The sequence below is a fragment of the Humulus lupulus genome, chromosome 8, assembly GCF_963169125.1.
Source record: "Humulus lupulus chromosome 8, drHumLupu1.1, whole genome shotgun sequence".
NCBI classification, from domain to species: domain Eukaryota; kingdom Viridiplantae; phylum Streptophyta; class Magnoliopsida; order Rosales; family Cannabaceae; genus Humulus; species Humulus lupulus.
Window position 1 is genome coordinate 48,063,470 of NC_084800.1, and position 72,089 is coordinate 48,135,558.

Below are 72,089 nucleotides of genomic sequence, written 5' to 3' on the forward strand. Positions count from 1 at the left end.
TTCATCTTAGACTTTTGCTGAGTTTTTTTTTCTGACTTTTCTTCTATGTTTTCTTATCTTTGTGGGTGTTATGTTCTTCTGCACTCGTTTTGCTAGTTTTGGCTTCAGACACTTGTATTTGTGTGTCTGTTTTGGGGGCATTTTATCGATGTTTTTTCAGTGTGTCCTCTGGTTTTTGAGCCACGGTCACCATTTGCCAAAGAAAAAAAAAATGATGAAATTGGGAAATTTATCTGTAAAATTTTTTATTGGCATATTTGATAATATTGACAAAATTAATTAAATGAGTATTTTCGAAATAAGTAGTCTTTTTGTTTTGTAATATTGAGTGGTAAATTTCGAAAATGGGTAGTTTCCTATTTTGTTGAAATGTGTCTTTTTATAAATCAGATTATTATATATATATGATAATAAAATAAATATATAATTTCCTATAAAAGAATATCTTTTCTTGAATGAGAAATTATTGGTATTTATTTTATTTTTTGATCTGATTTATTCTGCCTAGAAATCGTGTACAGCTTGCAGTAATAATGTATATATTGTTTCCTTATTTATTTAAGGAAAGTGGGTTTAAAAAACTGTCCAGGTTCAATGAATCTGTTTGAACGGATTGCCAGTTTGTTTGAACAGAATCTGACTTTCCTATTTTGGAAGATTTTCCTTTTATTGGCTGATTGGTTTCTTATTTGTTTTCCACGACCTAAAGGGATTCTAAATAGTATATAATCATCCTTAGGTCATTGGTTTTTTATCATCTCTCTTGGTGTATTGTTTTCCAAATATTTTTCAAGTTTTAGAGAGACTTTTTACTATGTGAAGAACTTGAGTCCAGCAAGTTCTTAGTGGTTTATTACAGTGTACTTCTGTATTGTTTTCTTTGTGTTAATTGTGCAGGTTGAACACACTTGGACATTGGTCATCAAGCTTCGGGAGAAGTCTTGTTCGTGAGTCACTTTTCGGGAGGAAAAGTGCAAGTGTTATGATTTGAAGGGGGTTCAAGATCTTAGCACTTCAGAAATTTGATTAGGAGTTTAGATTACAACAGTTGCGACAAATTCAAGAGGGAGTCTTTATTTGTATAAGTCAATTTGGTTTTGTAATCATTTAGATATTCTTCTAATAAATTTCATTCTCTGGGCGTGGCCTCGTGGACTAGTAGCAATCTGTAAAGATTGCTGATACCACGTAAAAATTCGTGTGTTCTTTACTTTATGTTCGTTTTTATCTTCTGGTCACAAATTGTTTAAACATATCTGGTTTCTGTTCAAACAGTCTTTGTATCTGTTTAAACATTTCTGTAACAGTTTAACAATTAATTATTTAATTTGAATAATTAAGTTGGTAATCATAAAAAACGGAATTTCAATTGGTATCAGAGCAGTTCACTAAACTCTTAGTGAGATCTTGTGGTTATTTTCTGTTTGATTTGTTTTGTGTAAAATGTCTTTCTTTGCAGAAGGTAGTTCGGTGTCTCGACCTCCATTGCTAAATGACTCAAACTATTCATATTGGAAAGTTAGGATGAGAGCTTTCATAAAAGCTCAAGATGAGAAAGCATGGAGAGCAATTTTGTTTGGATGGTCACCTCCTACTGAAAAAGGTGAAGATGGAAGCACAATTGTAAAATCTGAACTTGTTTGGGACACAGAAGAAGAAAAATTATCCATCTATAATAATAAAGCTCTTCATGCCATATTTAATGGTGTTGGAGAAAGTTTTATAAAACTTGTTTCCACATGTGTCTCGGCTAAAGATGCTTGGACAATTATTCAAACTCAGTTCGAAGAAACTGTAGATGTTAAAAGGTCTAGATTTATCATGTTACAAACCAGGTTTGATGACCTTAGAATGTCTGATTCTGAAACACTATCTAAATTTTATGAGAGATTATTTGATATTTCTAATGAGTATTTTGCACTTGGTGAAAAACTTGATGATTCTGTTCTTGTTAGAAAAATCGTTCGAGTTCTTCCTGACAGGTTCAATGTTAAGCTCACTGCTATGGAAGAGGCAAAAAATTTCAGTACTATGAAGGTAGAAGAACTGATGCGGTCACTTCGTACCTTTGAGTTAAATCAAAAGATTCGTCAAAAAGACAAGCCAAGTACTTCCAAAGAAAAGGAGAAAACCATAGCTTTCAAGAGCACTGAAAAGGAAGTCTCAGATGATGAAGATGGTGATAATGAAATGACAATGCTTGCAAAGAATTTTCGAAAATATATGAATAAGATAGGAAACAAGAAATTCAATGGCAAGATGTCAAAAGGTAATCCTTCTTCTCTTAAACCTTTTCAAACTAATAAAAAGGGTATTCAGTGCAGGGAATGTGAGGGATTTGGTCACATCCAGTCTGAATGTGCAAATACTTTGAAAAAGAACAAAAAATGTATGATTGCTACTTGGAGTGATAATGACTCTGAAAGTAGTGAAGATGAGGAAGGTAATGTCGCTCTCACTTCTATTTTACCTGTTTCTAAATCTGAAAAAGAAAATTTTGTTTGCTTGAATAATGTTTCAAAAGATGAAGAAAATTATGATATTGATGAATCTGAATTGAATGATGAGTCTTTGAGTGAATCTTACAAAAAGATGTATGGTTCATGGGTGAAAGTGTGTTCTGAAAATCGGTCATTGGTAAGCAAAAATAAAGATTTACCCCTTGAAATTAAACAACTTACTGATTTGAATGAAAATTTAGAAAAAGAAATAATGTCAAAAAATGTTGAAATTAATAAGTTGTCTAAAGATTTGGATACTCTTGAGAAAAATGTTAGAATGCTTAACCCCGGTTCAACTATTTTTGAGAATATACAGAATTCAGGTCAAAGAAGTCATGTGGGACTGGGTGCTTCAAGTTCTCAAAAATCAAAGAAAACTGTCTTTATCTCGGCTGGGATGTTACCGTCTGATGTTCCTGTGTCATCCTTAGTGAAATCTGTTGTATCCGGTACTCGGATTGTTCCAACAGAAAGGACACAGTCAGCAGGTAAATCCAATGGTAAATTCGAAAAATTCATTCCAATTTGCCATTTTTGTGGTAGGAAGGGTCATATTCGTCCTAAGTGTTTTACTCTTATGAATTTTGCTAAAAATGAATATTTTGAAAAATTCAATTATTTTGATGATTTCAAAAGAGTAAAAAAGGAAAATGTTCAATCAAAGAAAATATGGATAAAAAAGAATAATTGTTTTGGTGGTTTTACTAGTGAATATGATAGATCTGCTTCTTCATATTTTTGGTATTTTGACAGTGGTTGTTCAAGACATATGACAGGTGACAAGTCTATTCTTACAGACATAAAACCTATGCATTGTGGGTCTGTTACTTTTGGCAATGGAATTGAAGGTAATGTTCTTGGTATGGGTACTCTTAACTTTGAAGGATTGCCTAGAATCAAAAGAGTGTTACTTGTGGAAGGCTTTAAAGCTAATCTTCTAAGCATAAGTCAAATTTGTGATCAAGGTTATACTGTTGACTTTGATAAAGAGAATTGTTTTGTTTTAAACAAGAATGATGAGAATGTTCTTGAAGGTTATAGATCTAATGACAATTGCTACACTCTTCTGCCATCTATTATGTGTCAATCTGTTGTGAGTAATAACAATGATATGTGGCATGCTAAACTTGGTCACATAAATTTCAAAACCTTGAAAAAATTGTCACATGCAGGGAGTGTTTTGGTTTACCTAAGCTAGGTAAAGAATCTGATGGTAAGTGCAAGAGTTGTCAACTTGGTAAGCAATTGAAAATTACACATAAAAGTGTTTCTGACATAAACACTTCGAAAGTTTTAGAATTGCTTCACATTGATCTTATGGGTCCAATTCAAATTGAGAGTTTAAATGGGAAAAGGTATATTTTTGTTTGTGTGGATGATTTTTCTAGATATACTTGGGTGGATTTCTTGAAAGAAAAATCTGACACTTTTGATGCCTTTAAAACTCTTTGCTTGAAATTAAAAGTTGAAAAAGATTGCAACATTGGAAAAATTGTTCGTATAAGAAGTGATCATGGTAAAGAATTTGAGAATTCTGTCTATGATGATTTTTGTAAGTCTGCAGGTATCTTTCATGAGTTTTCAGCTCCCAAAACTCCTCAACAGAATGGAGTTGTAGAGAGGAAAAACCGCACTCTTCAAGAAATGGCTAGAGTGATGCTAAACAGCAAAAAATTGACCAAACGGTTATGGGCAGAAGCAATTAACACTGCTTGCTATATCATAAATCGTGTTTTTCTTCGTCCAGGTACATCTAAAACATCTTATGAAATTTGGAAAGGTAAGAAGCCAAGTGTGGCTTACTTTCATGTTTTTGGATGTGTTTGTTACATTTTGAGAGATAGAGAAAATATTGGTAAATTTGATGCTAAGAGTGATGAAGGTGTTTTTATTGGATACTCCACTAACAGTAGGGCCTATCGTGTGTATAACATGAGAACCCAAACTGTAATGGAGTCGGCTAACGTTGTTATTGATGATTCCAGGGATTTTTTTGAGTTTTCTACTGAGGAAGAAATTGAAAGGTTTATTGATGAACCTACTGAAAAACACAAAGAAGCTTGTGTCAGTGATACTACTGTTGCAACGTCTGGTCCATCTGTTCCAACAAATCGTGAATCCGATGAAATAGATTCTGAACAGACAGAAAAGAAATTTCTAGATATTATTTTGGATGAAGTCCAAAAGGAGCCATCAACCAGAGTTAAGTTAAATCATCCAGCAGATTTAATACTTGGAAATCCAAAAGACAGTATGGTAACACGAAGAAGGTTTAGTAACGTTGTTCAATTTGTTTGTTTCTTATCTCTAATTGAGCCTAAAAATGTGAAATAAGCTTTAATTGGTGAAAATTGGATTAAAGCTATGCAGGAGGAATTGGAACAATTTTTTAGAAACAAAGTGTGGATCCTTGTGCCAAGACCGTTGCATACTAATATTATTGGCACAAAATGGATTTTCAAAAATAAATCTGATGAATTTGGTACAATCGTGCAAAATAAAGCAAGATTAGTGGCACAAGGGTACACACAAGTGGAAGGAATAGACTTTGATGAAACATTTGCACCTGTTGCAAGACTTGAATCAATTAGATTATTATTGTCTATTGCTTGCTTGATTGGTTTCAGGTTGTTCCAAATGGATGTCAAATCCGCATTTCTCAATGGGATCTTGAATGAAGAGGTATATGTTGAACAACCCAAAGGGTTTGAGGATCCACATGCACCTGATCATGTTTACAAATTGGAGAAAGCTCTATATGGTTTAAAGCAAGCCCCTCGGGCTTGGTATGAGAGACTCTCTCAATTTCTTGTTTCTCATGGATACAAAAGGGGTGGAGTAGATAAAACTCTGTTTATCAAAAATATTAAATCTAACATAATTATTGCTCAGATTTATGTTGATGATATTGTGTTTGGTTCTACTTCTGACAATGAGGTGCAGGTATTTGTGAAGCAAATGAAAGAGGAATTTGAAATGAGCATGGTGGGAGAATTGACCTATTTCTTAAGTTTGCAAGTCAAGCAATTAGATGAATGTACATTTATTTCTCAAAGAAAATATGCTAAGAACTTGGTGAAAAAGTTTGGACTTGAAAGTTCAAAGATTGCCAAAACACCAATGGGAACTACTGTGAAGCTATCCAAAGATGAAAATGGTGTCAAAGTGGATCCTACACTGTATAGGAGCATGATTGGTAGTCTTCTTTATCTCACTGCTAGTCGACCTGATTTGAGTTATAGTGTTGGTGTGTGTGCCAGGTACCAAGGAAATCCCATGGAGTCTCATGTTGCAGCTGTCAAAAGAATCATTCGATATGTTCATGGGACTGCTGATTATGGTATTTGGTATTCAAAAGAAACTAACCCTAATCTAGTGTGTTTTAGTGATGCTGATCTGGCAGGTAACACTGATGACAGAAAAAGCACTAGTGGAGGATGTTTCTTCTTGGGAAATAATCTTGTCTCTTGGCACAGCAAGAAACAGAATTCTATTTCTCTCTCAACAGCTGAGGCCGAATACATTGCAGCAGGAAGTTGTTGTGCACAACTTTTGTGGATGAAGCAAATGATGATGGATTATGGGTTTGATCTTGACACTTTAACTATTTTTTGTGATAATACAAGTGCAATTAATATTTCAAAAAATCCTGTGCAACATTCCCGTACTAAACATATTGATATTCGTCATCATTTCATAAGAGAATTAGTTGAAAATAAAGTTCTTGTCTTGGAATATATTGAAACACATAAACAAATTGCAGATATTTTCACTAAAGTTCTTGATTCGGTTCGCTTTGATTTCCTCCGAAAATCTTTGGGGGTTTGTTCTCTTTAAATTGTCTTGTTATGGTGTTATCCGCTTGATCAATTGTGTGTTATTCAAAGTTAAGAAAATTGTCATTCAATTTGAAATTTTTGTTTTGTGTCAAGCTGGATAATTTGACTTGTGTTTATGAGCCTTTGGTTGTATATTCTTGAGAGAAATTTAATCAATTCCTCCTAGGCATATTCAAGTAAATTAATCAAAGTTTAATGTTTGAGCTTCCTTTTGTGTAGCATTGTTTCAAGCTCCTGTGAAAGAATAGAGCTACCTACATCAGTGTGTGAAAGCCGTCTTTTGAGTAAGTTGGAACTTTGTAATTCGGAGTTATAAAGAGGATACGCTACCATAGAAAAGGGCAACCACTGGTGTAGTGTGGCAGCGTCTTCATGGGTTACAATTATTTTTAATTTCGAAAAAGACTTATTTGTCATTGGGCAATGTTCCCTTGCATACACTGTCACATACTTATGCTTGAAACAATATAATAAAAATTGTACACAGTTTATAAAAAAATAAAAATAAAAAATGTGTGTAAGCCTCATACATGTTGATTGATTCACTTAAGAATATGTGCTTGTGACTAAATTGTGCTTTATTTCTCTCGAATATTCTTTCTAATTTTTATTTTCACAAGTGTTCTTATCCATGGTATACACTAACACTTATTTTCATTTGCTTGATTTTATTCTTATCAGGATGACTCACAAATATCAAAGCAGAATTTTTTTTTTGGGTTGAGTTTTTATTTTTGTGCATATATAAAAAAAATGAAATAAAAATAATAATAAAAAAAAATTTTGACAAGGAAATTCATGGTGGACCAAATCATTGTGGTAATTATGTGAAATTATGCATTTATTTTGTGTGATTTAATATATTCTTTGTCTCCAAGGAATTTATTTTTGTCATCTTTCTCAATTTGGAATACCATGTTTTGTATCTTTATTGTCTTGTACCTTGTGGGGTTAATTTTTTCTGGTTACCTTTTTTAGATTGGGATTTTATAAATATTATATTTTCATAAAATAAAATTTAAAAATAAAAAAAAGGGGTGTATGAAGATCGTGTGTATTAAAGGTTGTTTCCTTTTGTTGTTTAATTACAATTTTTTAATAAAAAAAAAAGGAAACTTTTTTTTTTTTGCCGTGAGTATTCAAACTGGGTAAGTGTTGTCTTTAAAAAGCTTGTCATTACCCTATTTCTTCTCACCCACGATCTCTCTAAGACATTTCATCTTCTTCTAATTTTTTTCTCTCATTTTTTTTTGTAAGTGCTTTTTGTTTTTCAGAGAAGAAACAATGGTGAGAACTCGTGGTGCTTCCTCCAAGAAAATCCCTGCTTCTCAATCCCGAAAGGTCCTATCTCCTTCGCCTCCTCCATCTGTGTCAACGGCGCAATCTTGAAGAATTAAAAACAAGATTTAAAGAAATAACTAAGAACAAGTAAAAGATTCACACCAAGAAATTTTACAAGGTTCACCACTACACAAAGTAATGGCTAATCCTTGGGACCTAATCCAGAAAGAAATTCACTAAGATATGAATTGCAAGTTTTACACAGTATCTCTCAATTTACAATCAAAACAGTAAATCATCTATACTTGTCTCTCTTGCAACAATCCTTAGCTTGAACTAGTTGAATCTTCACACTTGAACTCTTGCAGATCTAGCTTTCTTCCAATACTCAGCTTGATGAACAATCATAGCTAGCCATGGATGAACAACCTCTCAAGATCAAGTTCTTCAACCTGTAAAAGAAAGATAACAAAAAACAAACTATGCGAAAAACACACACAACACAATTCACAGCTGAGAAAATCAATTAACCCATATATATAGATCTAAGATCTAACCAACTCAAATACCCAGCCATGCTCAAAACAGAAAATCGTTAGAAAAACTAATTAACTCAGCAACCACTGATAAACTCGAAACCTAATAATACAGCCATACTAAACAAAGCCACGTAAGCAAACAGTCAATTAAAACAATGTCCAACAGCCAGATGCAACTGGCAAAACAGAAGATGAACCAAAATACTGTCAAGATACACAAAACAGATGGAACTGAGAAACTAACAGATGAATCATGAAATTGCCAAAATACAGAATACACAAAGTAAGACACTTACAGGGGCTATTGGTTCTCTTTTTCTCCTCAAGACATTGCCCTTGCTTTGCATCTTCCCCTTGTTGTCGAGGATGATGATGATGTTGCCTCTCTTGACAAGGACATGGTTATCACTGAATTGGTAGGGCAAAAAATGGTATGACCATCTAATACAGTCATCTCGGTCTCCAATCTCACCTACACTTATGCTGTCCTCCATAAGTTTGCCACAACAAATTGGAAGCCCACTTCTCACACTGCCACTATCTCTTTTGATATGGCATCATTTTTGTACAAGGTGGGGACCGGTCTTGGTATAAATTTGGCTTTGGTTATTCATGATCAAATCATTGGGTTTCGCAAAAGTAATAGGAAAAACTTGAATCTTCCTTTTCCTCAAGTTATTTATAAAGTGTTGAGTATGTAGAAAAAAGATCTCCAACGTGATCAAGAAGACTTGGTGGCACCCACTACTGCTACTTCCTACAAGGCCTCTGCTCCTCATACTGAAGCCACTGCTGCTCCATCAACCAAGAAAGTCAAGCCCCAATCTCTGAAGATTGCCTCGGATGACATTCCTCATGCCTCCTCCTCTGTTGCTACAGATTCAGGACTTGTTGCAACAGAAATAGCTGTTGTTCGAGCCTCTATTGATTCTTTGGCTACTCGAGTGATGTCCATTGAAAGTCTGCAACGTTCTGTATTGGAGGCTGTTCAATCTCTGTCCAAAGATCCAGTCGTTTAGTTTTATTTTAGTTTTTGTCAATTAAACTTTGATACTCTCTTTTGTTTTATGGTTTATTGTTCTTTGGCTTCTTTGAAAGACACCAAGGGGGAGAGTATATACTTTCCAAAACCTGCTTGTTTGTTGTTTTATTTAACTCTGGACCTTCTTATTTTGAGAGGGAGTTAAGTCTAGTCTCTTTACATATTTGTTATAAGTTAATGCATGTTTTCAGGGGGAGTTCTTTCTCTTTACTTATCACTAACATTTGTGTTGCAGGTTTTTGAATTAATTTTGTCTATCAAATTGCCAAAGGGGGAGATTGTAAAATCATTTATTGGCATATTTGACAATATTGACAAAATTAATTAAATGAGTATTTTCGAAATGGGTAGTTTCCTGTTTTGTAATATTGAGTGGTAAATTTCGAAAATGGGTAATTTCCTATTTTGTTGAAATGTGTCTTTTTATAAATCAGATTATTATATATATGATAATAAAATAAATATATAATTTCCTATAAAAGAATATATTTTCTTGAATGAGAAATTATTGGTATTTATTTTATTTTTTGATCTGATTTATTCTGCCCAGAAATCGTGTACAGCTTGCAGTAATAATGTATATATTGTTTCCTTATTTATTTAAGGAAACTGGGTTTAAAAAACTGTCCAGGTTCAATGAATCTGTTTGAACGGATTGCCAGTCTGTTTAAACAGATTCTGACTTTCTTGTTTTGGAAGATTTTCCTTTTATTGGCTGATTGGTTTCTTATTTGTTTTCCATGACCTAAAGGGATTCTAAATAGTATATAATCATCCTTAGGTCATTGGTTTTTGATCATCTCTCTTGGTGTATTGTTTTCCAAATATTTTTCAAGTTTTAGAGAGACTTTTTACTATGTGAAGAACTTGAGTCCAGCAAGTTCTTAGTGGTTTATTACAGTGTACTTCTGTATTGTTTTCTTTGTGTTAATGGTGCAGGTTGAACACACTTGAACATTGGTCATCAAGCTTCGGGAGAAGTCTTGATCGTGAGTCACTTTTCGGGAGGAAAAGTGCAAGTGTTATGATTTGAAGGGAGTTCAAGATCTTAGCACTTCAGAAATTTGATTAGGAGTTTAGATTACAACAGTTGCGACAAATTCAAGAGGAAGTCTTTATTTGTATAAGTCAATTTGGTTTTGTAATCATTTAGATATTCTTCTAATAAATTTCATTCTCTGGGCGTGGCCTCGTGGACTAGTAGCAATCTGTAAATATTGCTGATACCACGTAAAAATTCGTGTGTTCTTTACTTTATGTTCGTTTTTATCTTCTGGTCACAAACTGTTTAAACATATCTGGTTTCTGTTCAAACAGTCTTTGTATCTGTTTAAACATTTCTGTAGCAGTTCAACAATTAATTATTTAATTTGAATAATTAAGTTGGTAATTATAAAAAACGGAATTTCATCCTCTAATCAAACAAATTATCCATATCCACTAAAAGAAAATGCACAATTAATCTATGAAAAACCTTATAGGCATAATATTATCATAATTCATAAATTGGGGACAAACTTATTATAAAAAAAACATACATCTTTATAAATATATATAAAATTTATTCTTTGTTTCAACAGTTTTTTTCTTTTTGTAGTTAATTAAATATTTAATAATTATATTAATATAAATCCATATATTTTAAAATATCATTGTTATAATAATATTTAATACATAATTATTTATTATTAATACTTAATCTAAATTATATAAATATATATTCATATTAAATAATAACAAACATTATAAATAGATTATATAGTCTTGTGTATGTAACCACATAAAAAAAACTAAAAAAAGATTCATCTTCTTTCAAGAATAATAAAGAAAAATTCTCCAATAATCACTTTGTTATGCTTTGAAGAATATCATGACCTATTGTTTTTTTTTTCATGACCTAATGTTTTGAACCTTGAATAGATGTAAGTAAGAGAATTTATGATTTAAAAAGTTATTATATTATTTATTTTTTTTAAAAAATATACAATATTTTGATTAAATTTTTTTTTAAATGTTTATGTCATTATTTTATAATATCTGATATTGTTTATTTATTTAAAATTTATATAATAATTAAAATAAATTAATATATTTTCTAAATAACATTAAGCAAATGTGCATTGCATGTGCTTTCATATTGTATAAAAAAAATTGTGTATCTAACTAAATGTTATTGGTTCAACGGATTTTGTTATTTTTTCGTCAAATTTAACGGTGAAAACTAACACTGATACAACAATTAATTAATTATTTTAAAAAATTACTTTGCTTAAAATACCTAAATGTGATTTTTTTACCTCATTATTTATATTATTGATTATATATTTTTGTATAATTTTTTATTAGATTTCAAAATGTTTTGAGATAAATAATTAAAAATATAGTTAACTTAAAATATCATGTTTATAATTTATATTTTGAATATTTATTTAATTGAAATTTATAGACACTTTTTAATTAATATAGTACAAAGTATTTAATTTAAAATAAAAAACAAATATTATATGAATTATAATCTAAAAATTATACAAACAATTTAAACATATAGAAGTGAACTGTAGCTTTTTAAAAAAAATTAAAATAAAAATAAATTGTACCACGTGCTTTGCATGTGTTTTACTCTTAGTGTTTACCGAGTTTTTCGGAAATAAGAAATATATTAAGAAGTAAGAGCTAAAAAAGAAAGAATTAGAGATGAATAATCACAGTTTTTACGTGGTTGGGGCGTTAATGAACCTTAGTCCACGAGTCAATAGTATTAGGATTCAGAGAGTTTTTTACAATAGAGTTTTCTACAAGTTTTGACAGAGTAATTGCTTACAAGAGAAAATCTAGAATCCCCGCTACAGTGCACAACTGACCCTATTTATAGGCAGTCAAGCACAATGGGTTTAGCCCGGACTAATCCAGGCCCAACAAGGATGTAATTACAGTTTGCTCGCTAATTGAGTCATAATACAAAGAATATTACATAGTAAGATGTAGTTAATCTGGGCCCATTGGGTCTACTTAGGTGTGGCCAAGCCTTGCAGCTGCCCATTGTACGTTAGCACGAACTGGTCCTCGTGGGCTTCTAAGGGGATCCTAGGGATAGGATCTGTCAGAGTAGTGGCAATATTGTTTCCTAGGAACAGTGTACATTCCGTGCGTACCCTCTTCTGCAGGTTAGTTGAGGAGACCAACTGTCGGATTTCATGGGGACATGTCAACATCAGGGAAAGTTAGGCTTGCCCTATTCAAAAGTCTGCTCCGGGTTCGTTTACTAATGTCATGGTTCACTTACCAGAGTCATGGTTCGTTCACTAGGACTCGGGTTCATTTGCCAAGATGGACATCGTGACACTGAGTATCTCCCCTGGATCCTTGATAAGGTCTGTCTCCACCGATCAGTTAGTCTGCTACCTCAATTGGCATCTCGAAAGATATAGGTTGGTTGGGGCCGGGAAGATGACTCGAACCTACATCTTAGTTCCAGTTCCTTCATTATGCTTGCGCCCATTGAATGGTGTTGGGCTCGATGGTGCTTGGGCTATCTGGGGTTTCCTCCTTCCCCGTTCACCAGGTTCAGGATGGGCCTGGACCTCTTAAGAGGGTCCCACGAGCCTATTGAGTCATGTCACGTGTCACGGATGGAAAATATGGATAACACTTAGTAGTATATATAAGATCTAATTATAAAATCTAAAGAATCAAATTAAGACTAATTAATTTTTATAAAAAAAATGATTTTTTTGCATGATTTTATAAATATATATATTTTTTGTAATTGTTTCACTAAACTAGCATAAAGTATTGATATAAACTTTGAATAGGTAAACTTTTGAATATAAATTGCATTAGAAAGGTTATTAATATAATATATGATCATTTAAATAATTATATACTTTTTTCATAAATAAAAAAGACAAAGAGTTAAAAAAATTAATTTACAAGGTATAAATATGAGTGATTATGTTATTATTGTTAGTTTGCTTGTTTAAACTTTATAGTTTAATCCTAAAATCTAATATTTTAAAATGATTAAATATATATTTTTTATTTATATAAGTTTTTACTAATTTTCTTTCTTTATTCAATAATCATGATATATTGTAGAACTTTATGATAAATATTGAAGCTGGGGTTGGGAAAGTGCAAAAGCCAATATAGGCTGAACATTTTTACTATGAAATTCTAAATTAGCAAAAAAAAAAATAATGAAAGGGACAATCAAATACAAATTATTTGAGAGGTTTAGGGATTTACCCAATTTTTTTATACATAAAAATATGATTAAAATACAAAAAAGTATTTAATGGTCAACTTTTGCTAAAAAAATAGTTTTAAAAAAGAATATGAATATTGGGGAAGATTGGAACTTACCAGTATATTTTTTTTCGTGTTTTCAACACATGGATAAGTTGTAACATTTATATGGCGGTTTACATTATAGTTATAAGAACTTCTCACAAATTCTTAGAAAATTCTTAATAATTTAGTATGGCAAAATCATGATTCAAATAATTTATTGCATGTGTGTCTAACTATTTCAATAAATATACAACTATTAGTAAATAATAAAGAAAGAACAAGAATTAATACATACATAATATAATGAATTAATTTTTTTTTTTGAAGAAATCAAAACTATATTAAATGGTTAGTATTAACATATATATACCAGTTCCATCCTCTTAAAATTAAACTAAATTTTAATTTTTTATATATTATTTTATGCATATAATCTATTTAGACCTTTATTGTACGCCCTGATATTTAGCCCGGGTCTTTTATGCAGCTCGAGTACAGGTGCTAGCTAAGAACAGTACTAAAGGACCCACAAGTTGATATTTCCTCTGCGAAGGCAGTGCGACTACCCAGGTAATAACACGAGCTGAGAAATACAAAGCATTAAGGCACGAGCTGGAGATGGATATAAAACACAACATCCTGGGCACGAGCTGGCGTTATGTTCAGGTCGTGGTACTCTGACAACCTGCCATGTCTAGGAGTCTTTATAAACCTGGATACGTTATTTAGGAACGTGCGTGGTCAGACATTACATGTCTGTTATCTCTGAATTATCGGACACGTAACATAAACGTGTATGATCAAACATCATATGTCCGATTATGCCAGACGACCCATGATCAATTTTACCTAATGATTAGATCATACCTTAATATATATTTTAATATTCATCATTTGTGCAAGACAGGTCACATATAGGATGGGTATCCACGTGATGACCCCTGCACCGATCCTGGGAAGGTTATTCTATAAATACCAAGACCTTGGATAGAAAATGGGTTGTGTTTTCTCTGTGTAATACAAATACTCTGTCAAAATATAGAAAGATATATACAGTAATAATATCGACTTGTGGACTAGGGGGATTTTAGCCTCCGAACCACGTAAAAAGGAACGATTGTTCTTACTATATCATTCTAAGCATCCTTAAGAGTTATTATTCTTATTAAAGTTTATCCTTAAGCACTAGTTTATTCTAGCTAATTACGTAATATACTGTTAGCGAAAAAACCGCGTCAACACCTATGAACAAAATTATATCCATAGGTGCTTTCATATTAGTATTATATAGCTAGATATAAAAAGTGTTATTTGATTATTATTTTATTAATTTTATAGATGTTGAACTTATATTTTTAGTAATGTTAAAAAATATTGATGATTATAACTATTAAATAAACATTTAACAAGGGAAATTACTTTATCTCATTATTTATCACAAATTTAAAAAAAAAATTCTATTTGTAAATTGTTAACGCCGTTTTTCGTCAACAGGTAAAAGAAGAGAGCACGTAAACAATTAAAGACAATGGCCAAAAGAAACAAACGAATCAAACACACGGTTTTTTACGTGGTTCAGCAGTTAAATCTGCCTAGTCCACGAGTCTCTGTTATTAATCTCAAGATTATCTCTGAAAAATTCTTTAGTATGAATTCTCCAGAGTTTTCTCTCAAGGATCAGAACTTCGGTCATTTACAATGGTGCATGCCTTCTCTATTTATAGAGAAGGATGCAGAATACTATCCCACATATTTTGGGTAGTTACTCTTTTGTGAATAAAAATAAATGGCTTTAAATGCCAATAATCAGATATTAAAGGAAACGTCCCCCAAAGATCAGGGGGCGTATAACTGTATTAAATAATATCCCACAATTCTTGGGGATTTACATCAATTAATGAGGGCTACATCTCATAGTTATTATACTTGTAGATATTCAAGGTGGTTATAGCGTATCTTCAAGGCTCCAGCATTTCTGGTCTCATGTCATTGTGCGAGCCACTGACATCTCCCGAGCTAACGTTTCTTTCGAGATGGGATATCGAGCTCAAGAACCATGCTCCGAAGTTCCTGAAGATGAAGGTGTTCTCGGAGCTACCTTTCGAGATCGAGGTCATTTCGAGATCACCGCACTCGAGATCATACATCATACTTTGCAGGCTCGACTTACAATCCTAGATCACTAATCCTCACGAGACCATTTGTTGCGAACTCAGCTTTCGAGGTCATATTTACTATGGCTCGAAATCTGGGTATAATAATTTGCCCCCTCAAAAGTATTTTTTCGAATCCTAAGAGAAGGAAACTTTTGAACTACTCTTTCTGGGAACCATACTGTCACACTCTTGAAAATGGACACGTGCCAGATGGGTATTGCTCACTTTAGGTACTTGAGTACCTTGGGAACACGCCCACGATCGTTCGTCTGACAACTTTTCGGCGCCATCTTGTCACCGATTCCCATCCATTCGATCTGCTGAGGAATTTAATCAACGCTCCTGATTAATTTAGTTTTCCCACCTATATATACAAGACCCCCTCTTCGTCTTCTTCACATTTGTTCATCACAAGCCAGAAAAAATAAAAACACTCCCTAAACTTCTTATCACAGTTTATACTCATTGCATGTTTTCTAGGCCGAAGAAACAAAAGAATCCTGGTTTGTACGAGTCAGTGAGTTCTTTCTTGCAACCTCTTCTCCACTCGAAGATTTCGCTGCAATCACCATCACTGTGTAAGTACGCCATTTTTGTTGTTCTTTTTATACTGTGTTTGCTGTGTATGTTAGTTTACGTTCTTAGCATGATGCGATAGGAGGTTTTGAACCGATAGGTTTTTAGGCTTTCTGGATTTTCACTCTGGATGTTCGTCTCTGGTTTATACCCAGTTTCGACGTTTGAATGTGGTTCCTATTTTCTGGGTTTTGAAATTCTTAGGCAGCGTTTCTTGTACATTAAGTTTTCGGATAAAAACATGGGCTTTGACAAATACACGAAACCCAAAAACGCTTTTCCTGGCTAACCGCCACTCTCCTTTCCCTTGAATTTCGGGGCTTTAAAAAAAAATCATCCACGCTCCTTTTCCTTTCCTGTGGAACACGCGCTCTGACCCTTTAGTGAGGGTCTTAATACTTAGTTTCTTGTCCTTAAATCTCCGAGCTCATCCTGTCGAGCTCGTGATTCTTGCATGCATGGCCCTCACCATTTTTTCTTTCTCGTTAGATGTCACAGAATCCGGAAAGACGGTGGGGGTCATTACGAGCGATTCCTTACGAGCCCAAATCTCCGAGCCCGGAATCGATCTTTGCCCGGAACCAGCGTCGGATTAAAGAATACGAGATCGCACGCGAGCAAGAAGACATTCGAGCCCACTATCGTCGCCAGATAGACGAGGTCATTGAAAAGAAGAGAAGGGTTCTTCGGGAAGCCATCTATCCGGAGCCTAACCCAGGACCTAGGCCAGTTCCCCTCGACCCTGCGTTAAAAGTCACGGTAGCATACCACCCGGGGGAACTCCAGTTTTCCTTAATGGCGGAGCCTTCGTCTTCGCAGTCTAGGAGGGAGATGTTTGAAGCTGAATTCTACCAGAGCTCGGTTACCACCACCGACCAAATAACTGATATCTTGGCCCTCCATGGCCTTAGTTCGTTGGACACACTGAAGTGTCGAGCTCCGACAAGGCATGAACGGAGCTGTTTCGCTCCTGGGGGCCGCGATTCCAGTGTGAAATACGCGGCCTGGAGCCAGGAACATATAAGGGCAGGAGCTTTGCTGCCCCTGAAGTCCTTTTTCAGAGACTTCATTGATTTCGTTGGGTTGGCTCCATTCCAACTCAACACCAACTCATACAGGGTGCTGTCTGCCCTGAGGTCCTTATTCCACGAGCTGGGGTGGACAGGGCCTTCACCCCAAGAGATTTTAGATCTCTTTTGCTTGAAGAGTAATCCCTCCCGAGCTCGGGGAGGAGATGGTTTCTACTATCTTTCGAGCTACCCCAAAGAGACGAAGATCTTTGAAGATCTTCCGAACCACCCCCCTGACTTCAAGAAGGCTTTTTTCTGGACAGACGGTCTGTTCCCGTCTCGACACCGTTCGTTCAGGCGGATTCGTAAGTATTCTCGTTACTTTCTATTTTTGAGCTCGAATTTTTAGCCCTTGAATCCATGTTTAGTTGAAGTGTATCTCGCCTTTCAGCGTCCCACCCCTGACGAGCCAATGAAGGGGCACAGAGAGAGCCTGCTCCGACTCCCTTACGGCAGGAGATCTCTCTCATTTCTGCTACATGAGGACAAGCTACGAGCTTGTGGGTTATTGGGACAGGGCCAGTCAACCTCTGACTGGTCCAGTAATAAATATGAACGCTGGGAGGAAGTGCCACTGCCCACAGGCATCCTTCCTCCGAGGAGAGAAAGGAAAGCATCTCTCCCAATTCGCTCGAGAAGTCCGCGGTCGGGAAATGAGGCCAATGATGAAGCCTCGAGTTCGGACTCCGGAGGAGGTAAAACCCTTCCTACTTCACGAATGTGGTCCCCCACTTTGTTAAAACACAGGCCCAATAGACTAGTCTCGTGCCCACAGAATAGATACCACTTCTACATATGGAGTTGGGTAGATGACTGTGTCCATAGGTTTGATAGTGGGCTCGGGAAATATGATACCATGTACACCACAGACGAGGTGTGGAATGGGATAGCGGTGCAGTATGGGACCAATGACTATAGGGACCTCTCGAGGTTATCACCAACTTATAGGGAAGGCACTCCCCCCGCCTCTTCTGAAGACGGGGGAATTTCATGGTCCCCAAGCTCGAGCTCGGGGAAGAGTCTCAGTTAGGTTTTTTCTTCAACTGGTTTATATCTTTTCCCAAAGTTATTATCATTGTTTAACTCACTGTCATTATGCAGGTGCCATGAATCCCGACCTCGATGCTGTGCTCTTTAGTGATGGGGGAGCTGGCGCCCAGAAGAGCAAACGCCCGAGGATACCAAAGAGGCCCGACCGACAGTCCAAGGTACCTAAACGTCACGAGACGACTCCCACGGCCCAGATCACTGCGAACACCTCCAAGGAGCCGACTGCCCAGGTTGATGGGTCAGGCTCTACTGCATCTATCTCGCAGCTTCCCACCGAGACCCGGTTAATAGTTGCTCGGCCTCCGAAGAAACCTTCTACCTCAATGGTTCAGCTGCCAACGGCCCGAACTCATACTGAGGAATATGTACTTGATGGCGCTGCTGGGACAGAAGGGGCGCTTCTCAGCTCGGACGTCCTTTCTCGGGTGGGTCAGAGCTTTTTTGGCTTTGGTGCCGACCACTGGGACCTCGTGCGCAAGGCCTCGGACTGCAACACTCTTTATGAGAAGAGTATCGAACTCTCCGCCGCGGTAGCCTTCTCAACTCTATTTAGAGTATTTATGTCTTAGAGTATTTATGTCTCTGATTATAATTCTGATTCATTCTTTGTGTTTCAGGCCCTTGTTGTTTCAGCGCAACTCAACTACAAGCTGACCAACGAGGTGCAAACGAGCTTATCTCTGGCTCAAAAGTCGAAGGATCTCGAGCTGAAGATGGTTGACGAGCTCAAAGACTAGAAGTCTGAACTTGAAAAATTGAAGACCCGTCTCGAGGAGCTTGAAAAGTCAAACGCTGAGCTCGAGAAGGCCAAAGCCAAGCTCGAAGGGGAGAAGTCTGCCACCCTCGATTTCATGGAGAGCGAGAAGACCCGCCTCCTGAATGAGTCTAAGGAGCAGAGGGATAAAGCGGTCGACCAGGCCATGTACAAACTTTGGGCCGACAATGCCGATCTTGACACCAGCTTCCTGGGTCCTCTCAAAGCCACATATGTTGAGCGGTGGAATGCCCGTCTTTTGGCAAGTACAGCTGCTCGAGAGGCGGCCCAGCAGGATAGTCATGCTATTCGTCCTGGAGGGTCTGGTGATATTGATGCTGATAAGGCCAAGGATACTCTTCTTCCTTAAATCCGATCTCGGAGAGATCAGTTATCGGGGCTGACACAATTTCTTTAACTTTTTCTTTTATATGCTTTACATTTCTTGGCTCGAAATATTTTGCATTTTTCCATTTATATGCTTTACATTTCTTGGCTCGAAATATTTTGCATTTTTCTTGCATTGATGAGTTATGTTTATTTAATTCATACAAACATAGTTTAGATTTAGGCTCGAAATTCGATGCATTCATGCATAGTTTATTCGAATTTTCGCTTCCAACCTCGTTATTTATCAAGGTCGGACATTACTTTAACCATGAACTGAAAAGTACTTATATGGCATGTAATATGAATGATTTGGTTATACCTCTGTCACTTTTCCTCATCCTCAGTATCTTGGCTCCGAGGTTATGAGTTCGAAACTATTTTTCTAAGATATTCCAGCCTCGATTTCAACATATTTCGCAATAGGTCTAGGCTCCCATTTATCATTGATCGATAATTTGGCTGTTTTGTTCCAAATCTGTTGTTTGCACATCTGGTTAACTCCAAATATTTAGGTTTTTTGATGGTTCGGTTATGTCCGAACTATCTAAGCTCGCGTATTTGGTCATGTCCAAATACTTTATGTTTTTGATGGTTCGGTTATGTCCGAACTATCTAAGATCGCGTACTTGGTTATATCCAAATACTTTATGTTTTTGATAATTCGGTTATGTCCGAACTATCTAAGATCGCGTACTTGGTTATGTCCAAATACTTTATATTTTTGATAATTCGGTTATGTCCGAACTATCTAAGATCGCGTACTTGGTTATGTCCAAATACTTTGTATGTTTTTGATAACTCGGTTATGTCCGAACTATCTAAGATCGCGTACTTGGTTATGTCCAAATACTTTATATTTTTGATAATTCGGTTATGTCCGAACTATCTAAGATCGCGTACTTGGTTATGTCCAAATACTTTGTATGTTTTTGATAACTCGGTTATGTCCAAACTATCTAAGATCGCGTACTTGGTTATGTCCAAATACTTTATATTTTTGATAATTCGGTTATGTCCGAACTATCTAAGATCGCGTACTTGGTTATGTCCAAATACTTTATTGTTTTTGATAACTCGGTTAAGTCCGAACTATCTAAGCTCGCGTATTTGGTTATATCCAAATACTTCATGTTTTATTTATTACTTTTTATTTAATAAGCTGGTGGTATGTATACCAATGATGCTCCCTTAATATCCTATGAGTGTGACCATAGGTTATTAACTTAAGAGAGATTGCAAAAATAAAAAATAAATTACATGCGGAACAAAGTAGACATGTCATTCAAAAACAAAGAAACATAGATAGAAAATCATGGTTACAGGCAACACTTTTCCTATACTATTGATAATAAGGTCTAAGGTGTTCGCCATTCCATGCTCGTGGTAGGAGGCTCCCATCTAATCTCGCAAGTTTGTATACGCCAGGGCGGATGACTGATTCTATCTGGTATGGTCCTTCCCAGTTTGGCCCGAGTACTCCTGCTGCTGGATCTCGAGTTGCTAAGAATACGCGTCTCAATACCAGATCTCCTATTCTGAACTTTCGATCTCGAACCCTTTTATTGAAATATCTTGTGGTTCGTTGCTGGTAAGCAGCATTTCTCAGCTGAGCCTCCTCCCTTTTTTCTTCGATCAAGTCTAGGGTTTCTTCGAGCTGAGTATGATTGGAGCTCTGGTCGTAAATCTGAGTTCGAATCGTTGGAATTTCGACCTCAATGGGCAACATTGCCTCGCAGCCGTATGCTAGAGAAAATGGGGTATGTCCAGTTGATGTCCGAGCTGTAGTTCTATATCCCCAAAGGACTTGAGGTAATTCCTCAGGCCATCGTCCCTTTGCTTCTTCCAACTTTTTCTTCAAAGAACTTTTGAGAGTTTTATTAACGGCTTCGACCTGACCATTCGCCTGAGGGTGAGCTACTGACGAAAAACTCTTTATTATACCGTTCTTGTTACAAAAGTTCGTAAATAAGTCGCAATCAAACTGGGTTCCGTTGTCAGACACAATCTTTCTTGGCACTCCATATCGGCATACGATGTTCTTTATCATGAAATCTAGGATCTTCTTCGAAGTTATGGTCGCCAATGGTTCAGCCTCCGTCCATTTTGTGAAGTAATCAACCGCGACCACATCATACTTTACTCCTCCTTTGCCAGTTGGGAGCGAGCCTATGAGGTCGATCCCCCACACCGCAAAAGGCCATGGGGATGTCAACATGGTCAGTTCGGAAGGTGGATCTCGGGGTATCGTGGCGAATCTCTGGCATTTGTCGCACTTTTTCACGTACTCGAAAGAGTCTGTTTTAATGGTTGGCCAGAAATATCCTTGGCGTATAATCTTCTTGGATAGGCTATGCCCCCCGGTATGGTCTCCGCAGAACCCTTCATGAATTTCTTCAATAATCTTCTTTGCCTCGGGGGGAGTCACACATCTGAGCAATGGCATGGAATACCCTTTTCTGTATAGCCTTCCGTCCAGGATGGTGTAACGAGGAAGTTGATACATTAGTTTCCGAGCCCGATTTTGATCTTTTGGAAGAAATCCATTTTCGAGGTACTCAACGATCGGGCTCATCCAGGTCAGCTCTGTCTCGATCATACACACATCTTCCTCGTCAGGCTCAGTAATACTGGGTGCTGACAGGTGTTCTACGGGTATAACATTCAGTTCCTCATTTTCGGCGGAGGTGGCGAGCCGAGCTAAAGCATCTGCATTTGAGTTCTGTTCTCGGGGAACCTGTTTGATTGCATAAAACTCAAAAAACTCTAATGCGGACTTTGCCTTCTCCAGATAAGCTGCCATTTTTGTGTCACGAGCCTGGTATTCTCCCAGGATTTGATTAACCATGAGCTGGGAGTCGTTGTAGCAATGTATAGCTTCGGCCTTGAGCTCTTTTGCTATTCGCAGTCCCGCAAGTAAAGCCTCGTACTCAGCTTCATTATTAGATGCTTTAAAGCCGAACCTTAACGCGGAGTGAAATTTGCTCCCTGCAGGAGTGATCAGAATAACTCCTGCCCCCGCTCCATTTTCATTTGAGGACCCGTCGACGTAAAGTTTCCACAACTCGCGGGCCATGGTTGTTATCTCGTCGTCGGCTATACCGGTGCACTCCACTATGAAATCCGCCAACGCTTGTGCCTTAATGGTCGTTCTCGGATGGTAGGTGATCTCGAACTGTCCGAGCTCAACAGCCCACTTTAGGAGTCGACCAGACGCCTCTAGTTTAGACAAGACTTGCCTTAATGGTTGATCTGTCAGTACATGGATAGGATGTGCCTGAAAGTAAGGGCGGAGCTTGCGAGATGAGTGGATTAGACTGAGGGCGAGCTTCTCCATCAGTGGATATCTTGATTCTGCCCCCAGTAATCTTTTACTGATATAGTAGACGGGTTTCTGTAATTTCTCTTCTTCTTGTACGAGCACCGTGCTTATCGCGTGTTCGGTAGTTGAGAGGTATAGGAACAATATTTCCCCCGTCTCAGGCTTCGATAGGATGGGCGGTTCGGCTAAGTGCTTTTTGAGCTCCTGAAAGGCTAGCTCGCACTCATCTGTCCATTCGAACTTCTTACTTCCTTTTAATAATTTGAAGAATGGGAGACCGCGGTCCGTTGACTTCGAGATGAACCTGCTCAAAGCTGCCATCCTGCCAGTCAAGCTTTGAACATCTTTATGTTTCCGAGGCGAAGGCATATCGATCAGGGCCTTTATTTTGTCGGGATTAGCCTCGATCCCACGAGAATTGACAATGAAACCCAGAAATTTTCCTGAAGACACCCCAAAAGTGCACTTCTGAGGATTCAACTTCATGTTGTATTTTCTGAGCACACCAAAGCACTCTTCGAGGTCATCAACATGGTTCTTGTTAAGTTGAGACTTTACAAGCATGTCGTCAACATAAACTTCCATGTTGTTCCCCATTTGCTCTGAGAACATCATGTTTACGAGCCGCTGGTACGTGGCTCCGGCATTCTTGAGTCCGAATGGCATGACATTGTAGCAGTAGAGCCCTTTATCTGTGATGAAGCTCGTATGCTCTTGGTCGGGGACATGCATGGGAATCTGGTTATATCCAGAATAGGCATCCATGAACGACATCAGACCATGCCCCGCCGTGGCGTCTACGAGCTGGTCAATTCTCGGCAGGGGGAAACAGTCTTTCGGGCAAGCCTTGTTGAGGTCTGAGTAGTCAATGCACGTTCTCCACGTCCCATTGGGTTTCGGGACCAACACTGGATTGGCCACCCAGTCCGGGTAAAAAGCGTCCCTTATGAAATTATTTGCTTTCAGCCTGTCCACCTCCTCCTTTAGTGCTTTCTTTCTGTCTTCATCCAGCTGCCTTCGCTTTTGCTGCTTCGGGGGAAAGCTTTTGTCTATATTCAATGCGTGGCTCGCTACATTAGGGCTTATTCCCACCATGTCAGAGTGTGACCATGCGAAGACATCCTGGTTTTTCTTCAGAAAGCAAATTAATTGCTATTTTGATTCGTCTTGGAGGTGTTTCCCGACCTTCACCTTCTTTGAGGGATCAGCTTCCTCGAGCTGAACCTCTTCGAGCTCTTCCAAAGGTTGGAGGTCAACCTTCTCCTCAATCCTCGGATCGATCTCCTCATCAATTTCTAAAACTGTCCCATCTTTATTCTGTATGACAACGAGTGCTTGAGCGCTCGTTTGTTTCTTTCCCCTCAAGGAAATGCTGTAGCACTCCTTTCCTGCCAATTGATCTCCTTTCAATGTTCCGACTCCGCTTGGAGTTGGGAACTTAAGGGCTAGATGCCTTACAGATGAAACTGCCCCCAGCCCGACCAGGGCGGGTCTCCCGAGCAATACATTGTAGGTAGATGGTAACTCTACTACCACGAACTCCATCATCTTGGTCACTGAGACTGGATAGTCTCCCAAGGTCACAGGGAGTTCGATGGACCCCATACAGGCGGTTCCTTCTCCAGAAAAGCCGTACAACGTGGTTGCACAAGCCTTCAGGTCGCGAAGGGAGAGTCCCATTTTTTCTAGTGTTGCTTTATAAAGAATGTTAACTGAGCTCCCATTGTCTATGAGAACTCGGCGCACTCTTTTGTTGGCAAGCTGTAGGGTGATGACAAGTGGATCATGATGAGGGAACTGGACATGGGAGGCATCCTCCTCGGTGAAGGTTATAGGCTGAGTTTCAACCCTTTGGCTTTTTGGTGCCCTTGGTTCGGGTTCATAAGGAGACCCGTCCCCTGTCTTCAGCTCATTCACATATCGCTTTTGAGCATTTCTACCCCCTCCTGCGAGATGAGGACCTCCCGAGATGGTTATTACGTCCTCTCCATCTATCGGCGGAGGCCTGTCTTCATCCCGAGATCGGGAGTTATTATTCTGTGCTGCCGGAAGCGCGGCTACTCTCTGGCTGGCAGTAGCCTGTCCAGTATTCTGGTTTTTGACATACTGCCGGAAATAACCTCTCGAGATCAACCCTTCGATCTCGTCCTTCAGCTGTCGGCACTCATCAGTTGTGTGTCCGGTGTCCTTATGAAACCGACAATACTTACTGGAATCCCTCTTGGACTTTTGATTCCTCATAGGTTCCGGACGCCTGAAGGGGACCTGGTTTTCATTAGCCAGGTATATGTTTTCTCGAGACTCGTTGAGCTCGGTGTGCACTTTATATACGGAGAAATACCTTTCTCCTTTTTTCTTCTTTCCTTCGTCAGCCTCAGGATTATTTCCCTCGCTCTTTTTCCTCTTGGAGGGATTCTCCGAGGTAGGCTGTGGAGCTGCTGGGTCAGCTGAGGTTGAGGCGGAGTTAATGTTTATCGTTGTAGTTTCGGTCTGCGAGGTCGCCATGAGCGTTGACCTCGCCTCCTCTACATTGACAAATCTCTGCGCCCGTCTGTTAAACTCGGTTATCGACCTCACCGGTTTCCCTTGCATGTCATCCCAAAGGGCACTCCCGGGTAAAACACCAGCTCGGATAGCCATTAGGTGCCCACTGTCATCCACATCTCGAGCTCGGGCGACCTCAAGATTAAATCTTGTTAGATAGCTTTTCAGTGTTTCGCCCGGCTGTTGTCGGACGTTGGTCAAAGTGGATGCCTCTGGTCTGACTCCCATCATAGCCCGGAACTGCTTCTTGAAGTCCCTAGACAACTGATCCCATGAGGTTATCGAGTGTCTCTTGTACTTCTCGAACCAACTCTTGGCAGGTCCGGCTAACGACGTTGGAAACAACATGCATCTGAGCTCGTAGCCCACGTTACTAGCTCTCATGATAGTGTTGAATGTACTCAGGTGGCTACATGGGTCAGTTTTTCCCTCAAATGCTGGGACGTGAGGAATCCGGAACCCTTGGGGAAACTGAGTGTTAGAAATATTGGGAGCAAACGGCTCGAGCTCCTCATCAGAGTCCTCATATCGACCATTCCCTCGTTCATTCTTCAAAAGCCTAAAGGCTTTTTCGAGCTGATCAATCTTTTCTTGGACTGGGTCCTTAGGGGGTGTCTGGAATTGATAGTCATTAATCGCGATCCCAGGCTCGCGTCTCCGTGAGGGATCTCTACGCCCATTTAGGTGATTCCTTAGGTCTGGATTCGTCTGATCTCCCTTCCCCCTGCTCTGATTCAGATGATTCCGCAGGTCGGGATGGGTCTTGCGGCTTCCAGTATTTTTATGACCTCGGTCGCGTTTACTGACGGACCTGGTTTCTCCGGACTCGTCACTGGTGAAACTTACTGATCGGTCATTTCGTGGTGGATCCTTTCTACGCCGCCTTGTCTCCGCAGTGCGAGATCGGGACGTCTGACTCCTCTCAGATGGCGCGCCTCTCCGCCCCTGGAACGTCTCTCTGTTTCCTTGTCTTTCCCCTGTACGCCCTTGATCCTGATCTCGACCAGGTTGAGCGTTTCTGCGGGGAGGTGAAGGATATCTTATGGGAGACGGAGGGAACCGTATAGGTGACGGTGGTTGTCGTCTTTGCTTCGGCCTAGAGGGCCCAGAATTTGCCCGAGATGGGCCAGTTGCGTTCGGTGCACTACCAGGAACCTGAGTCCGAGCCTCGGTAGGAGCTCGGTTATTCTCAGTTCCTGCAAGTGCTTCCGCAGGTGTATTAGGCGGGACCTGAGCCCGGGTACTCCTCTGAGGCCTAGAAGGGGCAGATGGCTCTGCTGATGCTGGAGGTTGTGCCGGCCTCCTTGTGGCAGCATTTTTTCGTGGACGTCCACGGGGCCTCCGGGGAGGAACGTGCACGTCCCTTGGAGGAGGGACTTGGTCTTCGCGCGGAGGCGGGGGCTGAGCCACCTGCGCCTCTGCGGCTATCCTAGTCAACTCCTCGTTACGTTTGTTGGCTTCTGCCAACAACTGTTTCAGCTGCCGATTCTCCAATTCTACAATAGGGACATAACGTTCAGGGTTATAGTACATGTCCTCATCCCTTGGTTGTGGAGGTGGTCCCCGGGAATCAGAGGACCCACTCCTTTCATCAGCGTCCGGGTTCTCCATTGGCTGTTTTCCAGGATGCCTTGGGTAATTTTCTTCAGGAGTGTTCTGATTGTTTGCAGCCATGAATCTCTCAGGGATGGATGCTTGAGGCTCTCAATGAAAGCACCAAACTGCTAACGCCGTTTTTCGTCAACAGGTAAAAGAAGAGAGCACGTAAACAATTAAAGACAATGGCCAAAAGAAACAAACGAATCAAACACACGGTTTTTTACGTGGTTCAGCAGTTAAATCTGCCTAGTCCACGAGTCTCTGTTATTAATCTCAAGATTATCTCTGAAAAATTCTTTAGTATGAATTCTCCAGAGTTTTCTCTCAAGGATCAGAACTTCGGTCATTTACAATGGTGCATGCCTTCTCTATTTATAGAGAAGGATGCAGAATACTATCCCACATATTTTGGGTAGTTACTCTTTTGTGAATAAAAATAAATGGCTTTAAATGCCAATAATCAGATATTAAAGGAAACGTCCCCCAAAGATCAGGGGGCGTATAACTGTATTAAATAATATCCCACAATTCTTGGGGATTTACATCAATTAATGAGGGCTACATCTCATAGTTATTATACTTGTAGATATTCAAGGTGGTTATAGCGTATCTTCAAGGCTCCAGCATTTCTGGTCTCATGTCATTGTGCGAGCCACTGACATCTCCCGAGCTAACGTTTCTTTCGAGATGGGATATCGAGCTCAAGAACCATGCTCCGAAGTTCCTGAAGATGAAGGTGTTCTCGGAGCTACCTTTCGAGATCGAGGTCATTTCGAGATCACCGCACTCGAGATCATACATCATACTTTGCAGGCTCGACTTACAATCCTAGATCACTAATCCTCACGAGACCATTTGTTGCGAACTCAGCTTTCGAGGTCATATTTATTATGGCTCGAAATCTGGGTATAACATAAATATATTTATTGATTTTTTATTTAAGATTTTTTCTGAAAAATAAAACTAAAAATTAATTTTAGAAAATATTAACCAAATATGTATTATTTTTTGAAAACTAAACACAATTTTAAAAACAAAAAAACAATAAAAACCATGGCCAAGTTCCCCGTTTGAGGAACAATCTGAACTCAAAATCCTAGAAATTCGCCGAATGTTGGATAAATTCGTAACATAGTTAAATTTAATGGTATGATAATGAAAGACGTGATATCTTAATTAAGTTGCACGTCTAATTAAAGAATCTCCACAAATTGATATTATTGCTGATAAAGAAACACATTTTAATCATTATGAGGATTGGTATCAAAATTGGCTCTATCCCAGAATATTATTATGCTAACTACCATATAATTATATATATATATATATGAGAAATTGGTAAAATCGGCAAGTCCTGAAAAACAGTGAGCCTAAGACGGTTTTAATAAAGAGAACTTAACATAAATATAGGAATCTTAACTAAACTTAACATATATATGGACAAAAAAATAATTAAGCTAAATATGGTAATACACGGTTAATACAAAAATATAAATATGGAATTCCCATAAACTAAACAAACAGATTCTCATAATTTTCTCGTCCACTGCCAATCAAGAAATTTTTTGTCCGCGTACAGCAATTCATCGACCATTTTTTTCGATCACAGCTTCATATTCTCCATTGTTTCCGATCAAAATCCGATCAAGAACTGGTGGTTGCTACTGTCATCATCGTCTCCAATCAAAATACGATCAAGAATTGGTGGCTGCTACTCCATCATCGTCTCCTTTCTCCAGTCATCCAATTAAAAATTCAATTCAATATCAGATCTTCTTCTACTTCTTCTCCGGCAGATCTTCTTCTTCTTCTTCTCCGACAGATCTTCTTCTCCGATTACATCCCCTGCTTATATGTTCGTTCACATCAGCAAAAGCAGAAATCAATCAACTTCTCTGATTTCTCAAACAGGTAAGCAAATCTTTATTCAAATATACGACATGCAAAATATTTACACAAAGAATCTGCAAATTACTTCTTGATAAAATTCTTGACTCAAACTACTTGTTTCAAAACTTTTTTAATTACACACGTGAAACCAGTTACATCACAAAAAAGTTCAACATTAGATAATTCAAATATTACAAAATAATATAAAAATAACAACAAAATAATTACAGAAACCAGTTACATACGAAAAATAATAATAATAACATTCTGCATAATAAATTATCATGAAAAATGTAAAAATACAAACTGATTTACGTTTATGAAACCAGTTACACAATATAATTTTAACTTTGCATATTTGAAAATAAAAATAAAAATAAAAAGACAACACATTCACTAAAGTAACCAGTTACACACACAAAAACAAAATTTAATGCAACATAAATAATTATGGAACCTGGAAAATAGTTCTCGATTCAGTAAAAGAAACCAGTTACTAAAATAATTTCAACATTAATAATATTCATTCACTAACACAACCAGATACATTTTAAACATCACTAAAAATTATGTTGTGCTATATTGCAGATATGGAGACCATAATGACATTGATTCGTTTTGGAGGAAAATAGACAGATAGATATCAGTATGATGAGTACACCATGACTGGACTGATAATACCAACAAATTGTTCTCTAAACAATTTGGTTCATTTAGTGAAAACTGAAATAAAATGCAATATTCAAAATATTGAGCTGAGTTACCAGTTAGCACCAGGTATGCCACCAATGAAATTACTCACTGACAATTCAGTCCTATTCTACATTGAGCTGAAAAAGAAGCAAAATGAAGTAACTGAGCTACCACTATGCATCACCACTGTTGATCAAACAATAGCTGAAATTGTTCAACACACTACATATGAAGAAGAAACACAAAAACAGAACACAGATTTAGAAAAGCTAGTTTTTCAACTAAACAACGAGCAATCAGCTACAGAATTACAATATCACGAAGCAACCTACACGAGAAATAACCAGGTACAAACGTTCCCAAATACTACAGACATAGCTGATGATGTAGCAGAATTTATCATAGAGAGAACAGAAGAAAACAAAGGAAAAAGAAAAGAAGAAACAGAAATTGTAAATGATCATAAAATTTTCAAAGTTGAAGAAGACCAGATTTATAAGGAGAAAAAGCTCTTAAAATCTGCTCTATGTTATTATGCTATGATCCACAACTTCCAATTCAAGACAAAAAGATCTGAACCAAGAGAGTACCTGGTAACCTGTGTGGATGACAATTGTAACTGGTTACTTAGAGCTTCAAAGTTCAGGAAAACAGAAACATTTAAAATCAGAAAGTATGTAAAAACTCACACCTGCTCCTTGGATATCATTATGGAAGGCCACAGGCAGGCTAATTGCAATGTCATTGGGGAACTAATAAAATCAAAATACATGTCAATAAAGAGAGTACACACACCACATGACATAATCAACGACATGCTAGATGATTTTGGTGTTTCAATGGGGTACCAAAAAGCCTGGAGAGCAAGAGAAAAAGCTTTAGAATTTGCAAGGGGAAACCAAGATGATTCATACCAAAAACTTCCCATCTACCTTCACATGCTAAAAGTCTCGAACCCAGGTACAATTACACACCTAGTTACAGACAATACAGATCACTTCAAATATATGTACCTAGTATTTGCAAATTCCATCAAAGGATGGAAACACTGTAGGCCAGTCATTGTGATAGATGGAACTTACTTGAAGACATAATTTGGGGGAACTTTATTCACTGCTTCAACAATGGATGCTAACAACAACATATTCCCATTAGCCTTTGGAATAGGAGACTCTGAAAATGATTCATCATGGTTATGGTTTTTCACAAAGCTGAAGGAGACATATGGAGAAAGAGAAGGTACTGTTTTCTTCTTTATATTCTTATTGAAACAAACTAAACTCATAAAATTATCAGATTAATAATAATCCAGCAATAAAATAGAGAAAACAGTGTAAAAAAAAAATAACAGTCATATAAATTAATGAAACCAGTTACTCAGTTAAGACATAATAACCAGTTACTCCATTGTGATTTTCCAAACAGGTATGACAATCATTTCAGACAGCCATAAAAGCATAGAAAATGCTATAGACGATGTATACCCAAAAGCTTTCCATGGAGCATGCATATTCCACCTGTTAAACAACATCAATGTCAATTTTGGTGTCCATGGGGAGGACCTAAACCTAAACTTTGTCAAAGCAGCAAAGGCATACAGGGTACAATCATTTGAGCACTACATGCATGAAATAGACAAGATTGACACACGCATAAGACCGTATTTACAAAAAATTGGATATTCAACTTGGTCTAGATGCCATGCTCCAACAAGAAGATATACAATGATGACATCAAATATAGCTGAATCAATAAATGATGCATTGAAAGTTGCAAGAACGCTGCCAATCACTACAATGATGGAGGGCCTTCGAAGTTTAGTTCAAAAATGGGTATGGAAAAATGGTAATGAAGCAAACGGAACATTCACACAAGTAACAACAGATACTGAAACTGTGCTTAGAGAAAAATTTATTCGTGCCATTAAATTTCAGGTACCTGACATATATTGAGCACTGAATATTATTTATCAAAACTTTTAGTAACCAGTTACTCAAAAATATCACAGTATCCAGTTTCTAACATGTGTTTCTCTACTAAAATAAACATGTCTTCCCAGTAAACACTATACTGTACCAAGTTGTGGTTGAACAGAAAGGAAATTTTTTGGTCAACCTAATGGAGAAAACATGTGAATGCAAAAGATTCCAACAAGACGAAATACCGTGTGCACATGCAATAGCAGTATTCGCCAAAACACGGCTGAAAACATATGATTATGTTGCTGATTACTACAAAACTACAACTATGAAAGCAACATATGACTCAACCGTTCATCCATTGCCAAATGAAAGCGAATGGACACTGCCAGAGACTTTAAACATAATTGTCCTACCACCAAAATCAAGAAAACCACCAGGTCGCCCTAGAAGAAAAAGAATCAGATCTAGAGGAGAACCAAAGGTGCAAATAAAATGTGGAAGATGCGCGCAGCAAGGGCATAATAGAAAAACATGCAGGAATGAACCAATCCCAAAGCTGCGAAACACAACAAAGTCAAAGAAAATAGACAAATAATTTTCTAAAGAATAGATATACTACAATTTCAATATTTTCATTTGATGTAATAAAATTGTATCCTAATGTTTTCTACCTCAATAAAAGTACAAACTTTTTAAACATTTTACATTTTATAAACTTGATACTCAACTTCATGGTTCCAAACACAAAGATATTCCAAATCTGGAGACTCAAGTACCTGGTTACAACACATATTATAGAAAGAAAAAAAACAGATACTATAACTAAATTTAACAAACAACTACATATACATGTAACCAACGATTTAAAAACCTAATTATATAACCACAAATCTTTCACAAAAAACAAAAAAACATAAATATTATAAACTTGATACTCAACTTCTAGGTTCCAACACAAGATATTCAAAAACTGAAAATTCAAGTACCTGGTTACAACACATAAAAATATAAAGAAAAAAAAACAGTTACTATAAGAAAATTTAACAAACAACTATATATTAATAAAACCAACTACTTAAAAAACCTAGTTATATAATCACAAATCGTTCACAAAAAAAAAAAAAAAACACAACAAACATAAATAAATCAAAAAATAATTAAAAAAAATAGAAATAAAAACTAAAGAAACAGTAACCAGTTACCTGAAACATATAGCTTTTACAATCTAACACAGAAGTAACCGGTTACACCATCTTCATACAATAATAATTGAAACCTATATGAAAAAAAAACATGTACATAACAATATCTTCACACTTTAAAAAAAAAAATCACCAACTCTATTGAAAAAAGAAACATACACATTAAAATAAAATACATTAAAAAAAACTTTATATTAAGCCAAAAGTTGAAACCAATTCTTTACATTGACAAAAAAAAAAAAAAAAACCATACATAAGTCCAGTACTAAAACAGTATCCAGTTACAAACCACAACTTCACTATTAAACAAAGAAAAAAAAAAGACATGGTCGTTAATACAGCTAAAAAAAAAAAACTCCAACATCTCTACTTATAATTCCTCCTCCTCTTTGATTTCTTTGATGGAGCATCATCTTTTGTCTTGTACCCACCAATCTGCTTCTTTTTTGCATGACTATACAAGTTAATGGCAAGATAATCACGATAGGTAGCAATTTTGGCAGCCATGTTCTTCGGGATGTCATCAATCTTCCCATGGATAAACAAATCAGCGTACTTGATAACAAATACTCCACAATCACTGCAAAAAAAAACACAAAAACACAAAAAACAGCATATGAAATTATTTAAAAACAAACAAAATAGAAAAATAAACAACAATATACAAAAAACCAGTTACTTACTTATCCTCTTGAAATGACAAGTCTTTGGCAAAGTTAAAATCAATTGGATCTTTCTTCCCAACAGAATATGGACCAACATTCAAGTCCAAATCTTTCCTAGAACAATAAAAATCAAGAAAATCTAGAAAATATGGTAAAACAACAAAATAAGCCTTCACATATGGCAAAGCAATACTCTCATTCTTCTTCCCCGTCAAAGAATTGTAGACAGTTAACATCCTACTCTTAATGGAAAAGTGAATAAAAACTCAATGCAACTGAACCTTCACATGCACAGGAAAAAGAACATGATCCACATCCACCCAAGGAGTGTTACAAAACAAATATTCACCAATAATGTAATATGAAATTAAGTTATCAAAACGAATGCTGCTTGAATCACATTTGGCTGCCACAAAGTTATCATACAAACCCTTGATAGTTGCATCAAACCAAGAGTCTGTAGTTGTAACCCTCTTGTTTAAACCATCAATCAACTTAATCTTCTTCCTCAAGTAATAAAAACTTACATTTATATGCTACAAAAAATAAATAAACATGCAAAAGTTAGGAACCTGGATACTAGCAAATATATAATAAAAAAAAAACAAGTTACACACAATGCTACAAGAACCTAGTTACTACCCATAAATATTAAAAACAATTTACACACAGTACTAAAAGGAACCTGGTTACTTGTCTTAACCATGATCAACAACAAAAACAAAACATCTAAACAAACAAATACTAATTAATAAACATTATACCAAGAACCTGGTTACTAGCCAATATATAATAAAAAAAAAACAAGTTACACACAATGCTTCAAAGAACCTGGTTACTACCCAAAATTTAAAAATAATTTACACACAGTACTAAAAGGAACCTGGTTACTTGTCTTAAACATGATAAAAAAAATATATATATCTAAACAAACAAATACTAATAAATAAACATTATAACAAGAACCTGGTTACTTACAGTGTCCATAAGCTCATTCCCACAAGTTTGAAGCTTGTAAAACCATATTTTTTCAGAAATTTTAACAAAAGAATAATTCATTGGGGGATTGATAATGTTATTGACATCAGAAAATTTCTTCTTCCTTCAAAACAAAAAATATATATATTAACAAACAATTAAATATCAAGAATAATAATATTAAACAAAATATAAAAAAACATACTTATTCTTAAAATTTATTTTATCCTCAATCCAAGAAATATAATCCAGGCAATCATTCTGTGAAACATTCTGCCCAATTTCATTTTCAAATGGAAGCAATCCTCTAACAATCACCACTTCCTCTCCCTTCCTCTTCACAGTTTCTTTTACTTCAGAAGAGCCAAACTCAGTAACAAAAGGAGATTTGACATGAGTGCTAGGTTTAGGCTCCCTCTTTTCAATAGCAACAGGAACCTCATCATCATCACCAACCATCACAACCTTCCAATCATCCTTACTCCCACTAAATATCTTTTCTCCTTCTGCATACTTAACAGTTTTATCAATAACACTAAAAATCTCTGGATCCACATATACTTCTTCAAAACTTAAACCAACTGAACTGAACTCAGGCTTCTTTGTAAAATCCTATAATGAATAAAAATAAAATCAATTACAACAAATTCAATTTTAAATAAAATAATACAAGAAATAAAAACAAAAATAAATTACAAAACCTTATCTTCACACACAACATTTGACAAATCCAACCCAGAATAAACAGCATCAAAATTTTCATTTAAATCCTTCTCGACACCCTAAAAGAAATAATGAAACTGGTTACAACAGTAACTGGTTATTCTAAACAACTACAAAAACACAACATACTATTAAGAAACATAAACCAGTTACCTTACTACCATCAGACTCTTTAGCTGAATCATTTCCACAATCCTAGCCAAAATAATAATAATAATAATCTGGTTAAAACTAAAAATGGTTAAAAAAAACAATAAAGCATAAAAACAAACAAGTTACCTTAGAATCATCAGAAATAGGACTAGAAACATTATCACAATCAGCTGACTTTTCCCCTTCATTAAAACCAGCACTTTCATCACTTGTATTTGCAACTTTTTCAGAATTTTTTGCAACAAATTTTACAATCATTGCAGATAAATCACTGAGTTTCCCCATGAACTCAGATCTCATAACTACAATGTCACTAATAATAGTTTCTTGGCATGCTTTTATTGATGATATTGATTCACAAATCAATCTCAACTTTTCACTATCAACCTAAAAAAACAAAATAAAATACTTTACAAAACAGCAAAAAAAAAAAAAAAAAACATAAAAAGAAACCTATAAATTTCAAAACAAAATAATATTTTTTTAACTAAAACAAACAACAAAACTAACCAGTACCTGGGTACCCGGACTACTGTCTCCATCTTCAGCACACACCTTCGGCAAGTACAGAGGCTCAAACTTAAACTTCTTTACTGCCAGTTTCTTTCTCTCCTCAGAAGACGGATAGACATTCAGGATAGTCAACTGAATAAATTAAAAATATATATATACAAAATCAAGAAAACTGGTTACCATCAACTGAAACCAGGTACACAAACAAAAATCCAAAAATGAATAAAACAAATTTAGCAAGAAACTAGTTACAAAACAAAAAGATTATACTTTCTGATTGTTGAAAACCTTTCCCACCAAGTTTGCATAGAAGGCATTATCTGTACTCGTCCAATTCAACAAACGTGGAAATTTTTTCCCAACCCGTTGACAAAACTCAGGACTCAACTCAGCTATACTTTCATATATCCATACAAGAAAAGCAATGGGAAACCCAAGAAGTTTGTAAGGGTGAAGGCCAACCTTCCCATCAACGAATAGTCCATCAAAGATTTTATTCCCACCCTTCAAAGCAGTTTTCAAATAATGAAAACTCCTATCCCATACAAACTTGCCAAAACTAATATTTGCTAATTCAGAAAAATCTCGATCAACCATCTCAAAAAAGAAATCATCAACCAACTTATCACTAGTATAGCCGTACAAATAGTTAACTAGGATATGAACTATACCCAATTTGACAACATCCTCATCATCAACTAGATCCTTACTAATAAAAGCATTTCGTAATTCAGACTTTGACACCTTACCAACAAAACGGCCAAATATTTTTTTCTTAAACAAAACTTTCTTTTTTAGAAAACGACTTAAATCAAAATCACCATCACATCTAAGACCTATAACTATAGCAAACTCTTCAATAGAAAACCTACACACTCTACGACCAAGCTTAAACCACATTTCCTCTTCCTCCCTCTCATGAGAGACCTCTCTCAATAACACAAGCTGGGCAAGTTGAGTTTGAAAATGAATATCACATACTTCTAAAAAGTGCCCAAATGGGGTCTTCTTAAACAATGATTTCTGACTTTTCGTCAACTTAGATTTCAAGTCAGTAATGACACTCTTGTCAGTAAAATGTTGAACCTTACTACCAAACCTCTTGGAGGGGTTTATCTTTAAATGAGCCTGCAGAAAAAAACAAAACAATTAAACATGTAACCAGTTTCAAAAAATATAAACATGAAAAATCGATAAGTACTTTACATTTATAAAACCACTTATATGTATTTAACTTTGTATGGTTGAAATATACATATATATAAAAAAAAACAATTCATTCACAAAGGTAACCAGTTAAAAACTCATTAAGCAAAATCGTTCATTGTTATCTGCAAAGTAACCAGGTACATATGTAACTAGGTACACATGAAACCAGGTACAAAAAAAAAAAACAGTTTAACAAAAAAAAAAAACACAACAACAACAATAAAACAAACACAAAACAGAATTGAAAATTATGCAAATTAACTACAAATCTACAAGAACCCAGATACACAACCATAAAAAAATACAAAAAAACAAAACAAAATCCACATGTAACCAGGTACACGTGTAACCAGGTACAAAAAAAAAACAGTTTAACAACAAAAGAAAACACAACAATAACAATAAAACAAACACAAAACAGAATTGAACATTATGCAAATTAACTACAAAACTACAAGAAACCAGATACACAACCATAAAAAAATAAAACAAACAAAATCCACCGAATGTGAAACACAATAACAGAAACATAAACAGATGAACAATTTTTTATTATAATAATTAAAAAAATAAAGACATACCACAACATGTTTAGTCTCATGAGAATCATCTCCAGCATCCTTACTACCAGATGCACACGAATCCTTCGTCTGTTTAACAGTGGAAGGCGATTTACTTGTCTTCCTTGCAACAGAGGAAGGGGATTTATTCTTCTTCCTTGCAACAGACTTCAAATGTGTAATGTTACTCCTTCGAGGAAGAATCTCGCCAATATCATCCCCTACATTCTTCGATTCATCCTCTACTATACCAGAAATTTTCTTCTCAGAACCAGAAACACCACCGCATTCACCAGAGTGATCCATCACACAAATTCGAGCAAGAGAAATATACAATGCACTGCATAAAAAAAACAAACAACACAAATGAAAAAAGAATAACATATATCCATATATATATAGAGCACAAATTACAAATAACTACCCATAAACTTCCCAAAAAATAAACTGATCAAAAACTGACAAAAAACCCCACTAAAAAACTAACGATAAAATCGTGCACCAAAAATAAAAACCACCATCAACACAGATTAAAAAACAACCACCCACGACAGAAAAATATATAATACAAATCAAAATTAACAATCAATATACATTAAAAAAATAAAAAAAAATAAACCTTGAAACCGGGTACTCACCGATACGAAAACACCACAAAGAGACACAAATCCACAACGAGAAACTTATAAAAATCCTAAGAAAAAGAAAAAAAGAAGAAGAAGAAATCAACACAAAAAACCAAATGCTGAAGGAAAGAAAAAATTCGAACCAAACGATATATAAAAAACGTGATACTGAAGCAAACGGAAAAATACATACCTGAAACCAGGTACTCACCGAGATGAATACACGCACAGATGGCACAAAATCGACAACAAAATACTCAAATAAAACCTAAAACAGAAAGAAAACTAAGAACAAATATCACCCCTGAAGAAAACGTGATGCTGAATAAAATAAACTAATAAAATTGAAGAAACGTGATGCAGATAAAAACGTGATATAGCATATGTACTCAAGTACCTGCATGCATACTGAGAATTGATTTCCTTACAAAGAAATTTAAAAAAAAAATAATAATAATAAAAATAATAAAAAAAACACATAAAGTGACTGAAAAGCCCTCACAAAAATCCACATAAATGCATAATAAACAACTACTGAATTAAAATTTTCTTACAAAAATGTTTACCAAAATAATAAAAAGACAAAAATTCCCTCATAAAAATACCCCTATAGAATAAAAAAACGTATACAAAAAAATATGGGATACAAAAGCCATATTTTGATAAATATGGGAAAACAAAACCCATAAAAAAGGAAAACAACAAAAAAAAAACCATAAAAAATGCACACACAAAAAAAAGTCATATATATCAAATTTTATTGAATTTTCCCATATTTAATGTAAATTCCTTTTTAATTAATTTGAAAAAAATGGGCCCTTTTGTATATGTAATTTTTTTTATGTAAATTTTAAAATTTTTTTTTTCTTTGAACACACTTAAGAGTTTATATGATTTTTTTGGGCCCTGGGTAGGGGTGGGCCCTAGGCACGGGCCTAGCCCACCTATGCCCAGGGCCGGCCTTGATTTTTTTTAAAGTGATTTTGCACTTTATTTTATTTTTGATAAATTTTTGCAAAATGACATTTATCTAAAATTCAAATAGTTATTTAAATTTTCGACCAACTGTTTAAATTTTTCAACTCCCTACTTAAATTTTTGACTAATTGTATAGACAATTAAACTCATATCTCTACAAAGTGGTATTTCTATAAACTCTTAATATATTATACTTATATATAGCATACAAAATTAAACCCATTACTCTACAAAGTGGTATTTCTATAAACTCTTAATATAACCTGTATAAGATAAATTAGGTTTGAGCATTAAATAATAGCAGGCTCATGTGTTACCATATTATAGAAAATTGCTAACAATTGTAATATAAGCTTGATACTCAAGTTTTCTGTAACAAAGCTCGGCCTACGACATCTTTAGGCTAACTTTTATGAATTATGTAATGTCTTAGCTTTGTTGGTCACCGACATATATGACAGTTTAAAGCTAGTTCGAGTTATAGCAGATTGTGGAATACACATATATATGTCCCCTATTTACGTATAATGTATACTGTTGAGGATTAGGGCACAACGCGACAAAAAAGAACAAGTAATAAACAATTATTCAAATATAAAATAATCAAAAATAAAACATATATCAGAAAAAGACTACACTATCTATCCAAGTTCTCAAGATCTATTACAACAACATCATTTAACTTATCTAGAAATACTCTCAGTATTGCAATATAATTCTTACTCTTAGCTAGAACTCTTGAAAATTGAATAGTACTAAGTTAATGGAGCCTAAAATTATATATAAGGACGATATACAAGAACCATAGAACCTAACAAAATTTAACAACAACTAACAACAATATATAACTTTGTTATGTACTACTAATGTTCACGCAGATACAATAGTCTTAGTAATTGCAATTTATTACAACTGAAATTGTAAACTATTGTGAGCTGTGATTTAAATAATCTTTTCATTGTTTGAGTGAAAAATTCACAATCTTCGCAAAAAGTAATAATAAAATGGAGTTCCATTGCATGCCAAAGGAGTCGCATGTACAAAATCAAACACAAATCTAGTCTATATGTGTTAATTGACATTTTAATATTAGTTTTGCGTAAGTCAAAGGACATTGTATATTAAACCATGATTTATATCATTCTAGCTAAGAGTCATTCTTCATCATTTTTATTTTTTAATATTCATGCATATAGATCAAATTAACCAAAAAAAAAAAACTGATAATGGTAATCACCAAAGCAAATTAATTGTATTGAACCAGAATATAATTAAATAAATGTAAATTTGTTCAAACACACAAAATGCAAATTAACTAAATTTGCAATATATTGACTTAGCTAAATGCAATGCCCCTATACCCGACGTAGATTAATTTAAATATTCCGGGGAAGTAGTGGGGAACAAACTCTTATAGTAATTGTACTGATTACTATTAGTTAAAAATAGACGTACAAAACTATAAATATAGATATTGAGCTAGCCAAGACTCAAAGCAGCAACACACTATTACAGAGCTAAAAAAACAAGCCCTACATTGATCTAGCTCTAATACACACATGAAAGCAATGAAGCCAAGTAATTATTATTTCATTCTCTCCATCCTCCTTATTTCTCTACTCGAACCAATATCACTCACCCATGCAGCCCATGGCCGCCGGAAACTACTCCAATTAGGCTTAGACGGTGTAGTTCCCTCCCTACTAAAACCAAAACAGTCCACAACCAAGGCTGCAGCCGGCGCTGAAAGTGGCGTTCGCGGTGTTGGTGGCAGCTGGATAGTATTGCAACCAAGTATCGGTGTTTCAGCCATGCACATGCAGCTACTCGACAACGACCGAGTCGTCATTTTCGACCGCACTGACTTTGGCAGCTCCAATTTGTCGTTCCCCGGAGGAAAATGCCCCAAGAACTCCAACGACTGCCCCGCACACTCGGCGGAGTACGACATCGCTACCAATACATTCCGGTCTCTCCCCGTGCAAACCAACTTTTGGTGTTCTTCTGGCGCTGTCACCGAGGACGGAACTCTAATCCAAAGCGGCGGATCCTTCGAAGGAGAGCGAAGAGTGAGGAGTTTTAAGCCTTGTGGTGATACTGAGTGTGACTGGCAAGAGATAAACCTCGGGCTAGCCAGGAGTCGATGGTACGCTACAAATCATAATCTACCAGATGGTAGGGTGATAATTCTCGGCGGCCGTAGACAGTTCAACTATGAGTTTTACCCTAAAGATATTGACAACAAGGTCTATGATTTACCATTCTTAGCTGAAACAAACGACAAAGGAATAGAGAACAATCTTTACCCCTTTGTTTTTCTCAACGTCGATGGGAACCTATTCGTTTTCGCCAACAACCGAGCAATATTGCTAAACTACAAGACAAACCAGGTGGTGAAAACGTACTCACAAATACCGGGAGGGGACCCGAGGTCTTACCCGAGCACAGGGTCAGTGTGCTTTTGCCGTTGAAGAATATTCAGGCCAAGAACGTGGAGGCTGAGGTTTTGATATGTGGAGGAGCCCCGAAAGGATCGTATACTCAAGCCTTAAAAGGAACATTCGTCGAGGCTTTGAAAACGTGCGCCCGGATCAAAATAAATGACCCGATTCCAAACTGGATCGTGGAAAATATGCCCCTAGCTAGAGTATTGGGAGACATGACTCTGCTTCCGAACGGCGACGTTCTGATCATTAACGGAGCCGGAGAAGGATCAGCCGGATGGGAGTTGGGAGAGAAACCAGTACTGAACCCGATTTTATACCCACCCAACAAGAAAACGGGGTCACGCTTTGAAATTCAAACCCCGAGCAAGATTCCCCGGTTGTATCACTCCACGGCGGTGCTCCTCCGCGATGGCCGTGTTCTTGTCGGTGGCAGCAACCCTCATGGAGGCTATGAGTTCGCCGGAGTTCGTTATCCGACAGAGTTGAGTTTAGAGGCTTTCAGTCCTTCGTATTTGGACAAACCGAAACTTCGCCCGATTATCATTTCTTCGCAAACTGAGCTTAAATACTCACAGAAGTGTACTCTTCGGTTTCGAGTGAAGGGGAAATTAAATAAAAAATTGGTATCAACGACAATGGTTTCGCCGTCGTTTGTAACTCACTCTTTCTCGATGAATCAAAGACTTTTGGTGCTTCAAACGACAGGAAAAGTGAGAAGTCTAAAGAATTCGACATACCAAGTTGAGGTTACGACACCCAGCTCATCTAATCTTGCCCCTTCTGGTTATTATCTCTTATTTGTGGTTCATCGAGAAATTCCCAGCGAGGGCATTTGGGTCCATCTCAAATGATGATCCACATTTCCGTTATGTTAATTTTAGGTAGTATTGTTTTCTGAGTTTTCTATATATGTGTAAGAAAAATTTTCTCCACATCACCAAATATGTGTATTCGTGAATCGTGTGCAAAGTTATCTAATACTATATATACTCGAGTTAGACTCCTAAGCAAAACTATGCAACGGTCTCAATTTCAATGTTAATCAATTTCTTTCCAATACAATCCTTTTCTTAAATTTATATACATCATTAATAAAAGCTAACTAAAATAACTCATTAATCTATAAACAAATATAACATTTTAGTCCCCTAATTTATATAATTAAAGTACTATTGACTTATATGATACACCAATCACTTTCTTAAACTATTTTGATATATAAAAACAATAAATATAAAATTAAATTATTATTTTTTCACAATTTTATTATTTAAAGAAAAAGTTAATTATGAAACCTAATGTAAAAAAGACAAATGCACAACTTAAAACTAAAACCAAAGCAAAAGAAATAAATTAAAATTGGAATATGGTGGTTGGCTTCGAAGCGCATGAATCCATATGGATTGTTTGAAAGTTTTTGTTGGGATAATTCTAATATTAATCGCATATGATATCTTATTAAGAGGTTATTAAATAACTTATCATATCTCTTCTGTCATCTAGAGCTGTAACTATATGTATCCAGGCATTTCATTAATTGGGTAGAAGAATAATAAGAGTTTTTGAGAGGTTTTGAAAAGAGAGATTGAGAGAACAAGGGTTAATTTTCCTTGTACATTGTTGAGTGTGTGAGAGTTTACTATGGTGTAAACTAAGTGCTCATAATTTGAATTACAAAGTGTTCAAGAACCTTTGTAGAGGAAGAAAGGCTTATTGTTTTGTAATTCATTATAGTGGAGTAGATTCATTATAGTGAAGAAGTGCTCGGAATGGATTTAGGCCTTAATTTTTAGGTTAAACCAGTATAAAATCTCTTTGTTTGATTTTTTTTTTTGTTTTTGTTTTAGTACGTGTGTATTTGTTTTTGGTTTGTTTTGTAGGTAAATTTTGGAGTCTTTGGGGTAGTGGATTGCTTTACCCGGCAGTTTTAACTATGAAGACTTCAAATAAAGACAAGATATAAACACTATATATTACTATGGATTTTTTTATTTCTTTATAAATTTAGGGTCTTATGTAAACATGTACTGAAATATAAAACCATACCTCTAAATATTGTATTTCTCCTTTACACAAGGTTCACTTGGAACAATATTCACTTCACAATCGAAAATAAATTTATGCTCAATTTAAGTGAGTCTTACTAATTAAATCCTAGTTTAGCTACCACTAATTGTTGGTCTTATTTTTTGCAGCATTCTTCAACACTCCAGTGGAGACAGATGAAGCTGGATTAAGGGCTTTTCTTATTTTGAAGATATTCCAGGCAGTATTTCCTATATGACCAACAGTTGCAAAAGCATCCGCAGTAGTTTCCCCTGCCTCATCTCCGTACCTGAGTTTTTAATAATCAATTCAAAGGTACTTAATTAGCTATTGCAATGCAATGCAATCAAGCTCTTAACTCATTATTAAGTCTAATTTTATACTAACCTCTTCTTGACCTCTCTTGTCGCAGCACTGGAAGTGGCCGAAAGAGCTTGCTTTTCTGCTACTTCAACTGCATCTAACACCTTATCTGTTCATTTTCAGTTTACGATCCACCATTGTTATAGTATGCAAATTCATATAATTTTGAAGTATAGACACACAAACATACAAATATACATATATCATTCACATATATAAACGGGTCTCTGAACTACAACATGTAGCAATTAAGTCTAGAAATGACATTTCCTGTCTCAATTAATTAACGTCTTAATCTCTCTCTCTTTTCTTTCCTTCTAAATAGATTGGGATATTAAGTAGTTGGGACATTAAATTTTATATTTTTCTCTTTTATATTGTCACCTTGGCAATGCCATGCAGGTCATCTTTTCTGTATTGGATGAAAAACCAAACATAAATGCTTAATTGCTACAGTACTTTTTAACAAGATTAAAGAGTTAATTTTTTTATTTTGTAGTGCAGATACCAATCTCCCAAACCAGGACCATGCTAAAACCCACATATATATATATATATATATATATATGAAAAAAGGACTTACTAACTGCATCAAGTGAAGCCAGAAGGACCTGTCCCGGACCCGTGGCAAAGAGTTTTTCCCCTGCTTGAGATTTGAACATGGGTGCCATCACCGCTCCCGTGGCTATACCAACTCCATCGAGCATTGTTTTGCTTAACTGGTCTGTCATCTTTGACATCTTTTTCACGCTGTTAACAACAATGCAATCACTTAATCAGTTTGAGTATAGTATTTGTATGCCCATGTAATATTTGATGAATGGTGATAGTCTTTCAAATTACCGTTTCAAGCCACTATTGTTGATGTTGTCTCTTTCTTTCTTTGTGGCAGAGCTTTTCACCTCAACCCCATTATAAGCTTGCATCATTTCCCCTCCCTTTAGTACCTGTTTTTTTTTTTCCCTTCACGTATTTCAGTTGACTAGCCAAAGCAATATTATTATGATGTTGTAAAGAAAAAAGTGTTTTATGATCGATTTCACATCTCAATCTAGCCATAACAAACAAAAATAACAATTATATGAAGAAGAAGAAAAATATATAGAACTTGTCTTGAAGAGGTTTGTATAGAAATGTTGTAAAACTGAAAAAAACAGAGCGACCTGATTGGCATAAGCATCGGTCAACATAAAAATCCCTTTCACAATATGACCAGTCCCTCCTGCAATTGCTTTAGCCAAAAAGTTGTTGTAGTTTTCAACTCTGGGAGCAAACTCTTTCCAGTCAACACCTTTACTTTGAGGTTGAGCCGTGGTTGAGTCTGAAAAGCACGAATTCTGCTTCAACAAAGAATCCAGAGTTGCCAGAGAGCCGCGGTGCTGGTCAGGAAACGACACGCCGTAGCTTAGAGGAGGTTCAACATCAGTCATGGGCAAGGAGAAAAGATAGTTGAGAGAATCGAGCTTGACGACGGGCTCGTCTTTAGTCAAAGGCCAAGTTAGGTCGTTTCCAACACTTATTATGATGGCAAGAGAGACGCCTTCGTCTGAGATTCTGGTGAACTTGAAGTCGCCATTGGCGAGCTCCAGAGCTTCCCCTGCTTCCACCAAGTGAACTCTGCATACTGGGATTTGAAGTAGGACTTCGTGTTTGATGTTGTTGGGTATTTCTGGGTTGTAACCGTTTTCAGAAGGAGCTCCTTTCATGGTGGATGATGGGGTTTTGGAGGTGTAAAAACTGAAGCATCCCATGTTTGCTGTTGTCGTTTTTCTTTTCTCTGCAAATTATGTTAATTTTGTTATTGAGAGAAAGAGATGAGATTGGAAAAGAAGAAAAGTTGATTCTGTTGTTTGAAAAGAGTTTAGATTATTCGTATTCGTAATAATGGAGAATATTTATGATAGAGGAAAGTGGAATGTGACTTTGAGTGGAAGAAAGGAAAAGAAACTTGAAGAGAGGGTGACAGAGTGTGCATGGCTTGTATAGCATTAGAGATTGGATGAAAAGAATTTGTGTAAATGCAAATGGAAATGGCGTTTACTGAATGCGCTCTTCTGCCATGCAGTGCAGCTTCGTTAGAGGTAGACTTCAACTTTTTCAACCAGAATTTATTGGTCATCGTGATAAATATATCAGTAAATGGAGCCTAAAATATCAATATTTTATACCCAATTTTTTTTTTAAATGTACTTAATATTTTCTCAATGTTGTACTTTTATTTTTATTAGTTAATATACCCAATGCAGAGTTGATAAATATTGTATAATGATTAGGAATACAAGGGTAACATGTTGTATAAAAATTAGGTATAAAAGTGTAACATATTGAAAATATTGGGTATATTTAAAAAAAATGAATATAAAATACAACATTTTATAAACGTTAGTTATATTTATGGTAAAAAAAATATTAAGTAAAATTGTAATATTTTAAAAACATTCAGCTCTAAATATATAATATAAACTATCATTGTTTAATCAAGTAGACAAATTTATAATAATAAATTAAAATGCAAAATACCAGATTGAATGTTAAACTCTAAATAATCAAATTATCAATAATAGTTTAAAGAGATTATAATGTATTTTTTGTAAATAACTAAATTTTCAAAATTACTAATTAATTATTTAAAAAAATGTATTGTTTAAAATACTATATATGTTTTTTCTTAGTAATTTTTAAAATTATTTGAATTATATTTTTTTATTAATTTTGAAATTGTATTTCATTATAGAGTACAGAAATTGTTAATGCCAAAATTTTAAGTATGAGACTCTAGTGTAAAAGGATTTGAGATTTTTGTTACAAAATTCTATGCAAATTATTTGAGAGATTATGAGTTTTAATAAAAGAAAAATACTGAGAAGTACAAAAGAAAGATTAAGTTAGAATTTTTTACTACAAAATGGTTAAACATAAAATAAATAAGAATATAACTATATAAAATTAAAAATAATTAAAAAAAAATCAAAGGGTATGAATATTGATAAATAAATAATGTAAAAATATATATATCAACAACCAAACTTAATATTTTATTTGTCCTCAAACAAAAATAAAACAAAAAAAAATAATATGAACATAAAATAGTAAAATACACACCCACTCTTAAAATAAAAACGATATATTGCTCGAGTCGAGTATCTGCAACAATGGAGCCACATAGTGGCTTAAGCCCCTCTCTATTTATATTTTTTATAATTATTTAAGTTTAAATATGTGACTATAGTGTTAAAAAAAATTAAAATTATAGTTTTGCCTCTTTAAAAATTTGCAAACTTCATTGGCTCCCATAAAATAAAAGTTGGGTCGTGTCTGTCTAGTTTTTTTTATTGCTTACAAGCATCAGAGATTCATACAGATTGTAGATATAGAAAAATCATGAATAATTCGAAAAGAGTATTATTTAAGACCAAAATAAAATAAAAATAAGGGATCTGGTATGTAGAACCGAAATTCGATAGTCTTACCTACAGTTTTAAAATGTTGATACGTTTCAACAAAAATGAAAAATGTTGTATACTTTTGACGGGTGTCTCATCTACTCAATTGACCCAATCAATTCGTTTCATAGAAAGCCCGGCTCATCCTCGAACTCAATCCCTTGTACACTATCATCGTTCCACTGCCAGTGGCTCGGCTTCTCCAAAGGCATCAACTTTGTCACTTTCGCCGGAAAATTGAGAGCCCTTTTACTCAAATCAAATCTACAGGTTTCTCTCTATCTCTTTGTTTATGTAACTTGCATTTTGGATTTTTTTTTTAAAAAAAACACTAATGGCTTCGAAAGCCTTGCTACTAAATTAATTCACATCTCACTCGTCCATAAATCAGCTACAGGTTTTTTAATGTTACAAAAGTGGAAAGTGAATTTAAGAGCTTTTGAACTGCTTACCCATATAATGCCAGCTTTTTTACTTCCTTCTTTTTTGTTATTTTCTTTTACGATCTATTTTTTTTCATCCCTTGTTCAATTTTGAGGGTGTTTAGAATCTGGTATAAAGTGGAAGAGAGGCTGAGCTTGAGATATGTGGATATCTGTAGTAGCAGTGCTTGTGGCTGTCTTTTTAGGAGCTTTTATTTTGTTCTCTCGAGAGTCAAAATCTGGTAATTGTTTTTCTAATTACCATATTTGAATATATATATATACATATATATTTAAGGGAAAATTATAAATTGTACGGTATTTGAGAAAAAAAGTCTAAATATACTGTTATATAAATTTATTACAAATTTATGGTATAATTGTTATCTATCTTATTTGTAACTTCTACTTTAGTCTCTACTCACAAATTAATTAATTATTTTTGCTGAATCACCCGTCCAATAATTCCAATGGTAATATAAAAGTTTTTTTTTTTATAATATGCTACTTTTATATATAAATATATATTAACTAAATTTATTTTGTCTTTTTGCTAATATTTTCCATTTTTTTTGTCTTTGTAGTCTACATTTTTTTCCTCTATCTCTTTTTTTTGTTTTTTTTTAATATTTTACTTTTTACTTGATATTTAAATAGATTAACAAAGTATTATATAGACAAAACAATTATTGTATTGCTTTAAGAAAACATATAATATTACTATTAAAAATAAACTTATTTTAATTAAGTCAATCAATAAATTAGTAGTATATATGTTGAGAGATGTTATAAAAATAACAAAGGATAAATAATTAAAAAAATTGATCAAACTAAATAAATTTATGTTTTATTTATTGCTTTCGAATTCAATATCCAAGATTACTAAAAAAAATCAATATCTATGAGTTACATTAGTTATTGGTTTAATAATTATATATTACAATATAGTTAATGATCGTCACAATATTATTATTTTAATATTTTTAAATTAGAATTATAAATCTTTGTTACAATTATGCTAATAAAAATTATATAATGTTTTTGTAAATATTAGTTACAAAATATATTTTCTAATTATAAAACTAGTTTAAGAAACTTTTGTTACAAAAATAAATTTTTTAGTTACAATTTAATCTCTTTTTAAACTAATTTTTTAAATATTAGTTACAAAAATGTAAAAATTGTTTACCATTTAATAATAGATGTTTACAAATTTGTAACAAATATTTACAATTGTAACATGTATTTACAAATTTGTAATAGATTTTCATATATTTTTTATATTTTAATGTATTTTTGTAGATTTCCCTTAATAAAGTGTTTTATAAATAATGAATATCTTAAATTTATATTTTTGAGTTGTATAGTATAAATAAGATGGTTCCTGTAATTTTTTGGTATAATATTATAACAATATGAAAAATTATATTATTTTTATGTAAATTTTGGTTACGACCTCTTAACAATAAATTATTTTCGTAAATGTTAGTTACAAAAAATATCTTTCAAAGTTATGAAACTAAATTTGTAAACTATTGGTACAAAAATAAAAAAATTAGTTACGAATTTGTTCGTAAATTTTATGTAAAAAAAAAAAATACAATTCTAAAACTGATTTTTGTAAATATTATTTACAAACATGTAATAGATGTTTACAATTTTACAGCAGATATTTACAAGTTTGTAAACGTTGATCACAAAAAATTGTATTTTACCATTTTTATTTACAATTTTTCTACTCTGTATTTACGCTTTTGCCACTCCGTGTTTTTACCAAAAAATTCCGTATTTTTGTAATCTACCGTATTTTTCATATTTTTTTTTAACTTTTAGTGTATTTTTTTAAATTTCCCTACATTTAATTGTAAAAATGGGCACAGGTCGTAGGAAAGATGATCAGCCAATTGCTAAACATAACAAGGTAATTCTAATTTTTATTAAATACTAAGATCTTCTAATGGATATACTCTACTTTTGTTGTGCTTAAACGCATATACTTCTAAATCCTATTTCTCCTTTTCTTTCTTAAATAAAAAATCAGCAAAGTGCTTGTGTTTTTCTCATACTTGATGGAATTAGCTTCTTTGGAACTAATCATGTGTTTGGTTAATTATTTATTCATCTGCTTATTTGGGGTGAACAATGTCTCAATAGGGAGCCAAAGTCTACAGCAAAGCTGAAATCTCTTTGCATAATAAAAGAACAGATTGTTGGATCATTATCAAAGACAAGGTTTCTTTTACTCTATTTTTTTTATTTTTGGCTCCAATTGAAGCTTGGCTTATAATTACTCAACTCCATCAATGAATCTACAGTTTTTGCATTCCATTTTTGTCCCAAGTATAGGTGTATGATGTTACTTCGTATGTAGAAGAACACCCTGGTGGTGATGCCATTCTTGCACACGCTGGTGATGATTCAACTGAAGGCTTTTATGGGTAAACTAGCGTTGTTTGTTTAAGATCATTTTTGTTCACACCTCTCCTCATTTCGTTTTTTTATTTGTTTTCAATTTCAATGGCCAGGCCGCAGCATGCAACTCGAGTTTTCGACATGATTGACGACTTTTACATAGGAAATTTGGAGGTGTAATTACACTGATTTTTTTGTAAAAAAACAATTTGAGAGCTGAATACAACTTTTAAGTTCTAATAATTTGGTCTTGCAGCACGACAGAAAAATCCAATCGTTTTCTTCAGAACCAAAAATTGCACTTCGTTTAATACATATCCTACGAGTTTCTATATAATTTGATATGTGTGAATTGAATATAGAGACATTATGCAGTACAGCATTTTATTTTTTGGTGAACGATGGTTTTTTTTTTAACCGAATTCCTTATTTGCTCGAAAGTGAGTCTATACTACTCACTAGCATAGGTCTCATATACATATTCCATAAAAAGTAAATAAAATAACTTTCAGATTTTTGCATCCCAAAATTTATATGGTATCTAGCTATTTTATTTTAGATTGAATTTAAAACTATCACAAGAGAGTGTAATAATTTAATGACACATAAATACATAGTAAATGAAAGTTTCGAGATGATAGATTTTTAGACCGAGAGAGAAAAGGGAAGATAGAGGAGAGAAGATTTTGAGAGATGATAACTATTATGAGACAAATATATTTGGTAGAGTGGGGAGATGTTTTAAAGGGAAAATGTTAGCATAAAAGCACATGATTAATCATCATCTCCAAATATGTGCCTAACCGATAGGAAACCAAACAGTTAGGGAAAAGAATGCTAGAAATGCTTAAAACTACTTGTCAACAAGGGAAAACCAAAAAATAGGTATTTGACAGTACAGACATTAATAAACACAGCGCATTTCTTCTTAATTAAGTTTTAAAGAGATTAATTTCTACCTAAAAAACCATAAATATGGCAATAAAATGGTCATACAAGACAATATACAGGGAAGCACATTTTCACTGTCTTCATTGAATTTTTCACTATATGATTCTACAAATTACACAACGAAATCATTGCAAATTACAAATCAGCCCAGACAATTGGGGTTGATGCAGAAGAATGAAATGGATTTAAGGGGATTAAAAAATGGAGGGGGAAAAAAAGACTTCTAAAGCATTTCTATCAATCAAGAACCAAATGCGCCAAACAATCCAACCCCAATAAATTATCTTCTAATATAGCTACCCATACCAGAACTTCATAAGTGGGCAGAAATTATCACAAAATGCTCTACTAAAAGCCATTTTTCTAGCTATCGAACTTCTTTGGCTGATGCCATTGTGCCAAACTTCTGGCCAAAGAACTGATGAACGACACTTTTGTTTCGGCTCCTTTCTTCCCATATAAATGCTTACCTCCCAAATCTGTATATTTTGGACCACTATCTTTGCTTCTTTCAATCTGCAGCGAATTCAGAAAAGAGCCACAAAAATGGCAGTTTAGTTTCATTTGTTCATACATACATATATCTATAATGGACGAAATAACACTAAAAAATATTTCAAAATCCAACATACCTTGCTTATCTTCCCATTTTTTAAGTGGTACCGTATACCGGACCAATTGATTGACTGGGTGAAATGAGAACGGAATGCAGAGATTGGGTATAAAAAGTTATCCACCACCATAGCAATGAAGACCTGCCGAATCCATAACCAGTTTCTTCCCATTAGTACTAGGATCTTTTAGGAGGTAGAGGCCTTTGCAACTCAATGATATTATAATGTAAGTTATCAAATTTTGAGTTGAATTCAGGCCAACTTTAGACGTTTATTTATTTCAAAGTAAAAAGAGACAATTCAATCCTATTCAAGGGAATGAATGGAGCATATTGCATACATCAACTATGAAAGTGAAAACAAGTTATTTTGCATGAGCAAGAGAATCTTACAAGGCCCCAATTGTAAGAAGCAAGCGAGAGTCGGGGTGCCTCGGGAGATAATATGTTGCATAGTTGAACTTCAATCCTAGTCAAGTTCCACATTGATAGAAGCTCTATAAGGGTGCATGTAGCTAGAATAGCTACCAGCCCCAGCCCTGACAGAAGTAATTTATGGCTGTAAGACTAGAAGTGCCATTTTCAGGGGAAAATAAAATGATTTTTTTAAAAGACGAATGAACAGTATTTTCATACAAGATCTAATCCAGAAAGACAAGCAATTGACTGCTGATAAGTGAACAGAGACCCATATTTTGGAGGTCATAGAGAGAAAAATTTATTAAACATGCAGTACTTTTCTTTTAGTTTTGCTGTAGTATCTCAATAATGCTGGTCTACCTCATGGATAGGAAAGTGGGAAGGGAATCTCTAAAGGATTCAAAATACCTCACGGATAGGAAAGAGGGAAGGGGGTCATCTTTACACTTGAAAGACATTTAAATTAAACAAAAAAAAAATGTTTTCTAGTAATACTTAAGCACCCAAGTTTCCACCAAAAATAGTGAGCATCAAATGGATTAGGTCAATACTATTCAGTTAACAACCTGGTAGGTCAGTGGTCCTAGGTGTTGAGCCTCCATTGAGCAGAAAGAAGAATAACATTACTTGGTTCATGACATTGATAAAGAAATAAATAAAAAGGAATACATAGGCTATCCTGCATCCCTCTCTTGATCCTGCATACTGATTAAATCTAATTATTATTATCAACCTACTTATAAGAGAAAGAAAGAATGCTCACCGCCAGAGGTAATGCCAGCTTCGTCAAATGTATAACCTTTAATGTAGATACGTAATGCTGCTGTGATGTGAATCGTGGACATTATATATGGCATTACAAAACCCCAAGAAAGATAGCAGTGGGTCGTAAACAGAGCCCGATTCATAATCCAATTAACACTTGACGTGTATGATTCCAATACAAACGTTTGCTTTCTCAAATAATTCCAGTACCTACAGAAGAGTTCAATGTCAGCATATAATCAAGCACATTTGAGTTTAGAAATGAAGCAATACAAACCTTGCAAAACTAAGATCACTAGCAAGGGGATGAGGGAAAACAGCAACTGGAGGTGATGTGATGAGCCTCTTATGGGCCCCTGGAAAAGAATGAACGACACCAAAATATTAAATCATTCCAAATATCAATTTAATGCTATAAAAACACTTATTTAAACTACCTGCAAGAATTGTGAAAATAAACTGATCAGCATATTACCAGCTATGGCAGCCAGAGTCATATCGTCAGAATAACCACCATCTCTAAGTCCTGAAACCACACCACAGCGATCTTGTCTAAAGTCGTCAGCATGCATCTGCAAATAATCTGAAAGAATTAGACACATATTTTTATCTTCTGCAAGTAGTTAATTAGAAAGTTACAAGTTGCAACTACTTGCCATCATGCACCCTCCCCATAAAAAGAAGGTCTTCCCGCCAGTAGCAAAGCCCATCGAACAAGGCTGTAAATAGAAGGAATTAAAACTCCAAGATATTAGTGAATTATAGAAGGAAAAATAGAAACAAGTGATATCTTTATCATTCAAACACACAATCTACCACAAGTAAAAACAGACAAATAGAACAACACATATATATATGTATATATATTATAAGAAGCTCAAACTATAAATATGGTAAACAAAATTCTTTTATAACCTACTATATTATATCTTTTTTTCAAGAAAAAATGTTAATAAGTGGTTCTAGATATGCTAAGAAATTATCCAAAGATTTTTCCATCAAAACTCACAATGGTAGTCCACTTTTTCTTGTGTAGAATAAAAGTAAAATTTTCTGGTTTTGTTAGTTCCATAAAATATGGTCACTGTCAAGTTAGTACCATGATACGAATATTTAGTTATATACTACAATTTTGAGAATAGGCTGCTTATCCCATCATTATTTTGCAATTATTATAACTGCCAAATTTGAGGGACAAAGAATCAAATCTACTACAGAAAAATATTTGTTAAATAAAAAATGTGCATTTCTTTAAATGTACTATGAGATTTGAGCAAGAAACGTGGGAAATGGTCTATACCATATGATACTCGTATATGCAGTAACTTCCTAAACTTCCTGAAGGTAAATCAAGAGGGTAGCCAGTTTGAATGAATATCTGCACATCATTGACACAGGAGTTAGGATCAACTACAGTTAAAAGATACATTCATATTCATAGGTCAAAAGAGAAAGATGCATGTTCAATATCTCAGGATGAAATTAATAAAATTTGAAAGTTGCTGGTATAATTACCTCAGGATTTTTTACCATCTCAGCAGTCAGGGCTCCAATTGATCCAGGATGAAGCCTAACATCGTCATCCAAAAACAACACGTACTTGCTGTCTTTATGCATTCTCTCTACTCCAACCTAAATTATAGTTCTTTTTAGTAACTATTTGCTAACACAAAGAGACAGTAGAGAATGCATACCTACACCTAACAAGTTTAGACAAATAAAAGTGTTGAACCCATACTCCATATATTATTGCAAGTGCATGTATAGTTCCTCTTCTAAATGCATTCCTATCCACTAATCTATTTTGTGTCCTATCATATAGGCAAATAGATAATCTACTCCATTTTGAGATATCTAGCTATTATCTGGAAGCCAAGAAGCCTCAGTGAAAAGAATGAATTTGGCATGTTTTGCTGAAACATAAGTAAATGCATAGCCTGATGGCAGAAAAAGTTCTTGCACAAGCAAAAGACATGCAACAAGTTGTTTAACTTGATATGTACCAACTGGTTGTGAATTTTCTGACTACAGGTTGTTGAATGACCAGCTACAACAATTTTTGCATCAACTTCATCCTGTGCAGATCAAACATAGTTAAGAGTCAGGCAGAGTAAACATGCTAAAGAATATCAGGCAAGATTTCTGATTCACTTCAAACAGATTTTACATAATGAGAAAAACATGTATGCATTAAATCATAATACACCGTGACATTCAAAATTTATTTCAAATAAATAGTGATTTTTCTGAAATGCAGAATTGAAAAAGGATAATGTGAAATTATTGTGTACCTTATAATCTTCTATTAATCGAGATACAGCATGGTAAGCAGGGTCGTCTGTACTTTCCACAATGAAAAGAAATTCCAGAGGACCACCATAGAGAGACGTAATCTGCAGACATGAATGAAACAGAATAACATTAGCACTAAAGACATATTAAATATTTTCAGTTGGAGCAGAAAATTTAAACACGTGTGACGAGCTAGCAAAAGGAACTCAAATAACTTGTATTTGATCCTTATACAGTTTATTACAATTAATAACAAATGGAAAGTGTAGATGAAAAGTTATATAACAAGCTGAAAAAGACAGTCAACACACAATGTTTGCATTTTCTATAATATCTTAAAAAAAATTTAAACATAGGGAAATGCACCTTTCAAACAAATTATACTGGATTATTTTAAACCTGTGCAACACAGTCTCTAATTTATCTTGAAGTAACTACATGCATATTCAAGATAAATTATAATTATGAAAATCTCAATAAAAACCAGCTCCCCCCAACCCAATCCCGATAAAAGAATAAAAGGAGAGGAGAATAAGTTAGCACATTTCTGGCTTTTGGGAGAAAAAAGATGCATCAACCTCACCTGACTTCTCCAGTTATGTAAATTGTGTTCCCCAAACCCCTTCAAAGGCATAACAACTGTCACACTAGGTAGCTTGATCTGACTAAAGTGGTCAAGTTCATTAATATCGTGACAAAGAAATGCAAAGCTATTCCCAGCTTGCATACTATCCTTCAATCGCTTGATCTCTCTATTCCTGTAATTTAGAGGAGGGGGAATGATGAACATGCCTCAAACAGCAACAGAGATGAAACAATAAACAAGTACTGCCTTCAATGCAGTTAGACTCATTTCTAAAAGGCAAGTCTTTGAACCAAATACCTGACATAAGCAGCACAAGCCCATCCTAGAGCAAGAATTAAGCAGATTAAACACCCCTGCAGCAGAACAAAAACTTAGCACTGAAAAGTATGGAATGGACTCATATCCGAAAGCATCAGTGTGAGTTTCAGTAAAAATAAACTAAAAATTTAACGCTAAAACAAGACGAGGATTGCCAAAAACACAAATCTACCGCATTTACAGTAGTTCCTCCATTATAGCGAAAAATCCACATTTACTAGTATTACCAGGAGCCCATATATATGACCGAAACAAAGAAAATTGACCTACATTATGCAATAAGGTTCGGATTCTACCCAACTTGTATAACAAAGTAAAGATGGACGGTTAATCAATAAACAAAATCTCGGAAAGTCAAATGCTCATACATCTTTTCTACCTGAGAATAATGCACTAACTAATCCCCCAGGTTACAGCCTGAATTAGCTTAATATGATCACTACAAAATAAAATTAGTGTCGTTTACAAATATCATTTCTCGAACATGAAAATACAGAAGGAGAGGCCACTTTTTTCTTCTTCTTTTAAATATATATTAACAGGTCACCATATGGGGAAACTAAAATATTGAAGCTCTAAGTTCTAGGGGGGAAATCATATAATAATAAATTTAATTGAAAGAAGAAGAAGAAGAAGAAGAAGAAAGTGGCTAATTCTCAGTAAGTAAGGCAACAAGAAAAGGAAAATAGCTTTAAATTTTGAAATTGAGAAAGCGAGGGGAAAACGGAATAATGAAGGACTTTCTATTCAAACAATCGGCTAATTCGAAAGAGCATATCCACATAAAGCACAACGCTATGGAATATTCATCAACGAATCTTCCTCGGAAGCCAAACAGACATGGATCTAAAATAGACAAGAAAATTGGAAGATGAAAAATAAAAATATTATAAGCATTAAGAAGCAAAACCTGGATCTGGACGAAAACAGCAAGAGGACTACAAAATGCTCCGGAGAGGTAGAACAGTAACGAATCAATAGGATCCATGGCAGACATTGTGTCTGCTCCGGCCGCTCAATCTCCCAGACTAAGTTAGTCCTCCGTTCGTGTTTGTGAATATGTGTATATATATATAACGAAAGAAGAAAGAAGCCCTAGCTTTTGTAGAGACAGTGGAGAGACATTTTGTCAGATCGCCATGGACGAAACGAGAGAGGAAGGAAAAGAGAGAGCGCGTGATTTTATATTTGGAAGAAGAAGAAGAAGCAGCAGCAGCTATTGGGCCTGTCTATTTGACCATACAAATCACATTTTTTTAAAAAAAATCAAAATTAGAAAAAGAGAGAAAGAGAGAAGACAGGCCGTTAGATGAGTGTTGAGGTTGTTATTTTAAGGTACAACATATGTTATAGATAGATAACAGAGAAGAGAGAGAGAGAGAGAGAAACCATCGGAGGGAGAGGGAGAGGCCGAAGAGGGAAGCACGTGAGATGGCACGTGGTAATTGGCCCCATGGTTGTGAAAAAGGAAGATTCTAGCTTTATGATGCGAATATTAATTAATTATTAATATTTTTCATTTTTTTTAAGGTACAACATGTGTTATTGATAGATAACAGAGAGAAGAGAGAGAGACCATCGGAGGGAGAGGAAGGGGCCGAAGAGGGAAGCACATGAGATGGCACGTGGTAATTGGCCCCATGGTTGTGAAAAAGGAAAATTCTAACTTTATGATGCGAATATTAATTCATTATTAATTAGGGATAATTGCGGTATAAGTACCAAATGTTTGAGTTTTGTACGTGGTATAGACCTAATATTTATTTTTAGTGGCAATAGTACCCAAAGTTAATAAAAGTATAATTCCGTCAGTCTCCTCCATTAGGTCTGTTAATGAGCTGATTAGGCAGACACGTGTCACATTTTTATTAGTCCAAATCATAATTATTTTTAAAATATTATTGAGCTGGACCAATCACGGATTGACACGTGTTGGTCCAGTCATCACGAAACGGAGACCTAACGGAGGAGGCTGACGGAATTACACTTTTACTGACTTTGGGTACTATTGCCACTAAAAATAAATATTGGGTCTATGCCGCGTACAAAACCCAAACATTGGGTACTTATGCTGCAAATATCCCTATTAATTATTAATATTTTTTTTTTTTCTGCGTGTCACTTTTAATATAACTTTTCTTACATGATAATTTATAAGTACTCTTAATGATGACATAAAATGTCTAATTCTTTATAATATAGAAAAAAAAATTGTTAAATAGTCTTCCAATAAATAATATAAAGTTATATTTTTTTACATAAATAAATAATATTTCTCTATATGTAGTGAAACACTATTCATCAAGCTATAAATATTTTATTATTTTTTATAAAATTATATATATATTAGTGTGATACTATTATATTTAATTATTTTATTTCTTAAAATGAATAAAATATATTTTTTTAAATATAATATTTAAATGATGTAGAAAAAAATAAAGAAGTTAATGTATGGTATAATATAAAAGTTTGAGGTAAATTATAAAAAAAATATGTTTTTGTGGTATATTTTGTAATACACTTTCTCTATAATATTTAGCTAAAACTCACAAAAATATCTTCTATCAGCTCCTTTATACATATATTTATAATAGTTATGCAAAAATTACAATTAATCTATATCTACATTTACATATTATTTATATAATATTTTAATATTATTATATTTCTTTATAAGCTTTCTCTCTCCTATTTAGTATATATTTTTTTTTCTTTTTTAATTATTTTATTTAATCAAATATGTTTAAGGATATAATATTTAAATTATATAGAGAAATATATAAAAAAATTAATGTATGGTATAATATAAAATTTAAAAATAAAATAAAAAAAAATATTTTGGAGAAATATTTAAAAAATGAGCAAGTGTTCTTATCATACTAAAGATTTGCCTTTCTTATTTGTTGCCTAATAATGAGAGAGTCTAGCCTAGCTTTTTGTTTGTGTCTTCTTTAGCTCCTCCTCTCTTTCTCGGGGCCACTCCACGCGACGCCACGCCAGCCAGCACTGGCGGCTCTCCCTTTTCTTCTCTTCCAATTCAAATTTGGATTATTTGATGGTTTTGTTACACGTACACCGTACTATTTTTGCCAGTTTAAATTTTGAATAACATAAATTATTTGGTTATACAAAATGCCTATCAAAATTATAGCATTATAAATTTAGATAATACAACTAACATTATTAGAATACTCACAATTTACGTTCAAAATTTTCAAAATGTGTCTAATGACTATGAGTGTTTGATATTATTGTGTGTAATTTATTATGAGTGTAATTAATATTAATTTAAATTATTTAATCATTTATTAGGGGATTGCCAATAAATTTTTAATCATTTATTAATTTCTAACATGGAGTTGGTAACTTTTCTTTTTAAATAATTTTAAATGGATTGATTGGAAAGGATTATATTTCTCGTTAGAGAAATCCGCGTAATACCAACAAGGGCCACTTCAGTCCTATGGTTGGCTAATTCGAAAAATGTCGAATATCCTTTCAAAATCCACACTTATCTTCAAGTATTTTTTTTTTTTTAATTTTAAGTGATATGATTTTAAACTTCGGTTGTTTGTGATTAAAATACAAAATTTCATATAATATTGGCTCCCAACCCGATACGTGGTAGTGTAGGGTTATATGCATATATAGAATATATGATTAGGAAGCAATTATTGGGAGAAACGAGTATAATCCGTGTACACGTTTAAATAAAATAATGGGATGTCGATCTTGGTTGAAACTAGAAGAAAGTGATGTTATATTTCGTAAGCAATGTTGAATTAAGAAAAACAGCTGTGCATATATATCAAGCAAGTAATAATAATAATATTTTGTTAGAGTAGAAAAGATTGGGTTGGAATCCTAATTTTCATTGAAATTATCTTTAAGTATCTTAAGACTGATATTTGACTGGTTGTTGCCTCGCCAGTCAAATATTCAATGAAGTAAACAATGAACATATATATAGTATCTCCTTAACCAAAATATATTAATTAATTGATGATTATAGAAAATGGTTAGGTTAGATGATGATATCTATTGTTTATATATCCCTTCAAATTTGTATAGTATGGTTGGGATACAGAAATTATATTTTTTAAATAAATAAAAATCGTATATTATTTAATTAATTTATAAAAACATTACATAATATATTGGTTATTTTTTATATTTTTAATAATTTATGTTTAGATGGTTGGTTGTTTGCTATTTAAGAAAGTTGAAAATTTCACACGGCCATGTGCCAACAAATGAGCCAACTTAGTACGTAGATATATATGTATTAAAAATCAAAATCAAAATCAATTTTCCGTTTATATTCTGAGAATACCAGTTTACTAATGATATTGAGGAAAAAATTATATTTTTATCAATTTGAAATCAGAAAAGTAGCTCTATAGTCACGGAGATTAAGAGCGAAAGTTCATAAGTATTCTTGTTTTTTTAATTGAACAGTTCTAATTACAACCTAGCAAATATATGAAACAACTTGTTAGGTATATCTCTTAACTTCAAAACCAAATTGATGATACTTTCCTTTCCATTTTGATTACGAATGCCGAACCTCACCTATAGCTATATATATATAGGCAGAGAGCATAAGACAATTTATTAACAAAATAAATGTACAAAAATTTTATTCCAATAAATTTTTAATTCAAATAACAAGTTTTCATAGTTTTAAATTTATATAAGGAAATTTAACTTTAACAAAATATTCTAAATATTTAACCGAATATATTTTTAAAATTAATTAAAAATAAATATTTATTAATTATATTAATATAAATTCAAATATTATAAAATATCATTATTATAATAATATATAATACAGACTAGATATTTAATAATTATATTAGTATAAATTTAAATATTATAAAATATTATTATGATAATAATATATAATCCTAATTTTTTACTGAATTCAAATACAAGATTAGATATTTAAAACGTATACTAATATAAATTTAAATATTATAAAATATCATTATTATAATAATATATAATACAGACTAGATATTTAATAATTATATTAATATAAATTTAAATATTATAAAATATTATTATGATAATAATATATAATCCTAATTTTTTACTGAATTCAAATACAAGATTAGATATTTAAAACTTATACTAATATAAATTTAAATATTATAAAATATCATTATAATAATATTATATAATAAATAATCTGAATTTTTTATTAACAAAATTATTATTTATTTTTAAAAAGGTTATGTATTTTTTGGGCTTATATATAATTTTGAACTATGTATTTTGTTTCATTACCTGTCTGAACCATGTGTTTTAAAAAATTACTTTTTGGACCCTGTATTTTGTAAAATAGTTTAAATAGAATTCTAAAACTAATTTTGATAAACAAAAAATTGAATATAATAATACAATTGTTAGGTGGAATAGTGGAACTTTTGTTATGAGTTGTTAGTTTGGTGAATTATTTGTAATTTTAGTTTAAAAAACTCTAATATCAAAATTGGATTTAGGGATTTATTTGAACCATTTTACAAAACATAGAGTTCAAAAAGTAATTTATCAAAACACAAGGTCCAAACAAGTAATGAGACAAAACACATGGTCCAAAATGGTATGATCCATTTTTAAAAAAAAAAATCATAAATAATATTTTGGTTTAATTTTTTATTTAATATGTTTATGTTATTCTTTTATATATAATATTATTTATTTATTTAAAATTTATATGACAATGATATCAATTTATAATAAAAATAATTAATAAATTTTATAAATAAAACTAAGTAAATGTGCTCATTGTTTGTTCCTAGTAAACAAACTTATTTTTGAGATTTATCAAATTAATTAGTCCTTATACATATTAGCCTGTTGTATATAAGACTAACACATATGTAGTCTAAAATTAATTCCACACATCACTAATATTTCAAGTTGTGTTAAGCACGAGTATGTATGCTTTTATTTTATTTTTTGTCTTTTTGGGTATAAACTAATGAGAAATTTACATAAAATACTAAATTTAGCAAAAAAAATTACTTATATACGAGGACACAGAAATATTTTTATTTATACGATCGAAGGGTTTTTTTTTCATTTTTACGGTTTGTCTTACTTCTTTGGTCTCTTGACATTAGAAGATAAGTAGGAAAGGCAACTGAAGCTATGACTTTTGCCGAGATAAAAAGCAACTAAGAGCGGAATCCCACTTTAGTTTTCTTTTTTTAAAACCAAGTATCTACTTCCAAGTTCAATCTCCCCTCAATTGTAAGCCTCGTGAAGTTGTGGATTGGTCCAAGAAAAAACTGGCTGATGCCATGCTTCATATTAATTAAGCTCACGGTTCTAAGCTGGCTATACTAAGAAAGTCAAAGGAAGCAACAGAAGAAATTAAGTACAACAAACAAATCTTAGAAGGCTTTGAGCAGAGTAGAACTTGCCTACATGAAGCAACAACGTTCACGATTAGCTATGGTTTTTAAGAATTAAAACAGATAATAAAGAAGATGAGAAAGGGAAAAAAAACGTCCACTTGTTATCATTCGGTCATGGCATAACATCCTCACAACCATATGATAATATATGTATACACATAATATTATTATTAATAATAATAATAATAGTTAAAGAATGGGGAAGGATAAGAAATTAAAAGAGTGGTGACCGTGTGGTTGTGTGTGTCATATTTGAGTAAGTTCCTTGACGTTAGAGAGGGTGAGAAAATTGGCTTGATTTGGTCAAAAACAAAGTACTGACATATATATTTATAATGGTTTAAAATAATGTAACCATTATTTTGTCACGTTAATTTATAACTTGATATGATCTTCACAGTTTATATATACATATGTTTATATATATTTACGTATATGCTAATCAACTCTTGTTTTTTGTTTTATTTTTTAGTATATTTTTTATTATTTTAATTTAAGTTTTTTAAGTATACTTTTGTATAATTTTAGTTTATATTCAATTTATAAGTTAAGTGGTGCGCTTTTTGTTTCATATTGCATGCATTGTCCCATTTCTCTTTTGACAGTAGTTGTTGTTTATTCGTGTAGAAGACACGTGCCTAGGTGGTAGTAAGAACAAACCCAATCCCATTATCAGGATTTAGGAGTCATGATTGGCGAATTTTGATATATATAAATATACTATTGTAAGAATTTATGTATATCTCTTCTGTATAAAAAGTGTATAAATAATGAAATTTTTTATTTTAACAGTTTGTAGGGTTAATTTTAACAAAATATTTTAAATATTTAACAGAATATATTTTTAAAACTAATTTAAAAATAAATATTTATTTATTATATTAATATAAATTTAAATAATATAAAATATCATTATTATAATAATATTTAATATAAAATTACATATATAATAATTATATTAATAAATTCAAATCCAAATGTTATAAAATATCATTATTATAATAATATTTAATATAAAATTACATATATAATAATTATATTAATAAATTCAAATCCAAATGTTATAAAATATCATTATTATAATAATATATAATATAAGACTAGATATTTAATAATTATATTAATATAAATTTAAATGTTATAAAATATTATTATGATAATAATATATAATTTTAATTTTTTACTATTAATATTAATATGAATTCAAATATTATAAAATATTATTATATTGTAATAATATTTAATGCAAAATTAGATATTTAATACTTATATCAATATAAATTTAAATATTATAAAATATCATTATAATAATAATTATAAATATTTAACGGAATATACCCTTAAAACTAACTTAAAATAGATATTTATCAATTATATTAATATAAATTCAAATATTATAAAATATCATTATTATAATAATATTTAATATAAGGCTACATATATAATAATTATATCAATATAAATTCAAATCCAAATGTTATAAAATATCATTGTTATAATAATATATAATTCAAGACTAGATATTTAATAATTATGCTAATATAAATTTAAATGTTATAAAATATTATTATGATAATAATATAAAATCCTAATTTTTTACTATAAATATTAATATGAATTCAAATATTATAAAATATTATTATATTGTAATAATATTTAATACAAGACTAGATATTTAATACTTATATCAATATAAATTTAAATATTATAAAATATAATTATAATAATATTATATAATACATAATCTTAATTTTTATTAAAAAAAAATTATCATTTATATTTAAAAAGGTTATCATATTATGTATATATATATTTTAAAAAATCATAAACAATGTTTTTGTTTAATTTTTCATTTAATATGTTTATGTCATTCTTTTATATATAATATTATTTATTTATTTGAAATTTATATGATAATGATACACATTTAATAAATATAACTAATAAATTCTACAAATAAAACTAAACAAATGTGCATTGCACATTGCTTGTATTTAGTATATACATACACACAAACATTTACAGAAAATTTGTTCTCATTTACTTGAGAAAACAAAAAACTTCACTTTATTTTGTATTTAGTTGATTTATTTTTTTATTTGGGTTATTTTTTGCAAAAAAATTAAAAATAGTTGTTGTGTCAATTTTAGTTGATGATAGGCGCCATTTGCTATATTAATTAGTTTATGTGTTTTATGATTTAATTTTTTAATGCAAAAAATTTAGAAACAATTGTTGCTTCAAGTTTGGTTGATGTTATTATATGTGGTTGTTTTTTAGTTTATTTTGGATATATGTTTAGTTTTCTTAAGTATATTTTGTGTTGATATCTTGTTGTTTTTTTTAGTTTATTTTGGGTATATAGGTGGTTTATTTGAGGTATATTTTAAGTGTCTTTTTGACACATTTTTATATGCAGTAGATATAAGTTTTTTTTAAGTATAATTTTGATATAATTTAAGTTTATTTTAAGTATGTGTTGGGTTGATTTTTAGTTTTTTTTCAAGTTTAATCAAACTATGTGTGTTTCTTTTTATGATTTTTGCGGTTTGTTTTCAGTTATTTTAGGTATATGTTTAGTTGTTCTGAAGTATATTTTCGATTGATTTCTAATTGAGAATATTTTTTGTTTAATTTTTTATTTTAGGTGTATTTTGGGTTAATAAATATATATATTTGAAAAATAATCTGTGTTTAATGGTAATGTTTTTCAAGTTGTTTTTTAGTTTATTTTTTGTATATGTTTAGTTGTTTTGAGGTATATTTTGAATTTATTTTTGACACATTTTAAAATGTAGGGATAAGTTTTTTAATGTTATTTTTTAGTTTATTTTAAGTTGATGCAATAAATTGATTTGTAATTGATTTTTAAATACTGCATTGTTATGGAGTTGTTATCTTGTTGATTTTACGTTGTTTAATACTGTTTGTTATAGGGTTGATATCTAGTTGAAATTTTATTTTTATAATTATAAAACTTTAAAATCGTATTTTTCAAACTTGAGTTAATAAAAAAATATTTTAAAAAATCAGGGGTCATAAAAATGTAAAAATAATTAAAAAAAAAAAGTATTTTTATGAAATAACCCCTAAATTAATTCCGGAGATGATTTGGGAAAGCAGTAATAGGTTGTCAACGCGTGTTGGGTTAGCTTTAGTTAAGCCATTGTCCACCAAAGCAGGAATTGACCAATATATATATATATATATATATCTATATATTTAAATAAATTTTACAACTTCATATGAATCACATGCAATGACAGCTCTGGTTTTGTTTAGTGTTGATATGTATAATGATAAATGATTAAGTTTCAACTTTGAAATTTGTTTTCCAAAATGGTCTTTATCAACCGTCATCATTGCCTTGTATCTCTCTACCTAATGCTCTTTTACCTACAAAAATTCTAAAAACTATTTTAGTACGTACATGGTGGAGTTTACTAAAGAGGACAATTTTACAGATAATTAAACATTATTATCTCTTCAAAAGAGAAAAAAAAATCTGGTTGTAGATGTCCATACAAACTCAGGTAGCTTAAATATGATTGATCATAGATTTTCCACTTAACTTGTGGGTTTTGTGATCAAGAACATAGTCACACTTTCATAATTATTTCATTTACTGGTGCAACTTTTCGTTTAAGAGAGGACTGTTCTTTAATTTGTGGAATATTAATGTTGCGGCGGGATAAGTTTTGAGCGAGAATGACACTTAAAAAGTACGTGAACTGCCAACCTAATTGATTTTTTTTTTTTTTTTTTTGAAAACCCAACCTAATTGAATTTTAAAACGTCAAAATTTTCTTTTTAATTAAATAATTATTTTATCATTTTAGTTCATTAATTAGAAATTTTGTAGTTGATTTAGCGTGGGGAGCTAGGGGTGGAATAGAGCTTGTATTTTTTGTTTGGATTTTTGTATAAATCGCAATCAAATTTAAAATAAATCAGCACAAAAATATAATTAGGATAGGGGTATTACATCAATCCTTATTATAACTTTCCCTTTGTTTTTAAAAAAAAAAATGTTTTTAGCTCTATTTAATAATGTTATGTTAAATTAGGAATACAATAATAATAATAATAAAAAAAAAATCTAAATATTGAAGGCTCCCCACAATTGACTGGTTGGAAGTTAAGAAATAGGAATAGCTAAAATTTAAGGGAGTGTTTATTAATGGGTTTAAATATGGTGGGAATTGAAAATATCAAAATTAAATATATGATTAATTTATTTTTAATGATTTGAGATTTGTGTTTCCAAATAAATTTATTTTTAATTTAACTTTATGGTAATCTTAATTTTTAATTTAACTTTATCTTAATTCTTATAAATATTTGAGTTTAAAATTCTCTTTATCTAAATCTTTTACTACCATTATACACAACTCCTGTACCAAACACCTCTTTTAACTATTTTTGAACACTTGCACCTCTTTTAACTATTTTTGAACACTTGCACCTCTTTTAACTATTTTTGATCACTTGCACTTATGGTAAATGAGTTGCCATCAGCTCGTTGGACTGGTTATTACGAGGTCACAGCACAGGTCACTACTCTACTCAGTACAGTAGCATACAAATTAAGTTGCTTTATTCGAAAGATGTTATTTTAGGAGAGCTTGATGTGATGGGAACACATGCACTATGAATGGACTACATGATATTGTCTCTAGGCACATCATATGATAATTGAATTGGACATGCATACAACGACTATGTCATACTACTTTTACAAATAATGGAAAATTACATATCTAATTACAAATAAATTAAATTGGATGTCAAATTTAAATTCTAGTTCTTGAATATTGGTCGGCAAATGACATTTAAAAAAATTAAAATTCAAACTACAATATATGTTATTATTAGCTGTTGAAATTTATTATGATACATCTAAACAGACTTGCTTGAACTTAAATAATATTATGTTATAATTATTTAGTTTTTAGGTTTTGTTATTTGATTTATTTTAATTTCTTAAAATTGACAAATTTGTTGCATTTAATGAAGATTTCAAAACTTTATTTTCTAATTTAAATAGATTGGATGATGACAAAAATGTTGAATGGAATTAAATTAGATGAGAAACCTTAACGTGCATGATGATAAAACTTATTGAATTTTATTAAATTATGATTCTATGAAAAAGAAATTAACTTTTCAAGGGTTGGTACTCTTTCTAGTATGCGTTATGTAGCATTTATAAAACATTATTCAACAGACCAATAATGTCGTATTTCCCTATTTATTAAATTTCATAAGAACATATATGTACAGTTCTCTCTGTAAAATTAAAAAGAGTATATATAATAACAGATTTTTAATGGTTTTATTATTTAATTATTAAAATAATACTCTATAAAATATAACAGTAATAATTTATCCATTACAGAGATTTTTAATCCATAATTTTATCAAAATTTGTAATAATTTTATGAATGTTTCACATGATTAAAAAGAAGAAATATTTGTGGTTTTTGATAATAGATGCATTTAAGTACTAATTCAAATTTTTTTGATGGCAATAATAATGTAAAATTTTATATTTAATTGCATTTGTTGATACCAATCATTAAATAATGACATTCCTGTTAATATTGGCCATCTTACATTCTGGTTGGTATACTTATTAAAATTGAATTTATATTAGCAAAGATGTGTATTATTATTGCAAATATTTCTTAAATAATTTTTATAAATGTGTTAACTCAATTTTAATTTATAGAAATCCAAAATATTTTTTTTATGAAAAAACTAAAAAGAAATATGAAAATTAAAAAAAAAATATTTACAAATTAATTTTTTATATATTAGTTGCTCCTTAGATACTTTATTTTTAATCGAAAACTAAGCCTTTGTTTGTTAAAGATGAAAAGTGGAAGGAATAAATCATTTGGAGAGAAAATTAGAGAGAAGATAAAAAGAATGGTGATTTGGTAGGAGAGAAAATAAAGAATGAAAGAAAAATGAAGAGAAAAAAAGTGGTGGGGTCCACACTAAAAATTTTCTCTCCAAATTGGAGAGAAAATATAGAAGAGAAAATGTGTAGGCTTTGTATGACCATAATACCGCTTATAAATTGACTAAAAAAAATTTAGTAGTATTTTTTTAATATATTATTGCTAAAATAAATATTTTTAAATTATATTTTTTACCTTAAATATAAATATTTCAATTATAAATTGACTAAAAAAAATTTAGTAGTATTTTTAATAAATTATAAATTGACTAAAAAAAATTTAGTAGTATTTTTTTAATATATTATTGCTAAAATAAATATTTTTAAATTATATTTTTTACCTTAAATATAAATATTTCAACACATAAGTACTACTTAGGTTTATTTAAATTTGTTCTTAGGTTTATTAAATTATTATTATTTTAACTATAAAAAATAATTTTATAAAATCACACATTATCAACAATGATAAATAATATTCCATTTGTAATAAAACATACACATACCATCCTTATCAATTATTTTATAATTATAATTATATGTATTGCCAACTATTTACTTTATCTTCATAATAAATTTAAAAAATATATTTTTATTTATATTATATGTGACAAAAATATATTTTTTCAATAATGAGTAATACATAAATACTAATATAAGGGTATAAATGTCAAAAGAATATTTCTTTCCTCTCAATTCTAACTCAAATACCAAACAAAGGAAATAAAACAAATTTCTTTTCTTTCCTTATACCAAACAAGAAGAAGAGAAAATGCATTTCTTTTCTTTCCTTCACTTTTTCTATCCTCTCTATTTTTTCTCTCCTTCCTATTTTATTTCCTTCCTACCAAACATAGCATAAAAGATGCTTTAAAACTCAGAAAGGAGAACGGTGAACACATCGGGTTCACTTCACCTCCCAAGTTGCTCTTTAGATACTACTCTGAAGTGTAATATAACAGGCTGCAATTTGCATAGCTAACTAATTACATGAAGAAAATTCAGAAACATGAAAGGATATATATGCAGTTGCCTTTTTTTTGGACATACATTCAAAGTGGAAATAATATTAATCACAAAGTAGAACTCCAAAGTAATTAATTAATTATTGCAACCCTTGAAAATAAGTACAAATTTTTAATGTAACAGCATGCTGTTTTTTTTTTTTTTTTTTGTTTATTTGTTTTATTTATTTATTTTTTTTTTAGAAAAATAACTTAACATAACAGAAACATTACATGGGAGAAGGAAAAACTCTGTTGAAACACAAATACGCTTGGAAACAGATCCAATCCAAGAACCACCATATCAGAACTTGAAATAAAGCCTTGCTAAATTATGTGCTACCATATTAGCACTCTTAGTATGAAAGATTTTGAAACAAAACTTAAAAGCATGACTATTGATAATATCATAATAATATTTCCCCAATCCATAAAACAAGGAGACCTACTATAGGTCGCTTTTAGTTGGAAGGAACGAAAATGGTAGAATATGAATGAGAATGAGAAAAAAAAAATAAGAATGAAATGTAATAAAAATTAATATAAATCAAAAAATTAATAGCAAAAATTATTAATTTTTTTTAATATTGCATTAGAATGATCTTTCCTCTCATTTTCAAATATAATAGACACTCCACCAAATGGTGGAAAAATTATTTCAATAGAATGACATTTCAATATTTTAAAATGCAACCAAATAAATGAATTGAATGAAAATTGATTGCTTTCTATTCAGATCCATTAACTTCAACTAAACATCACCTAGTTCTTTAGCCTTACATGAAGTGAGCCAACAAGGCAGAAATTCCAATCTATCCGCCAGTTGCATACCCTTGCACGCCATTGCTTCCACAATCTCAACAGAGAAATGTCGAAAGAAAGTTTCACGAACAGGCCATCACCCTTCCCCAACTATCCCTCGTTACAACTCCCCAACTATCCCTCGTTACAACTCCCCACCCTTCCCCATCATTTGGAGTTGCTATACATATTTCTTAAAGGATGTAAATGATAACAGAATAGCATCTCACTCATTAAATTAGATGACAAAGTAACAATACTGTTACAAAATTAGACAATTTTCTTATGATGAGCAAACATATACATAATGAATGTGTATATATATATATATGCATATTTTAGTTTAGTAAATTTCTAGCTTATTAATCATCAATCAATTTTAATTTGTACTTTCATAAGGTCATCTGCAATGTAACACCAAAAACCTATATTTGGTGTTGTAGTATCTCCAATGTAACATTATATATGACTGCATTTTGCTTTGTTGGCTACAGTACACAGCATATATGTTGTGTACTGTAGCACACGGTATTTTCTTTTTTTTATTATTATTATTTTATTATATATATTTATATTATTATTTTTATATATATTTATATTATTTTGATCAAGAAGAAAAACTTCATTAATCAACCAGCAAAATACACCATCAACTCACTACACAAACCACAGAAGAAGCTACAGAAGCTCCACAAAACCAAAAGCAAAAAACTAATTACATTTTAATATATGTATAAAGTCTCTATCTAATCTAGACAATTTCCTTTTGTTAACAATGAACAACCTGTAAGTCACTATAGTCTTTACATCTAAAGCAATCAAAGAATCTGATTTAGAGAAACCCTCAAAGACACATTTGTTCCTATTCAGCCATATGCAGTAGCAAGTTGCTGCCAAAATTGCTGTGCTCACACGCCTCACCATACCAGAAGCTTTCAGAGATAACCACGATAACCAGCCAGCATAATCCAACGGCCAACCCCTGAAACCCAGCCACCGAAACACAAGCTCCACTACTCTTCGTGACAAGCAACAGTCAAAAAATAAATGATGATGGGTTTCAGGGTGGTCGCCACAAACAGGGCAAAGGAAAGAATCTAAAACAATGTGAAATTTACCCATGTTGTCTTTAGTTAACAGCTGAGAGTTTACCACTTGCCAAAGCAGAAAATGATGCTTGGGTAAGTTGAGACTACTCCAAATGGCCCTATGATAGCTAACTTGTGTTTGTGGGAGAAAACTGTTATACAAAACAGCAGAACAAAACTTACCCGAGCTACCTGCCTTCCATATCTCAGAAAAGGGGAATTTAAGTCTCAATCTACAAAGCTTGCGCCAGTACCAGCTTGTGTCCGCTTTTAAATCGTAAGACCAAAAAGAAACCCCCTTGAGATAGATATTATTCACCCACTTAACCCATAGAATATCTCTTTTCTCAGTGATAGCCCAAATATATTTAGCTAGAATAGCTTGATTCCATTTGGACCCTTCTTTAAACCCAAGACCACCATACGGTTTAGGAAGGCACACTTTCTCCCAAGAAGCTACATGGATTCTACTTTTGTTCCCGTTTAGACCCCAAAGGAAACCTCTACAAAGTTTCTCAACCTCTTTAGAAACACTATGAGGAAGGATGAAAACGCTCATCCAATAGTTGCGAAGACCAAGTAATACAGAGTGGATTAATTGGATTCTGCCAGCAAAAGATAAGTGCCTACTTCCCCAAGAATTAAGTCTCAATCTGATTT

The 72,089-nt window shown here is 33.0% G+C and overlaps 4 protein-coding genes and 1 pseudogene across 5 annotated transcripts; 3 read left to right on the forward strand and 2 right to left on the reverse strand.

Moving 5' to 3' along the window:
* The first annotated feature begins 30,657 nt into the window (after positions 1-30,657).
* On the forward strand, positions 30,658-32,050 carry LOC133795365 (uncharacterized). Its single transcript, XM_062232816.1, has 3 exons — positions 30,658-30,772; positions 30,959-31,467; positions 31,628-32,050. Exons 1-3 carry the CDS (start codon positions 30,658-30,660, stop codon positions 32,048-32,050), a joined length of 1,047 nt encoding a protein of 348 aa, XP_062088800.1.
* An 8,416-nt stretch (positions 32,051-40,466) lies between these two features.
* Positions 40,467-42,360, forward strand: LOC133797112 (aldehyde oxidase GLOX-like; annotated as a pseudogene).
* Positions 42,361-43,469: 1,109 nt separating this feature from the next.
* LOC133797113 (senescence/dehydration-associated protein At4g35985, chloroplastic-like) lies at positions 43,470-45,762 on the reverse strand. Its single transcript, XM_062234918.1, has 5 exons — positions 45,082-45,762; positions 44,762-44,865; positions 44,502-44,668; positions 43,943-44,027; positions 43,470-43,844 (listed from the first exon to the last, which is right to left on the reverse strand). The coding sequence occupies exons 1-5, from the start codon at positions 45,667-45,669 to the stop codon at positions 43,679-43,681; spliced, it is 1,110 nt and encodes a 369-aa protein (XP_062090902.1). The 5' UTR covers positions 45,670-45,762; the 3' UTR covers positions 43,470-43,678.
* A 1,559-nt stretch (positions 45,763-47,321) lies between these two features.
* Positions 47,322-50,724, forward strand: LOC133797114 (cytochrome B5-like protein). Its single transcript, XM_062234919.1, has 6 exons — positions 47,322-47,631; positions 47,909-48,025; positions 49,664-49,704; positions 49,938-50,015; positions 50,130-50,221; positions 50,309-50,724. Exons 2-6 carry the CDS (start codon positions 47,947-47,949, stop codon positions 50,373-50,375), a joined length of 357 nt encoding a protein of 118 aa, XP_062090903.1. The 5' UTR covers positions 47,322-47,631; positions 47,909-47,946; the 3' UTR covers positions 50,376-50,724.
* Positions 50,725-51,200: 476 nt separating this feature from the next.
* LOC133797115 (uncharacterized) lies at positions 51,201-57,492 on the reverse strand. 2 transcript variants are annotated; one of them, XM_062234920.1, is made up of 14 exons: positions 57,051-57,480; positions 56,120-56,175; positions 55,820-55,994; positions 55,236-55,337; positions 54,948-55,019; positions 54,460-54,576; positions 54,245-54,322; positions 53,601-53,663; positions 53,420-53,516; positions 53,222-53,300; positions 52,943-53,154; positions 52,153-52,298; positions 51,779-51,901; positions 51,201-51,662 (listed from the first exon to the last, which is right to left on the reverse strand). In XM_062234920.1, the coding sequence occupies exons 1-14, from the start codon at positions 57,135-57,137 to the stop codon at positions 51,510-51,512; spliced, it is 1,560 nt and encodes a 519-aa protein (XP_062090904.1). In that variant the 5' UTR covers positions 57,138-57,480; the 3' UTR covers positions 51,201-51,509. The 2 variants fall into 2 exon arrangements, with proteins under 2 accessions (XP_062090904.1, XP_062090905.1); XM_062234921.1 differs by lacking the exons at positions 51,201-51,662; positions 51,779-51,901; positions 52,153-52,298 and having other exon boundaries at positions 53,024-53,154; positions 53,382-53,516; positions 57,051-57,492.
* Positions 57,493-72,089: the final 14,597 nt, after the last annotated feature.

Excerpts from the sequence above, each read along its gene's own strand:
- LOC133797113 (XM_062234918.1), bottom strand. The coding sequence starts at position 45,669 with ATGGGATGCTTCAGTTTTTACACCTCCAAAACCCCATCATCCACCATG. Across the intron at positions 44,669-44,761 it reads AACAATAGTGGCTTGAAACG|CGTGAAAAAGATGTCAAAGA; the intron begins GTAATTTGAAAG and ends TGTTGTTAACAG. Across the intron at positions 44,028-44,501 it reads GGCTTCACTTGATGCAGTTA|ATAAGGTGTTAGATGCAGTT; the intron begins GTAAGTCCTTTT and ends GAAAATGAACAG.
- LOC133797115 (XM_062234920.1), bottom strand. The coding sequence starts at position 57,137 with ATGTCTGCCATGGATCCTATTGATTCGTTACTGTTCTACCTCTCCGGA. Across the intron at positions 52,299-52,942 it reads AGCTGGCATTACCTCTGGCG|GGCTGGGGCTGGTAGCTATT; the intron begins GTGAGCATTCTT and ends TACTTCTGTCAG. Across the intron at positions 51,902-52,152 it reads CTTCTTACAATTGGGGCCTT|GTCTTCATTGCTATGGTGGT; the intron begins GTAAGATTCTCT and ends TGGATTCGGCAG.
- LOC133797114 (XM_062234919.1), top strand. The coding sequence starts at position 47,947 with ATGTGGATATCTGTAGTAGCAGTGCTTGTGGCTGTCTTTTTAGGAGCT. Across the intron at positions 50,016-50,129 it reads GGATCATTATCAAAGACAAG|GTGTATGATGTTACTTCGTA; the intron begins GTTTCTTTTACT and ends TCCCAAGTATAG. Across the intron at positions 50,222-50,308 it reads TCAACTGAAGGCTTTTATGG|GCCGCAGCATGCAACTCGAG; the intron begins GTAAACTAGCGT and ends TTCAATGGCCAG.
- LOC133795365 (XM_062232816.1), top strand. The coding sequence starts at position 30,658 with ATGGATGCTAACAACAACATATTCCCATTAGCCTTTGGAATAGGAGAC. Across the intron at positions 30,773-30,958 it reads GACATATGGAGAAAGAGAAG|GTATGACAATCATTTCAGAC; the intron begins GTACTGTTTTCT and ends TTTTCCAAACAG. Across the intron at positions 31,468-31,627 it reads TTCGTGCCATTAAATTTCAG|AAAGGAAATTTTTTGGTCAA; the intron begins GTACCTGACATA and ends GTGGTTGAACAG.